Source organism: Cheilinus undulatus, linkage group 20, assembly GCF_018320785.1.
Source record: "Cheilinus undulatus linkage group 20, ASM1832078v1, whole genome shotgun sequence".
NCBI lineage: Eukaryota > Metazoa > Chordata > Actinopteri > Labriformes > Labridae > Cheilinus > Cheilinus undulatus.
In genome coordinates, this window is record NC_054884.1 from 33304848 (window position 1) to 33376936 (window position 72089).

The window sequence follows — 72089 nt, forward strand, 5'->3', positions numbered from 1 at the left end:
GTGTCTGAGTGCCGGTGGGGTGTGTCTGCTGGAGATAGTGGAGGCGAGAGGAGGCGCTGTTAAGTTGGCCACAAACACACAGAATCATACAGGAAGTTGGAGTGCTTTGTCTTAAAAAAAAAAGCCCTGTAATAACTGCTTTTTAAAATAAAGAAAACCTGACAGGATATGGTGTGATGAATCAGAATTTACCCTTAGTGTACAGAAAATGTTGAGACTCAAGTATAATCTAGTTTCATTAACTCTGGCAATAAACAAAAGGATGTTTAAAAGCCATTAGTTTTACTTTACAGCTTGTTAGTCCTTAAATGTAAGTCTTTATTTTTCAAAGTTAATATTAATGCAATGTCTTCTGTTTTCAGATGATAAACTAGACTTTTGAAATTTAGTGCCAGGTATTTTGCCCTAATTTAGCCACAAGAATCAAATACCAGCAGCATTCATAATTGGCATTATCTTGGGTTAAAGTTCATCTTGAGTTCAAAGGTGTTGTGTATGATAAAGGGGCTCTTTGAAGGCCAGTCAGGTTATTAATATTTTTTTTTTACCTTCACCTTATGACAATGTCCCATGCAAATTGCAAGTGATTTAGCAAGTAAATGTGACAGAATGGACATAAAATATGGACACCAGCTCATACTGAATTAACATAACTTGATTTTAATAATGCAATAACACTTCTCAGCTGCATAAATAATTTAGAAAGGCTTTCATTTAAAAAAAAAATCAAACCAAGTCCCATTTTTCTGCATTTATCTACTGTGGAGTACCACAGGGTTCCTAGGCCCAGTTATATTGCTGTAAAATCCTGTATGGTCTTTATTTGTTTATTTATATTTAAGGTTTATTTGGGGGCTTTCTGCCTTTAATGTAGAGATAGGACAGTGGAAAAAAATCAATTTCATACACCAGCAATATTACTTGTATCAAAAAGGAAGCAAGCTTACCAGGCTACAAATCGCTAGCTAGTAAGATGGAAAGCTCTCAGACAAGCTTGACTGGGGAATGTCCCATTTTATCATTTATGTATTTTATTTTTCTGTTAAATAGGACACTGGGTCATTTTAGAATGGGACGGAGCACATGTGCTCTTAATGGAAAAGTATTTCATTCATATGCCAGTTGAAATTGCCCCTCCTCAAAAAAGAAAGCTAGCTTGCTTGAACTAGGTTACAACTAGCTAGCATGGGCATGTATTTGCTAGCTAGCAAGGTGAATAGCTACACAGACATGTCAAGGGAACAAAAAGTTATAGAGCAAAATACATACGGTCTTAAAAGAAATACATTTTTAACAATTCAAATGGTTTCTCTTCAAAATGGAGGCTAGCTTGCCCGCACTAGGCTACAACTAGCTAGCATAGCCATTTATTTGCTAGTGAGGTGGAGAACAACTCAGACATTAATACCAAAGCAACAATGATACTCCAACATATTTAATGACTTAATTTTTAGTCTTTAGACCTATTTTTGGAACTGTTAGTAATTTTTATGTTTATTTTATGTAAGCAGGCATATGTCCTATGTCTAGCTATCTATCTTATTTTGAAAGTCTCGACAGGAACTTCCTTCCAATCCTGCCTCATACTTGACGTGGATGTGGAAAAACTGTAGAGCTCCCTCCCGCTTCATCATCATCATCAGACACCTTGTGGACGAGAAGACAGCGCGCGCACGACTCACGTGCGAAGGAAAAATGCAGCTGAATAAAAGGACGAGGCTCGCGAGACTAATGCTGACTGTAATCATCTAACATTAAGTTTAGAGAAGAAGAAGAGCCATGAAGAAACACCTGAGTCCGACTAAACAACAGCAGCAGCAGCAGCAGCAACCACCGGCTGATGTCCCGGCGTCAGGCGGCGAGGTTACCGTGCAACAACTCAACGAGCTCCTGTCCAACGGCAGCGGCTTTTACAGCTTACCGACTCAACATTTCAACGAGGTGTTCCCCAGAATATACATCGGCAACGCGTGAGTCATTGATCAGTTCATCCATAACGCTCCGGGTGACAGGTAGGACAGGTTGTTTTTGTTGAAGACGCTCCCTCCTCCAGACACGACAATGACAACAGTGTCGCATGTCGGGCAGCACGTACAGACCTACGGTTGTGGGGTTTGTTATTTTGGTGTCTCCACTATCAAAGCGACAGCCTGTTGTTGTCAACAAATTGCTCGACAAGGCAGCGATCACCAGCGGCGTCAACGTGCCTCTCTAGGCAGACAGGTGGATATTGTGTAACATGTAACAATAGTAGTATAGGGCTGGGCAAGATTTATCGACACGTTTTCAACCGAGATGTAGGGTATGGCAGTTTATTTAGCGGTAGGATGATGCTCTTCTTTCTAATGTAATGTTGAATAAACTGATTTAAGAAAATAAACACAGGCCTAATTCTCAGTAAAAGGATTGTTTACATCAACCAAAGAGCCTAAATATGCATTCGCAAGAGCCACAGTCATAGCCTTTGGGTGTGGATCCAAGAATCACTAATTAAAAAAATCACTCTATTTAACAAAGCATGCAGGGAGCTTTGTTCCAGCTTTTACTGTCACTGTTTTTCTTGATCTGCAGGTAGTTTAATACATCCCTTCTTTCCCTTTTGTCAACTCTATCTGATGATGTTTTTTTTTTTAATTTTACGAAAAATATCATCCTATCTTCATTTTATTCAGCGTATTTGTCAAAATGCAAGATAATCCATATGCAATTTTACCTGATTTAAAAAAAAAATAAAAGATTAGTTCAACATGAACAGGGGTGTAGCCAGGGATTTTGGGTCCCCAGAAAAAATATTACTCTGGGCCCCTTTGTGACTGCCTGCCAAGCAGCAATTGTTGTCGTTTGTCAAAATATCTACGCATTTTATGTATTTTTAAAACAATTTTCCCATTCATGAGCAGTATTTTTAATATGGTTAAATTAAATTTACTTGCACTATTTTGCAGTGCTGGCCTGTACCATTTTGACATTTTTAAGGGAGGAGCAGGGCCCCCCCCAGTGTTTTATTTTGTTTTATCTGATACAAATTTCAGTCTGTTGACTGATTAATTTAGTCGCTTTAGATTCAATAATGACACTAATTACTAATGAAAAATAAAAATAAACACAAACTTTTCATTGCAGTCTTCCCAAGGGCCCCACCCTACTGTGGACCCAGGTAATCAGTGTCCCTTTCCCCCTGTGCTACACTCAATAAATATGAATAATATTAAAGATAAAGTTTTTAAAAAATCTGAAAATTTGATTGTGAAAAAAAGTGAAAATAATGCATTTTACTTACTAAATATCCATAGCAAATACTAGCGCTGGGCAATTAATTGAAATTTACAATAAATCCCAATATGTCCCACTGCAATTTTCAAATGTAGTCGCTACGTCTTTGCCTTCAAATGTGTTTTAAAATACCAGTTTATTACTTTTTATAGGCATAGATGCTATGCTCTGCACACCATGCAAACATTAAACTGTCAGTTTTTTCTCTAATAATTTTAAAAAATCCTACTTTCCTTGTTTTTGCAAGTCTGTCATATTAAAAATGAGAGACATAAAATCATCATTCCCTACAAAGAACAAGTTCATATCAAATTTGCAATCATGATAAATAATCGTAATTAAATTTTTTTCAAAGTTCTTCAGCCCTAGTTTTATTACGATTTAATATGCGATCACTTTAAGGTTCCTCATCTTGTGTGATATTCAACACACATAAGCACTAAATCATTCTATATTATGACTAATGCAGTACTAAATAAATTAAACTATGGATGAAAGATTTGAATAAAAAATTCTTACTTTTTTTGGCTCATAGAGCAAATTTAACATCGATTGCTATAATGATGGGATGATAATTTTTTTGTTATTCTCATTTTGATTAAGAAAATCATATACACAAACTGGAAAAGAAGGATTTTACTTAACTATTTTGGAAAAAGACAGTTGTATATATGCACAGTGTGTAGAGCATGCAAATCTCTGCTTCAAAAATGTGTATAAAATCAGTATTTTGACACATTTCAGGGAAAAAAAATATTGCTCTGTCTGCGGTTTGAAAACTGTAGGAGGCAAAATTGCGATTTAATCTAATTTGCGATGAATTTCCCACCCCTAGTCTGACGGAGCTGAAAAAGTCAAGTAATGATTTACCAAAAAATAGTTAAATTGTTGAAGTATATTCACACAACTGCTAGTTGATTCATCAACATACAAAAATGTGCACTTCAGTTTTTTGTAGTAAAACAAAAGTCAGAAGCCAAGTTTGGAAAATGTTTTTTCTTTTTCTCAAGAACCAGTGATTTTTATCTCACATGTTCTCTTGCGCACATCTGTTGAAAATATACAGAAAAAATAAAGGTTGATGATTAAATTTGACATTTAAAGACAACTGTAGGAAAAATTATTTTTCCAAGTATGACTTAAAGTAGGGATGGGTGTTGTTCGGGTTTTTCCTGATACCGGTGTTACTTAGCTGCCTGGGTATCGTAAATAATTCACAGAAATATCTTTTTAAACTGCCAGTCAAATATAGGTTAAAAAAGGAAAACTATTTATACACACCAATAATTCTGACAAATTCCATGAAGATTTTCTTGCAGAGTTGCATTACATTTAATAGCAATATCAAGGAAAAACATCGCAATTAGATTATTTTTTCAAATCATTCAGGCCTGGTGTAGAGCATAACATCTTGCTGCAAAAATTATACTGAATTGGTATTTTAAAACACATTTCAGGTAAAAAAAAAAAAAGATTGCACCTTTTATTTTTTTAAAATTGCAGTTGGACATATTTAATTTAAAGTTCACTTTATTTCCATGGCTTACTACTTGATACAAAATAATTGCAGCCTTAATTGCACAACCTGATAAAGCAATTGCAATCAGATTAATTGTTCAGCTGTAGTTTTTGTTGGCAATGTGCAGCACAAAAGTGCCATCTAAACGTCATTTAGCCAGTGTGGATTGGATTTTCAATTTTCTTTATTTTTAATTTAATTTCCGCACAGATACAAAATGTTAAGAAGTATTATGTGTGTTTCCATTCAGCTAGTAAATGTTAATATATATTTTTAAAATTTCATTCAACCTTTATTAAACCAGGAGTGTTCCCATTGAAATACGAAATCTCTTTTACAAAGGAGTCCTGTTCATAACTGCAGCATGATAAATTCCACACAAAAGACAGGACATAACAACAGGGTTACATCAATCAACAAATCAGCATCTTTCAGTAGAAAAACATATGCATACACTGGTCAAATGTTCCCTAATTCTAGCTTTAAAATCTCCTAAACTAATGCAGTGCTTCAGCTGAAGATGAGCCTGTAGCCCAGACCAAGATGGCCGTGCAAAAACATTAGAAGCTCTTCAGCCAAAGACAGGAAGTTTGAGGAATCTCATACATGATGAATCCATGTGAATGAACGTTACAGCATGGTAGACTGAGTCCGACATTTTTAGAGAAGATGATGTAGCATGTAAAGAACATGCTTGAATTAGCTTCTTCCTTGCATCAAGAGAAAAAAATGCCTTTATTTTGGTAGAAGAAACTCAGTTTCACCCTCAGTTTCTCTGTAAAACGATCAGTATGTTGACTAAAAGATGGATGTTCCATCAGCAAAAAGCCTGTATTAATATGTTTGAGCACATTCAGTTGCCTCATTGTTTAAGGCAATAATAGGAAGTCCCGCCCTAGTAGTATACCAGAGACATAATTGAGTTTAGTTTCAGTTCAGAGCTGGTAAATCAAACACCTAGATTTCCAGAGTAAATGGCATACACAACATATCTTAACTCGATTAATCTCCCCATCATTAGTGTCACCGCCTGCTGTTTAGCTGCATCTTCATCACGTCCAGAGCTGCTGCAGGTGACAGTTACCGTGCCTTAAAATGGGCTTAACGTCTTCATTCACAGACTGGCAGAACAAAAACAACGAACTACAGGGGTCTTTCCTGCAGAACAAAGAGCGAGGAGGAGGAGCACGTGAATTTTGTAGTTGAGGGAGGGAAGATGCTCAAAGCAGAGAGGTTAACATATCTTAATCAATGCACATGAGCCAGAATCAGAGACATAGTAAAGGAAAAATGGCAGTAAGTCACAATAAAGCGAGCTTCAAAGAGAAAAGCAAAGTAACGTATGTTTGATCAGTTCTTCCAGTAGTTAAGCCAAAACTGCAGAATTCTCTCCCGCGTGCAGTAGATTATCTGAGAGTGAGCCAACTGCAGTCAAGATGGCCGACATGGGCGTCGCTATACATCCAATCCATGCCGGAAGTCCCAAGCGGAAGTTTCCTCTTTGTGTTGGACTCAGCTGTCAGTGTTTGTCAGTCTTTTTCGCACCTAAGCCTAACTCTTGGTGCTGGATCTCAAATACATCACCTTCCTCACTGCCTTACCCTGAACCTAACCACTCGGGTTTTAATGCCTAAGCCTAACCTTAGAGTACGGACCTCCGGTTGAGACTTCTGGTATGTATGTCGACCATCTTGTCTGCATCAAAGTATTCTTGTGGATTATCTGCTTATCATTGTAACCAGAATTTTTAAAAACATTGATATGGCTGGTAAAAAAACAACAATATGTGATCTGATACCATTGCAACAGAAATAGAAGCCCAGGCTCCTGATATTTGTGAATTTCTTGCTTTTAATCAAACAATTTTGCAGGTAAACTCATTTCCTTTGTGTAGAGTTCATATAAACATTGGTAAACACATTTGTGCAGTACTAAAGCTTGAACATTCCAGTAGATTTATTCCCTTCTTCATAGTTGTCTTACAAAAAAGATGCAGTATTTTTTAAAGCTTTGGTACTTTTTGATAACTCACTAAACAAACAGAGATTGTAGCATTTTCAAACAGGTGATGTTAAAACTTTCAAAACTTTACAATCAGCTGTTCTGAATATTGATCAATCTTTTTGGTAATTTTTTGATTAAACAATTCAACATTCTCACTTCACCAAAAGTGAAATTGTGTGCTTTCTTTATTCCTAGCCGATACCAAGGCTGACATTGTCTTTGGGCTCTGCACAAAACAAGACATGTGGGAAACAAATCTGGGCTTTTTTCATAATTGTGTGACTTTAATTGATCAAGCCACAAATTGATTAATTGGGATTTTCCTGGAGCCCTAAGAGGCATGCATTCAAACATTTTTAAAACCTATTTTCCCCTAATAAATAAATAAGCGAATAAATAAAAAAAGTTATGGTTGTTCTTTAATTAATTCATCTATTATCCTAACCTGACCAGTTTGCTCTGTCAGGACAATGCGCTGGTTTTCGATGATGAATTAATTTCTCACACGAGATAATAAATAAGTCCATATTAGAGACAACAATCTTAATTTACTTGTTATCACAGGAAAGTTGAGTTAGATAAATCTCCACTTTGTTAATCTCAAGAAACCAAAATTGCAGAACCACCAGGAGCTTCACAGCACAAGAGAGGTGATTTGTTTTAATTTAGACGGGAAACAATTAGCCGTTCAGTCAATAAGCTAACAGACAGGAAACTAATCAGTAACATGTAGCTGTGTATCCAAATGTGTGAATAGATTGTGCTGAAAAATGAGACCTTCCCTGTTGTTCTCAATTGCCTGTGACGGACCAATTAGCATGTCAAGGTCTGTTTTTTCCATTAAAATCCAGAGGATGTGACTTTCATGTGAACTCTGAAGTGCCTTATAAATCCTCAGCTCCCCCTGCAGGTGCCAACAACATGAACCTAACGTAGCTTAGCTAAGTGTCAGCTTTGCCAACAAACAAAATATATTATTTATTTTAATGCCAGCACTAATACCATTATTAGGGTTGTCATAATACTAGAAACACACAGAGATGACACTGTTAAAAGCTAATTGCACCTTTTTTTTTAACCCAGGCAGCAATGGTAAAACTTCTTGGGACCTGATATCTGGTCATTTCTGTTTTTTAATGGTTAAAACGTGCAGGCGAAACATTGCACACTGTATAATTGCACAACTATATTTTTAAAAAATGCCTTTATTACAGTGGATAGACTCAGAAACAGGGATGAGAGAGCTGGTGAGAGACATGTGGGAAAGCGGCACAGGCAGTTTAGGCAGCTCTCTTTCTCTTGTTTGGCTTTTTTTTTTAAAGCTTTGGTTCTTTTTACTGCTATCAATCACCACAATAAAGATTGCTTTTAAATGTTTGCTGTCAAGAAGTATCAAAGTATTGAAACTGTAGTTTTTTGTAGCTGCTGAGCCCTAAAAGCAAACCCAGCATGCATGCACTACACGTGTATTAAACATGGCAGAGGCCATGTCATAAATCCGTGGTTATTGGTCGCCTTGATGCAATCGGCTTTGTAATGAACATGCCGACTCTTCATGAATTTACGGCTCTGTATTCCAGTAAAGCTGGTTCCTGCTATTCCAGGTGTTGTTCAGATTTAATATGAGATTTCTAATGTTCCTACATAACAAATAAACAGTTAATACATACTGTCATTTTTCTGTTTATCTGTTGTCTAAGTAGGAATACACATCATAGAAGACAGTTAAAAAAAAAAGAAAAAACAAAAATAACCAGCCCTGTGGCGACCAGTGTCCACAGGTCTCCATATGTGGGAATGATGATGCATGGAGGGTACCAAGTCCATGAGTACAACTGAAATTAGGGATGCATGATATTGGATTTTGCCGATATCCAATATGCCAATATTTACAAAGAAATTTCAGTCAATACCAATGTCAATATGTAAATGTAGTTCAGACCTAAAACTTCAGATCTTAAACACAATTTTAATTTTGAGGATGAACAAATTAACACATCTCTGTCCTTAAAACACTTTATATATTAAAATATCTATCAATAAGATATCATGCCAATAATATTGTGCATCCCTAATTTAAGATAAATATATTAACAATACCATACATTATATCATACCATTATAAAATATCATACAGTATATACATACACAGCTCCATCTTCTTCTTGTTAGATGCCATTTTAACATGGTCTTAGCTCCCGCCCCATTAATCCTTTTTCCTCATATCTCCGCCTCATTCCATGGGCTCTACTGTATTTATGATGATGTGTGAAGACAGTAGGTGTAGCCTTCTAAGACCCTGTGTGCACATATGAGGACATTACATTGGCTCTTCTACAACAAAGTAATAACTTCTGGATTTTTATAGATAATTCCACCAAAGATTAACTTATTGCTCAGAATTTTGGAATAATTTCTGTGTGGACATCTGGGGGAATTTGCTTAGAAATCATTTAGTATTTTGATGGAAATTCAGTGGACATGTTTGAATATTTTGGAGAGTTTCATTAGAAGATTTAGGAAAATTGCTTTGAGTTTTGGGGGTATTTTAATGGGAATTTGGGAGTTGTTTTTGTAAATTTCTATAATTCATAAAAAAATGAAATTATAATTTCTGTAAACGGGATTGGGATTGGGATTGTCCTTTGACACTTTCAGAAATTTAATAGAAATTTCAGATAATTTGTTTGGGTGTTTCTGTCATTTGTAATTTTTTTAGAATTTAGTAAGAAATTGTAAGGGGGAATTTGCTTGAATTTTTCCAGGAATTTGCATGGCATTTTCAGGGACATTTTTCTTGGAATGTTTAGGATTTATGATGAAGTTTCCTTGAAAGATTTGAGGACTTTTAGAGAAATTTTGGTCTATATTTTCATAGAATACTTTATAAATATGTTTAAAAACTTTCACAGCAATTTTAGGCACTTTCTTTGAAATCATGGGGAATTTCTTTCGATTTTGGAAAGGAAAATTCCTTATAAAGGACTGATGTTTAGACTTAGCAGACCCTACCTGTCCTAAATAAGTGCAAGAAACTAAAAATGCTTCCCAGACAAAAGCTCAGGTCTCAGGAGGACAGGGAAATACCATTTCTCCCGATGGCCAGCTATGGTATATAAAAGTAGTTTTCTGTACCGATATATTTTGTTTAATTTTATTATTCAGATAATAAAATATTAACCGATGAAATTCACTTGTTACTTCCTCAAGAGACTACACATTCTACAATTTAAAAAGCAGCAAAGAACCCAGAGCAGAGCAGGCATCAGCAACAACAGAAGAGCACTGATAAGACAGAAGCAGAATGAAGGAGGAGCTGGGGTGGAGGAGGGTTGCAGAAGGAGCAGCAGATAGAGCCAGGCTAGTTAGAGCAGTTTAAATAAGGCAGCCTGAGTGCAGTTAGCCAATGGCATGCTCAAGGTTAATCAGCTGGCCGTCAGCTGATGAGGGCTTGTGTGAGATCAGCTGATACAGAGCTTATAAAGTTAGCTTTAGATGCCAGCGTATGTTACCTGAGGTCATTCTTCATACCATCCTCCCATCTTTTGTAGTAGAATCTCATAATCACTCGTAATCACTCTGCCCCTTTGAGGTGCAACAGATGACTTTCACATTTTTTAATCTCTGAATTGCTCTTTTAATCAGGAATAGTGTCTCCTTACGATTAAATACCCCAGTTCCTAATGCAGTGATGGACGGCCCGGGACGTCAGACTCAGAATTCAAGCAGTCTGCGGGTAGCTAGGACTAAAGAGGTTAATGATCATGATAAATGAGTTTCGTGACTGTGTGAAGGGTTTGGCTGCTTCATCTCTAAGTGCTTTAGTATTTGTTAAAACAGTGATTATCTTAAAAGAAAAAGAATATTAAAGGTATAAAGGACCCCTTGAAGCTAGTTTCAGGTTGTTTGTGTTTTGTATAGTAAAGCTGTTGACTCATCAGAGCTGTGGATACCCACAGGTCGCAGTAATGTCTTTTTTCCAAGCTTTATCAGAAAATTGCAGTTGAACAATGGACATTTTAGGCATCATGTTGGGAAGTCGGCCAGAAATTAAGTAGATGAGCCACTTATGAGATCAGAAATAAAGAGCAAATTGGATTCTGTCGCCTGGCAAAGTGGCAAAGCTATTTCTCAGGTTTTTAGAAATTAAATTAGAAACAATTCTGGACTGCAAAAATATCAGAAATCATTCTGGGGTTTCAAATGTCAAGTTTGTTGGGACACTGTAAAAAAAAGAGAAACAACAGGATTTTTAATGCTTTGCTGTAATGTAATATAAGCTTTTACAGAGCAGCTCTTAATCTCACTTTTATGGATTCATGGTAGGGAACAGATTCAGGGTTGTGTCTCTGTGCCGTCCATCATTTGGCTCCAGTCACTGCCAAGAGGGAAGAGGAGGAGGAGGAGGAGGAGGAGGAGGGAGAGCAGGACAGAAAACAAGCACATTACTGTACCTCAGTGCTACAACAGAATCAATGTGAATATGCCAATCCGCCCGGCCAAGTCTCCAAATAAAGGGCAGGCAGTTTTGTTCTTCTAAAGCTGATCAGACAGTCGACTGCAGACTAGAAAGAGGAACTCTGTTTTTATTTCATTTTAGAGGATATTTTGATTTCTGATGAGGAGGGGATGTCCAGTGAGAGCTTCAGCATTTGTGGTGAGATAATTGGTAAAAGTGTTTGACCATAGTGTATCACAGAGTGTACAAACGAGTTGAAAAGGCAGTGTAGTGTAATGTGATAGTACAAATGGCTCATGCAGGGCGAGGTGCTATCGATTGTTGATGAAAGCCTGCACCTTGTCCACGGTTTCCACCACTGGGACCCACCAAGCTTTTCTGCTGATGTTTCCTATTAGTTGTTCCCTGTTTCCACTTAAACTGTGTCTCCAGATTTACACAACGTGGTGCAGTCAACACAGTCTTTAGATCACTGAAGACTCAGAGAGAAATAGATAGCTCTGTCCTTGAAAAAATTCATTAACATGTCTCAGAGTGGCAGCCCTCAGGGAACTGGGCTCATGACCCAATTTAGGCCTCGATCTATAGTTTAAAACAACGTTTTCAGCTCAGTAAAGATTATAAATAGGATTATTCCTCTGTGAAAACATGATGGAGAAGGACTGCACCACTCTCTGTCTGATGAATTAGATTGAGCAAGTCAGTGTAAACGTTTAACTACTTGTGCTTTTTTTCAATGAAAAACACACCATTCCTGAGCTTTACCTTTTCAGTGACATTTTATAATCTTTGGTTAATCAGATATTGTGTTTTGATTATCAAATACTCTCTGTCCTTTGATATTGTGGTTATTGAGGCCTAGAATATCGTTCTATATCAAATCATGTCATATAGTACCTTAAACTGCCCTGCAGTGCCCACCCTGAGCTCAGACTGAAGTTTTACCTGGAAGAGTAATGTTGAACGCATTCTAACGCATTATACTTCATATTATATTGTATCCAATCCTGTCCTATAGAATCGTAACGCATCCAGAAGTATCCTTATTGCATTTATTCATACTGTATCGTACCATAAAGTACCCTATCTTATCCTCTCATATCGTATCCTCTCCTACCCTGTTGTATCATATCTTATTGTACTGTATGTATCCTATATAATTGTGTCCTATCCTATCCCATCCAATAGTATCGTATTGTACCGTATCATATCGTATGGTGTCCTATCCTATCACTTTGATTTGTATTGTATCGTGTTCTGTCTTATCCTATCCTATCATATTGTACCATGTCCTATAGTATCCTATCCTATTGTAATGTATCGTATCCTATCGTATTGTATCATATCGTACTGTAACGTATCCTACAGTATTCTATCCTATTCTATGGAAATGTATCATATTGTACCCTTTCCTATTCTATCCTATCCTGTCCTGTAGTATCATATTGTACCGTATTGTATCTTGTTGTGCCGTATCCTATCCTATTTTATCTTATTGTATGGTATGGTGAGGTATCCTATCCTGTCCCATCATATCTTATCCTATAGTATCCTATTTTATTGTATCCCACTGTATCGTATTCTGTAGAACTGATCGTATCACATTGATTTGTGTCCTATTATGTACTATCGTATCTTATTCTTGTGTTTTGTATCTTATCGTATTGTATTGAATGCTTTTGTATCAGGTCATAGAAATATTGCAACTTCTGAGATTTTAAAATTGGGATTGGACATATTGTGATTTAATCCAAATTTCAATCAATTGCTCAGCCTTAATAATGACTTTAATGCATGGCATCATATCCTTTTATATTTTATTGTAACCTGTACATCATATCGTTTTGTACTGTACTGAATCATTCCTCTGCTGAATATCAAATTGCATCACATCAATTTTCTGTGGATGTCTTGTATTCAAAGTATCGTATTTTATCAACTCATACCATGCCATATCACAGCAGTTCCCAATCATTTCATCTGTCTTAGATGAGCAAAAGCCCCCTGAGGCCTCTTATGAAAAATAAAAAACATTGCTGTCAATAAAAGCAAAACCACTGATTTAAAGTGTCCAAATTACCAATGAATTAGACCTATGGATTAATTCTTAAAACAGACATTAGTGTAAGATATCCAGTCAAGAACATTCATCATATATTTTACACTTTCATTGCAAAATGGATAAAGCCTTCAGATTTACTTGGCAGAGAAGTCTCTGCTCTAAAGATACTCCCTGGGTTAGTCGAGCAGCATGCTTTGACTTTCCAGGGAGCACATGGCCAGAAACCCTTTTTGGATAGAAACAATTATGGCAATGTGTATTGTAAAAAAAAAAATTCAAAAGCAATTAATTCATAGTAGCATGACTCTAAATACGAGTATGCAACCAGCTTTAAGCTATAAAGGAGGCGGCTGGGGTGGAGGAGGTGAAGCTTATATAGCTGCTGCTGCAAAAAAGAATGTAGTAAACTGCTATTTTGACATATTTGAAGTTTAAGAAATATTGCAACTTCTGCAATTTGTAAATTGCAGCAGATCATATTGCGATTTAATCCAATTTGTGATTAATTGCCCAGCCCTAGTACCTATACTTTTGCATTTTTTTACTAGCAGTCATAGAGACTCCTTGTGAAGCTTCTCTGCATTCATTCCACCCTCTTCAAAAATCTGTACCCTACTTTATTTCTTAATCTTTAATTCAGTTCTGGGCCAGACACTCTTGTATGATCATATGTGAGTTTTCTGATTGATCCATTGTGTTTTAATGCCTTCCTTTGTCATATATAACCATCACTAAACAAAGAAAGTACAGGTGTGCTCTAGTCTTTGAGAATCCAGACAGCAGCAGAGCTGGCTGCTTTACTGGTACCAACATTATATGTGAGCAGTGGGTTAGAAAGTGGCTAAGCAGATTACTGCCAGTCATCACTGGAGCAGAGAGTGGAGAAGAGGCAAGCAGACTGTACTCATGGATTACAGTTTGCAATCATTTTCAGGCTTTTTCTGGTGAGAAGTTTGCCTTCGACTCTATTTCTGCATTATGATGTAGCTAATAAGCAAAATTACAAAGCTCTGACATAAAATATGGGCTGTGTTGCAGCTTTAGACTCACAAGTTAAATGGTCAAATCTTAGCTAATAAAGGCAGGAAGGGAATAAAATTTTAAACCTGGAAGTCACTGAATAGTCATTTATTGCTCCACACAACGGTATATTTCAGACTAATGCAGTAGTTGGTGGAAAGTTAGAATTATTCTTACTGAGCAGGATACTTTTTGTAATTTATAAAGTATTCTGGGAGCTGTAGGTGGGTTAAAAAGAGTGAAGTAAAACACCGTAGTTTTGAAAATGTCCATCTGCTGGTGATGTCGGTAACCTCCTGCACTCTGATGAAGCCATCAGTAAAATGTTCCCTCCCCTTAAATGGATTATGATTGTGCTTTACAACCTCTTACGCTGTTCTCAGATCGGCCGTCGTCAGCACTATGAAACCGCCGTGTGCTGCTCAGGGACACACTTAAGGTGTGGCCGTTTGCTTTGAGGAACACTTTGGCTCTTTGTGAAGCCGCTCTTTAATAATGGATGCTGTGGGACTGCAGATCCCTGGGTAAGGAGGCCAGGACCGGGCAGGTAAATAGGAAGAGAGCCATCGATGGTGAACTCGATTCAACCCGCTGTGCCTCTCTCTGCATTGGGTCGTGTAGAAAAAGTACAGTAAATGTGAACAATGCTGCTTTGGTACTTTAGTAAAGTTGCATTGTAAGTGCTCATACTGTGCAGGTAAGCATTTACCGTAAGCATCTACTCAATCATTTATACCCACAAGCTTATGTTTAAATATAAATCTCTAACTCTGAATAAAAGGGGGAATAATGTGATTTATTTTTCACGTCTGACGGAGCCACCACCCTGACAAACAAGCAGATGGCCGGCTTCATCCCTCCTCCAAACACCGTAAAGCAAAATGGTGACAGGCTGGATTTTTTTATTAGTTCTGCAGAAGGGGGGCTTTGCAGTCACCCCCCCTCATGGGAGCTGCCCAGGGTCACCTAGCCTTCGCCTCACCAGCCTCGTATTGACTCTGAGCACGCAGCGCTGTCAGACCCAACATTTTATGTGAAGATTTATGATTGCTGGCCTCGTGTAACAGCGAAGCAACGGCAAAAAGTGAGCTCTCAAAATAAGAAAATGATCCATAAGATAGTAAAACATCACATGAGGGCGAGAAAATTTATCTTAGAAACAAGTAAAAAATATCTACTGCCAAAGAAGCCACAGAAACGTTAAAATATCATTGTTCTGATGCACAAATGGAAAGCTGCATTTAATCAATGCAAACAAAATGCCTTAAAACATGAAGCAACTAAGTATTGTGTTAACAGAGTTGCTACTAGGAAAAATGACTCAAAACAAATGCAGCTAAACTGATCAAAATTACTCTGCAAAACCAAAAATATTTGTTACATTTCTAGCCAGAAATTCCTAATTACCTTCTAATATAACTCTCCTGATGAGTTCATATAGACATCTTAGTTCAAGATTTTACTGCAGCAAGGCAAAGCTTCTTGTGAGGTATATATATATTCAAACTGATGTTTTGCTTGTTTTAAGTCCAAGATAGTTAAACATGGAATGTATCCTGGAGTCAGATTGCAGAAATTGGGTTCAAAATATTTAATGCTTTTGAGTCTGACACTTATAATGCAGGAAAATGCCACCTGCAGTGCCCCAGTAAGTCATGCACACAATGTTGGCATAGGTCAAACAGGGTTTAAAATGAACTAATTGGATCATTGGTGCACTAACTCCCACTTAGATTACCCATCCTGATTGAGAAACAAGACCTTAAACACTATGGCAGTGTTTCCCACAGAACTGGAATCTACTTGTGGTGGTGGGTTGCGGGGAGGGGGGGGTGTGTGAAAAAAAAATAGAAATGAAAACATGGAGTTTGATTTGGATTTAAATATGAAATATAAAACTTAGGTAGAGGACTTAACTCAAAAGGAGTAACAATTGTGTAAAATTTTGTTCCTGCAGAGTTTGCATCCTTTCTCAAGGCATTTTTTTTTATGGGGCTTCCTAAAAAGATATGAAGAATAATATGGCCTAAAATTCAGGCACAGCTGTGATTACGTTAGTCTGTTATCTGTGCTGATGAACGCTGGACCAGTTTCTATTACATTACGAAGTCTTTAGACCTTATTCAAGAAACTCACCTGTGTGGTCATGGGGGAAAAACTTGTCTGGAGGCGGGAACATTTTAACTCATTGTTGTCACTTCTCTCTGACCTGTATGACTCTGGCAGCGAGTTTTTAGTAAAATGTTCGCACCCAGGCAAATCTCATATTCTAGGTGAAGTGAGATTTTTTTTTAAATCATGGCTTTTCAACAACACTGGACTCATGTCTTTAGCAGCGTGTTGTGATACTGCCGCCGTTATCTCAGAGTGTTCAACGCTGCAAATCCAGCGTTGTTTCTCGTTGTCCGTCTTAAAAGGCATCTTACTAGCCGCTAACTCGCCACACTGCTCTGTTTACCTTCTTCTCCCTTGCTTCTCTCGCCGCTATATTAAAAAAAACCCTGCCAAATGTGCAGGAGTTTTCTGGATGGGCGGAGGAGAAAAAGACAGCTCTCTGCTGTGAGAGATGCATTCAGGGACAATGGGAGAAGTGAAACTCCAGCGAGAAATGCACCCGGGCGGCTCAAAACTTCCACATGATTTATATTCGAGTATTCGTGATAAAGTCATTTTAACGACATGCTACATTCACAGAGCGAGGGCGAACAGGTAGCGCCACAGTCTATTTGTGGCGGGCCTAATTTATTTGTGGCGGTTCGCCACAAATAAATGAATGTATGGGAAACACTGTATACTATAATACTTGATACTGTAATTGTTGATTTTCACATTATACTTCATCTCATTTTGCTGCCTTTTAAAATAAAGTGGCTGTTAAAATCTGAGAGTGGCTGGTAGATTTCTGAATCCACCAACCAAGTGGCCAACCCTGATCTACACTTTGCCACTTTAATTTTTTTCTTTACTTTTCATTCATATCACATTATTTTCTTTGTCGTTGGAGCTATCACTGAAGTTCCAGAAGTTCCTCATTTTCTTTCAAGCTAAAAGCAGATTTTTATTTATGAAGGTTTTTTAATGGAGAGTTGAGTAGTCTCAGCTTTAGACAGTAAGAATAACACATATAAGCATGACAAAGAACAGTTTTACTGGCTGTCGTATTAAGCCCCAGATCTTTTGTACATGCACTCCTGCATATTTCTCAGTGTTTCTTAATGCTGGCTTGGCCAGGACTCCTTTGTAAAATAGACTTTTGTATCACAGTTGGAATACTCTAAGAGTAACATGTAAAAGCATGACAAAGAATAGTTTTATTGGCTGTTGCATGAAAGGGGACATATTATGCAAAAATCACTTTATCAGGCTTTTCTAACAAAAATATGTGCCCCTAGCCTGTCCACAAACTTCTATTTTTGCCTTGGTAAACTGTGGTGTTTATGTCATCTGACAGCCACCTTCTTTTCAAAGATTAAAACTTATAAATATAATATCAACCCTCCAAAAAGTACACTTAAGCTTTAATAGGGTTTTTTGTGTCAGTTTTGGTCAAACTGCAGTTTGATTCAAGAGACAAGTGATATTTTTAGGCATAAATGTGACTCATAAAACATCAATCACGTCAGACTACAAAAAGGAGAAAATTTCAGCTCTGTTTGGGTATTTTGTCTTATTTACTGAAGATGTCATCTTCTTTATAGAAAAGACACTTTAAGCTTTTTAAACCCACTTCTGCCTGTGTCTGTTAGCTGTAATTTGGTGCAGTATTTGTTGTTGAAACATAAATTCTGTCGAGCTAATTAGTGCCACTAAATGTTCCATAAAAGTTTAATATAACAAACACAAAAGAGGCGTTTATCTACAATCGATAATCAAAGCCTCTGGCCAGGTTGGATCGTAACGCTTGACTCAGGCGTGGCGCCAGATGGGAGCAGCCAGAGCTCTGTGTGCTTTTGTTCAGGTTTGTTTGCTCTGAATAAAGGCCTAATATGTGGTATTGTAGTTCTAACAAACAAAGTACAGTAGAGCAGGAGGGAGCAGATTTATTGTTTCCTGCAGGTGAAGTAGATGAAGATGGAGGGGAAGCTGCTGGAGTGCAGCTGGCTGGGAATAAAGAGATCAAGATGAAGCTCTTTAGACGTTTTACTTTCTCTTTTCTCACTGCTGCCTCACTCCTCACCCCGCTTGTTTCTGTGCAGCTTGTAGCAATAGAGCATGTATGATGTGTTCTCCTCTTAAACTGCCATGACAGAGAGGGCACTTATTATGGAAAAATGGAGCTCTGGGGTTCAATACAGCGAATGCTTCTACTGTCTTAATGATTTATGCAACATGGAGTGTTGTCATGATAGCAGAACTTCAACCTTCTGTATGCGAACAATAAGCAACAATATTGATACCTAGTGTGGAAATTACAGACATGTTAGCAGTGTTTCGTTACCAGTGTTTTTGTGCAGTTTTTTCTGCACTAGAGTTTTTTGGAAATCTCTGAATTTTGTATTTTTGCAAGAAATGACTCAATATCGTATGTGTAAGAGATCTATTTGTGTTGGTGTTGTATCAAAATAGGTATCCATATCATTTGAACCCCAGGAAACAGACAAAAACAATACCAACATTTGAAATTAAAACTATGATAGTAGACCTACCATGGGTTTTCCATACTCCCCAGTGTTGGAAACAACTACAGTAGTTCTACTTTAAAGCAACGACATGCTGAATTACTTTGTTGCAGATGTTTTATAGCCATATGAGGAGCTGGGATTCTGCTTCAGCATTCACTAAAACAAATGCAGAGTTGTAAGAAAGGTGCAGCCTACATTGTCATAATATGACTTAAAATAAACTGTGCTGACGCAGTTCCTTGCAGTAAATGTCGAGGGGTATTATTAGAGCTGTTATTTATCTTGGATGTCTTGTTCTGCTGCTGTTCATTCATCATTTTTTAGAACAGCGAGGGAACAGAAAAGTTTTATTCCACCTTCCTCAGGGGCTCTCTGGAAGCTTTTAGGAGTGTATGAAGTGTTTAAATGTCCCTGTAACAGACGGCAGGAACTTTCAGAAAACATTCTCCACTCTGACGCTGAATCTCATCCTGTCTTCCCAGGTTCGTGGCCCAGAATGCAATGCGCCTACAGAAACTGGGAGTGACGCATGTGCTTAACGTGGCGGAGGGAACCTCCTTCATGCACGTCAACACAAGCGTGGAGTTCTACGCCGGCACGGGAATCACGTACCACGGCATCCAGGCCAATGACACGGAGCAGTTCAACCTCAGTGCCTTCTTTGAGGAGGGGGCTGATTTTATCGACAAAGCCCTAGCACATAATAACGGCAAAGGTAAGTTTTTATTCTGTTTATTTTGGTGCTATGTGGAGAATTAAAGCTCATCCTTGTTCTTTCTTGCCTTTTTTCAAAGTGAAAATTGAGTTGTTTTACGTTGATAAACACTATCAAAGCATATTGCTTGCAGCCTCCTTAGATGTTTTTTTTTTTACGCTGATAACCTCTGAGTGTTTCTCGCCAGCTCTTGCTGTTTTCAGGTTATAAAATTTGGTTCGAGACACTTCTTGACCCCCCAGTTGCTAAAATTAAGTCTGTTTGAAGTTGTTTTGTGTGCCGAGCAAACCAAATTTTTTCCCGGTATTGGATTTAGTTTTCAAGATTACTCCCCTGAAAAGAGAAATTTGTCAACTTTATTGTGGGCGAAGTTGATATCATAAGTCCTGCCCCCTCTTGATTTTGATTGGTCAAGACATAACATTGTCAGCCTCCCAAAAGTTAGACTATTTTCAACTGAGTGCAGCAATAAAACAGCTGATTCTTTTGTGTTTAGGATGCTGAGCAACAAAAAATGTTAGATACAGAAGATAGCTGCAGTGTGTGTGTGGAGACAAGCCCTTTATTTCAATTTTTTAATTATCATTATTATTTTTTTTTTTTGGGGTGGGCTTCTATGCCTTAATCAAGGTTGCAGATAGGATGGTCGATAGGGTAGGAAACTTAACTGAGAGAGGAACCACAGACCAGATTTGAACCCAGGTCATCTGATGAAGAACAGTAGCTTCTGTTCATGGGACACACACACATACGACTAGGCTGCCATCCATATCTGGGTATAAGGGGTCAACTAGACTTGATTAAGGTCCTTGAAGATACTCCTCCTCCAAAAGGCTTCTTCAGTTCTAAAGTGACCAGGGCCAGGGCCCGAATTGTAGCCTCTGTAGGCGAAATGTCTTCAGGGACCTCAATCGAGTCCAGTTGACTCCTTGACCTGGATGAATGAGAACCTGAACTCGACTACCAGCACCTCCCTTGAGTGCTGTTTGAACTGTTTAAAGACATTCTTCAATAGGGAAACATATTGATGGTTATTTTCAGTGCTGCTGAATGTGCATCACACTTTGAATAAACAATTCCATATCCACAGTTAGTAGAGATAGCGCCACCTGCCTCTGGCCAGTCTTATAACCCACATTCCTGTGCTAATTGCAGACACACCTTGCTTGGTTCAAGTGGTTTTGTTCCAGTTTAACCAGACACAGGTTAAAGCAGGCCCACTGATTGACGCTACAGCCCCATCTTGTGGTAGGTGGCTGCATCACAGCTTGGACGCGACATTTAACCAACATTTTGGGCCTATAGATTTAAGTTATTAGTTCAACTAACTCAACATTCTTGTGCCAAGTAGCGAGGATGATTACGTTCAATGATTTCATCCTCTGACCACTCACACCCAGCCCCTCTGCATTATCCACTAAATATCTGAGCATCCTTTGGTTCGTTTCTTGGTTTTTCAGCTATTTTATCTATTGGTTGCCACCTACTACAGCTGGTGAGCATAACAGAGTAATTCATGTTGCAGCCAGAGATCAAGGTATTGAAAGTAGAGCCAAACAGAAATGACTGTAGCAATAATGCATAGGAATGTATGTCAATGAATGTGCCAATGTGTCAGAAAACATTTACTTTATTTGTTTTTTGGTGCTTTGTCATTCTCCGGGACTATTTCTTAAATAAATATGTGTAAACTAGCAGTGTTAATAAAACAAGTCACGAAGGATCAGCTGTGCTATGTTACTTTACCAGCTGCCACACAAAAGTGTCAGGGGCAGTTTCCAGTTCAATTGGACTGCTTCATTGGAGCTGCTGCTCTAGCTTTCAGCAGCCTTCTGATCTTACGACACATTTTTCACCTCAACAAGAAATCTTGAGCTGTTTCAGTCTCATGAGATCTCGTCAAACCTCTAGTGCAAACATTTTATCTATAAATAGGTTTATAATCATTCATAACTTAGGGTCAGCATAAAGTAGTGCAGTTTTACTAGATGTAAACAAATTGAAGATCTAGCTGTTCTGATTGTGTTCAGAATTACATAGAAAACAACAGGTTGTCACACTTTGTAGAATTTCTTGATGTGACTTTTTCTTCGTAAATGCAAATGTCCTGAAACCAAAAGAGAGCCGAGGATTTGTTTGAAGAAAATCCCTCAAAGGTAGAGCAGATCAAAGTGCCTCTCTCCCTTCAGAAGCTCGAGCTTTAAAGTCATTTGTTTCCACAGGTGGAACATGAAAAAAGCCTCTTTTGTTGTCCGCCTGACAGAAGATACAAGCATTAAGGTGTTTTATGATTCAGCCTCTGTTTGCTTCCTTCCTGTGGATCTTAAAGTGGAAAAGACAGGAGACAATGGTGTTGACTGTGACAGACTCAAGCTAAATCTGCCACACTCCTGAGTCTTGCTCCATATTCCATTATCAGATCAGATTGATGTCAGCATTTTGGACATAACCCATAAATAAGACTGTAGCGCTAAACTTTAAACCAAATTAGAATAAAACAATCAGTGCAATAAATGATTTATTGGAATGGTCAAAATCAAATCAGAGTTCACACTTAGACACTTGAAATCCAACATGACAGATTCTGATGTCACACTACCTGAAACTTAGGTATGATACCTGGGAAAACAAATATGAAGGACCTGTTTTGGTGGCTGTTTCAAAACCACAATAAGAAAAATGAGAGTCCTGAGAGCTCGAGATGGGCTGATTTGATCCCAGTGTCTGATGTCAGAACAATCCAGGCTCAGCAAACTAGACTGGGTATCAGCGACCATGTGCTGATCCATAGGTTCGATACCTGAGGTGGATCTATGCACATCTGACCTTGCAAAGCCAGTGTCATCAGGCAGATCCGTCTTACAACGCTTCAAGCTGAGTAATTTTTGCGTGGGCTGAGAATGGCTAAACCAGTAAGCTTCACCTGAGGAAAATGAGGCAGTAGCTGTGAGCGTATTTTTACTGCTAACCAGTCAGCAATGGTGACCAGGGAAGTAGCTATAGCTACGTCCAAGCTAATCCAGAGTTGAACAGCTTTTCTGAATAAAAAGAGGAGGCTGTTCTAGGTGGAAATTTTTTTTTTTTTGCTCTTCTCTTGACTGGTCTCAGCAAGAAACTGATGTAACAGCTGGCTCCACTGATAGTAACTCACATACAGATATATAGTCTACTCCCTGGAGCGATGCATACCCACTGTGTCATGTTAAGTCACTCTGATCAGCTTGTAATGAATGTGATGGACAGAATGTTTGCCCATTAACCGCCGAGATTTTTTTCAAAGGTTCTGTCCTTCCCAAAAACAGTGTATGTTGCCCTGATGGAGGCGAAATAAATCCCATGCAATGGATATATGAAGCAGCCTATCTGGTGTGTCAGGTTAGTGCATAGCATAGAGGATGCTAACAACTTATGCTAACCAGTTTGAATGAATTTCACTCTTGTTATAGCGACAACTGCAAGCAAGTTCTTCACAGCTCTTGTTTCAAGGGTATGCAGGTACGAACAAGTTTAAACAAAAACAAAGAAGGCAGGTGCAAAGAAAACTAAACTAAGAAGCAGTCAGCTTTGTCAGCTGTGTTTCAAAGACAGGGTAAACTGCACATGCAGTGCAGTTAATCGAGGGTTCACTGTGACAGCAGAGGGCGAGTGATGATATTAGGGTAGTACAAAGACTCTTGGGCAAACAGCATTTTCAATTCATATACATTTATTAGGACTGTCAAGATTAACATTTTTAATTTAAGTTAATCTCTGAGTAATTAAGCTTACATTTTTTATTATATTTTAAAATTCTGAAATCACATTAGTACTGTTTTTGTTTAATTTGGGAATTTCGTACTGCCTTAAGTTAGGGTGAATGACATCCTGCTCAGATAAACACCTGGTTTTATTTTGAAAGACTATAAGGACGTTTAGCTAAATTGAAGATTATGATATGAGCTTTATCAAGGAAAAAGGAACTTGTTATGGATTGAACAGAAAATTTTTGGGACAGTAAAAAGGTAAATGATTTATAACACAAGGTGTAGATGATTTTTGACTTGTCCACTCAGAGTTTTTAAAAGAGAAATGAGACATTAAGGAGGACTTAGTTTATATCACTGTGGCCACAGGGAGACGCTATAGCTCAACCAAAGTGTGCTAAAGGGGCAATAACACATTCTGATAAAAGAATAAATGAATGCACTAATGATGGGTCGTAATCAATCCTGATTAGGGCTGAACGATTCACAAAAATAATCTAATTGCGATTTTTTTCCCTCCAATTTGCAATTGCAATTTGATATGCATGGTTATTAGGTTCCTCATCTTGTGTATTTTTCAACAAGTAAAAGCAATAAATAATCCTATATTATAACCTACATTCAGCCAGGAACACTCTCATCAAACATTGAACCATTTCACTATGAAATGCATCTACAGTTTTACTTGGAAGGCCCTGCTCAAAAAAATTGCTCCCTTGGTTAGTCATCAACATGTTTTGACTTTCAGGGAGTGCAGGACTAGGAAACCCCCCTATGGAGAGATACATTTATGACAATATGTATTGAAAGCAATAGAATTAGTTCAGAAGCAATGAACCCATAGTAGGATGAATCTGAATATGAGGGAGCAACAAGATTTATGCTGTAAAGGAGGAGGCTGGGGTGGAGGAGGTTAAATTCTGCCAGCAGCAGCTGTGTGGTGCATCAGTATTAATTTAAGCAAGGATCAGAAGAAAGTACATCATGTTTGAATATTGAGAGAAAAAGCTGTGATATGCTGTGGGAGCTGGGAGGGATAATTGGTATCAGCTGGTTATTGGCTGATTGCAGCTGGGCGTGAACTTACACTAAGCTTCATCAATATCAGATAGAATGAAGTAGGGCAGAACTAATAAAGAACATATCTGACAGTAATTCATTTTGCTCATTTTGCAAATTTGATATCAATCCCTTTATGAAGGTGATTATCATTTTTATTTCGTTCTTGTTTTGATCAAGACAAACATAAAAGGAACCAAAAAGGAGGATTTTTGTAAACCATTCTCAACTGCTAAAAATGAATCTATCAAACTGGTATTCTGACACCCCTAGTAATTTCTGAAAATTGTAATACCAAGTTGAGAAAACCTGATGCTCCCAGTCTCATCCTTACAATAACAAATCTAAGTTATTGATTAAAAACTCTCATCAGATTTGTGGTATTGCACCTTTCAAAGCTGGATAAGGGCTTCATTACTGAAAGTATGAAAGTATGGGAAATCTTTACATCCTTAGTGCCAGGTGTAATATTTCTCATGTGTCTGGAGATCGAACATGCTGACTGATGAGAACTTCAATCCCAGGAGGCCTCCCAACAAAAATAAATCTTTCCAACCTCTCCTAAAGGTGCAACTAATTTTACTTAATTTGTCCCTGCGCATGGGGGATGAGTTTAATTAGTGTGCTGAAGATGTATTTTCTGGCATGGATTTGTTGTCAGCTTTGACACAGAAAAGCAGTTTTGCAGAGGAGCATGAACACAGAGGAGCGAACTTTAACAAGGACTGTGAAGGAGGAGAGCAGTAAAAGATGAAGGATAAAGGAGAGTAAAAAGTGTCTCTCCTCTGCCTGCAGCCTGCTGTTGCTGTAGTTTGACATTGTGGATTGTGTAACATTATCTTTGACATTTTGTGACCTCTCGCTGCTGGCTCTGTAAAGGTCACAGGTCTCGGGTTTTAATGAGGAGCTGCATGGATGCATTGTTCCTCTGCGTCTGCTGTAATGACGCATGAGGTCACTGTAAGAGCTGCACGGCATGTTTAAAGGACCACGCTGCATACTCTAAAATGTATTCTACAATTAGAAACAAGCAGCAAGATTATCAGCATGTTCATCCAATCAGTGTTCTTTAAATTAGCAATGGATCAATGATTGTTTTTTTTTTAATTATTAAAGTTAAAAATTGTATTTTATAGTTGAACATACATGGCCCAATGTTAACGATAGCACATCTCTCAGCTTGTTAGACATTCTATTGTCAGATTTTAAACAGGTTTTCCTTGTTTTGGATCGTGTCTTGATCCCATTCGGCCAAAAAGTGGTTGCTCAGATACAGGTGAGAAAGCCTAGCTTCCAGTCATTATTGAAATTCCTCTCAAAGTTGTTCACTCAGGTAAAGGTCAGGACTAAACCAGCTGGTTCCTCCACCTCATGCTTGTCTGACTGTGACTACTGTTCAGTTTCATAAGCACAGTCACAGTCATACTAGAAGGACAAATGACCTTGATGTCAAACATACTCAAACATACCACAAAGTGTCAAACCAGCTTAACGTCTGCATGTCCAGCTGCAGCCATGTTGAAGCTTTAAATGATAACTTCTCTGGAAGGAAGGGGCCTTGTCCCAACCTTGAAGAAGTAGCCAGATACCAGATTAATGTTCACGTATCATGTTGCCCCCCCCCCCCCCCCCCCCCTTAGACAGTGTGCATTTGTTGTTAGAGGTTTGTTAAGCTGGCAAAGGCTTAAGAAACCAGGGCGAAAACTATTTCCTCATGAGTAACTCTACCAGTAAAGATGCCTCATTATAAAGACTTAAATAGAGCATTCAGAAAGTATTCAGACACCCTTCCCTTATTTTAGTTTTATTATGTTGCAGCCGGATGCTACAGTCAAATAAAAATCATTTTTTTCCTTATTAATCTACACTCAGTACCCAGTAAGGATAAAATTAGATTAAATTTTAATATGGCTTGCTGCTATTTTCAAATCACAAAAGGTGCAATATTTCTTTCAACTGATATTTGGGTCAAAATACCAGTTTAAACTTTTTTTTTTTTTTTTTTGCAGCAGAGATGTTATGCCACTGATCATCAACTGGAGGCCCGGGGGCCACATCAGGCCTCCCACAGCTTCCTATTTGGCCCCCAGAATCTTCATTTAATTCAGAAAAAGTGCTGAAGAAAAAAATACATTGCTGTATATAGGGTATCCGTTCTATCTTTCCTTTCATGAACTTTACAGATATTTAAAGTAACTCCATAAATAAGTGAGAATGAAACATTTTTTTTTTAAAGATTGGCTCAATGTTTGATCAGTTTTACAAAAACCCAACTATTATTAACCATGATTAGCAAATAAAATGCATGACAAACGTACTCATAAGTAAAGCTGAACGGTTTGGGAAAATAATCTAATTGAGATTTTTTTTTACCCAATATTGCGATTTAATACGCGATTATTTCTTAAGTTCCTCATCCCATGTATCGCCAGAGATCCTGGAGATGGGACTGAGTTCCATCACTGCAACCCTTCACTGTTCTGGACTTTATAGCAAAGTGAGGCAGAAGCCTCTCTTCAGAGCAAACACATGAAAGCCTGCTTAGAGTTTGCAAATAAAACAAAGAACTCCATGCAAATGCCAAGAAAATCAACTGGCTTCTTTTTAGCTGAGGGTTGGTGTGTGAACTAGTGCTGTATACTCTTGTCCTGAGTTCTACAGCCCAGTTAAAAAGTGCTGTTAGCAGGCAACCAGCACCATTACTCCTGCTGAAACTTACTGCATTGTTAGTCCAATAAAATCACTAATAATAAAAATTAAAAGTGGTAGCAAAAAAACGTATCTAATTGCTGTTTTGCACAGTTAGGGCATCACTTTGTGTGTCTCTGAGCTGTATTTTTAGCAGCCAGCTAACACTGCCTTTCAGAGGCTTTAGTAACATGATGCTTTGCTAGCTTGTGACCTTCTTTGTCTTGTATTTGTTTGTATATCGACCAGGTACGTCAATTGGCATGCGGTTAGGGAATTTAAGGAGTGCTTGGAAAGGTCATTTTGGTTCACATATGTAAGTTTAAACAAGAATTAGGGGTTGAAATAAGGAGTGACAGCCCTACTAGTGAGTGAGTGATGGAGTGAGAAAATGAGTGAAGTCATGAGCCAGAGATCCTGCGTGTTGAACAAGAGGATACAGTATCAGAACAACATTGATCTGTGGCAGGCAGGGTGATTAGGTATTGAAGAGGTCATCTCATTGGCAGCAGACTCTCCTGGATGGAGAATAGAGGAGGGAGACTCTATATTGGAGGTGAGGAGAGGAGGAGTGTTGTGGGGGGGTAACACCAGGAGAGGGACAGAGGGAGGTGTTGGGTTTCAAATAAAGTGCAGAATCTGCAGATCTGAGCAGAGCCCGACACATCAGCTGCTCCGTGAACGCTGCCAAGTTAGAGTTCTCCTGAGGTTTTGGCCGTCAGTGATGAAAGTGTAGTCAAATAGAGACACATCTTAGAGGGCAATAAAAACAATTAACAAGTTTATAAAGACATGGCATGAAAATACAAACAGCAGAGAGCATGCATGTAATCCACAGTAATACACAGATGGTGCATACTTTTGAACAGATGTATGCTCCCTGTAGGACGTATCTGCAGTAAAGATGATTGACTTTGTCTGCAGCAGAGGTCGGGACTTCTATTTGCATATCGTGGCTGGAAAGATGCTTCGTATGCAAGCTTGGTCGCAGCATATGTTCCCAAAACACTGGTACTGTTATTTCTTTATTTTCTTTGTTAGTTTCTTCTTTCCCTCCTCATTTTTCTTCAGGTGCTCCATGTTTTTCTCTTTTATAAGGTGAGAGAGAGAGTAAAAAAATAGAGCAGATATGCTGCACTTTTTCACCACATTTTTGTCATTTTAAATACTAAAGTACTTTTCACAACCACATGTTTTAAAACATAACAGCCTACGTTATTTTAATGACTGATGATAAGGAAACAAAAGAAATTGTTTTTAACCAAAGCAGCTGTGAAGCAGCTGTGTCTAATTTCCACAAATGATTTGGCAATGTCAAGTACAGAAATGCAAACAAATTAAGAGGAGTTTGCCTGAAATTTTTGATATTTGGAAACAAGAAATAACCCAATATTGAGTACTAAGCCTGGGCTATTAATCAGAGTTTAGATTAATTAGCAGTATTGCCAACTGCAATATACCAATTGCAGATGCTGCAATATTTTTTTAGTCTAAAATGTGCGTCAAAATACCAATTTAATGCAATTTTTTCAGCAGAGACGGTATTCTACACATTATGCAAATCAGACCCATGCGAAATAGTAAAGCTGTCGATGTCCATGGACACTGGGCATTGATATTATGGTTACAACATGTGCAAAAATGCTGACTAGACATAATTGAAGGCGTAAAATAATCAATGATGTGGTTAGATTTACATGGAGGTATGAAAATTGAAGGTAGTTGATTGGTGAAAGTGTGCATATTAGGTGAGGCTTTTACCACAGTGACCATTGAAAGGTCATCAGGGTGACTCTGTGACTGTTGAGCGTCAAGATGTTCTTAAGTGTCTATTCGGCTGAACGCTCATTTACATTTCATTTAACTGACTAGTCTAGAGAGGAGAAAACCCCTAGAAACAGTCAAATTCCTCACAGGGTCACTGTGTCAGCGGATGTGATGTTCGCCTGATACACTCTCTACAGCGTGGCTAACATTAAAAGCTAGCGCCGCCAGCCTTCGTTCCTCTTTGCAGATAAATATCGTGGTTTGATATTTGGCCTCTTTTCACATCGATTGGGTAGTTATACGTGAGTTCAACCCTCAACAGCCTACATACCACTTTATTTCCATTTACTACTCTAGAAAACTGTCGTACTGCGGTTTTCCTACTACATGCTAACCACTAAGCCACCACTGAGCATCTCATATTTACATCTGGTGAAGTGCCAGACAGGAAGGCAGCGGCCATTAAATGAAGCTACAGTGGCCTCTAGTGGCGGGAGGTTCATTACAGGTTTTTTTTTTCAGAGATTTATTTTTGGGGCATTTTTGTGCCTCTATTTGATAGAGGAGGACAGTGGATAGAGTCAGAAACAGGGACGAGAGTGGGGTAAAGGGCCTTAGGCCGGATTTGAACCCGGGCCGTCCGCGTACATAGGGCATGCCTTAAACCACTAGGCAACCTGCGCCCCTCATTACAGTTTAAAAGAGCATTATAGACCGGGATTTAAAGCCTGTGTTGATAAAAAAAATGATATGTAATTAGTTTAACCGACTAGTAAATCCTGCGCCGGCTAATTGGATAAATAATTTTAACCATTTTACTGATTAACTGTGTGTAACCCTAGTTGAGTGGTCAACAGACTGAGTGACAGCCTGAGGGAAGAAACTGTTTCTGTCTCTGGATTATTTTGGCATGCAGTGCCCTGTAACACCTACCAGCAAGTAGGAGTTTAAAAAGTTTGTGTCGGGGTAGTGCAGTGGCTGCAGCGATGTTACCGGCCCATTTCCTGAGAGCCTTCCAAGTATGTATGTGCACTTAATCCAGGAATGGAAAAGGATCACTGTGTGCTGCTGCTCCCCTGCCCTGACAGGGAGATGTTGTACAACCCAATGGCCAGGGGAACAAAAGAGTCCTGAGTCTGTTGGTGTCTGTTGGTTTTAATTTGTTAAAGAAATAGCAGCTGGCATGTTTTTGTGCTGTTATCAGTCTAATGCAGGCTTTCAATGTGTGCTAATCATTAAACTGTATTTTTAAATACAATTGACACAGCATCCAAACATTTTGGAAATAGCCTTTGTCTTATTTTGTTTTCTCTGTTTTTTTTTTTTTCTCCAGGTAAGGTGTATGTCCACTGCAGAGAAGGCTACAGCCGCTCTCCCACCATGGTCGTCGCTTACCTTATGCTGCGCCACAAAATGGACGCCCGGCAGGCTGTGGCCACGGTGAGGCATAAGAGAGAAATCGGCCCGAATGACGGCTTCCTTCGCCAACTGTGCCAACTGAACGAGAAGCTGGCCAAAGAGGGCAAGCTGAACGGGGAGGTGGGCAAACTAAAGACCAAATGAAGGCGGGGAGAGACCCTTTACCCTCCTCCCATCATGCCTTTCACAGGTTTTCAGCTGCTCTCAGAGACTGACCCCGCCTTGACCAAACCAGCACCCATCTGACTACAGGGGTATTCTGAGACACAAACATACATGCATTTATCTGTAGATAACTCTCCCTCATGCACACACTCAATCTCACACACGCTGTTTTTATTTCTCCGATTCACATCTGCTCCTCAGAGGACGTCTGTCAGTCTTCTGTCTGAGAGCAGGAGCTCAAAACTTTACACAAACACCTTTTACTTTCCTTTTTTAAACTCTACACCACACAGAGTTATGTGCAGACGTGTCACTGCTAGTACCTGAAAGCTCTGAATCTCTGTCATGTTCGAGCTGAGATACTGAAAGCATTCCTTCAACTCCCACAAAACCTCTCCCTGATTTTTTGAGATTATAGCACAATCATTCCATAGTTTTCCACTGCCGGGAGTGTCGCTCATGTCTCCACCAAGAAGGAGATCTTCCAAATGAACTCTAAAAGTCACACAGAGGGAACAAGTTTAGTTATGTGGAAAGTGATTGATGGATCCCAAACATTCCATAAATCAGAAACAGCCCCACAGAGTTTTGTTTGTCAAATTCAAACCTAAAAACTCTTTTTCCTTCTACCTGTATGGGCAGATATTTGATGCACAAAACAAATTTTTCAGACTTAAATGCACGCTGTAGCTCAATGTAGCACTTCAGTCGGTATCCTTGACTGTGCAACCTCCAGTTTGACAGAGGTAGAATTTAAATTTTTGTTGCTTTTGACAAGAGTAGCCACATCACAAACAGCAGCAAAGGTTAAGCTAATTAAGAATGATCCTGCAATTGAAGAAAAGCTTAATACCATAGTTTCAAGTAAGTTTTTCTTTGTATAAAGAGGCTTATTAACAAATTCAACCACCTCCCCTGCGCTGAAAACTATATATAAAATAAGTATAGTAATAAGTATAAGTAATAAAAGTTATATAAAACATAACTTTGATCATTAAAATGTCCTGTCATAAATGCTCTGCAGATGAATTAAAAAAGACAAAACGACAAAGATTTTGTTATTCACAGCGCCATTACTTACAAGCAGAAAGTAATAGAAGCTCTCAGATGTGGGTTGGGATCCAGATGTGGGACCCAGTTGAGATCCATAGCACTGATTTTGAAAATTAAAGTCAATACCAATGCGCAGAATAACAATGGAGCAAATAGTTTATATTTAGACTGATATATTTTAGTGCTTCTTTGAGTTTAATACTCCCACTATGCCAGGGGTCATCAGCTACATAGTACTATGACCAGCTTTTCCTTAGTGGACATTTTGGGTCTGGCTTTCAAATAAACTGAAATAAGAAGACATTTTGTTCTAATTAACGTGTTTTTAAAATATTCTCCTTTCTTTTAAATGTATGCTATTTTAAGCCTCTAAAAATTAGATAAGTTCCTGTACCATAGCCAGCCTCAAGGGGGCGGTTGAGATATTTTAGCTGAATATTTCAGTAGTCCCTATCTGCAGGCTCGCAGGCAGCAGTTTCAGGACTGCAGAACTAGGACCCATGCTTTGTCAAAACAGCGCCACCAGTGGAGTGTAGGAGCCTTGCGATTAGACAAGTTACAGCAGGTTCAGATGGACCACAGATTCAGGACTGTAGAGGCAGGACCCATGTTTTCGCAACAGCGTCACCCAGCAAAGTCATTGCACATTGCAATTAAGTTGCTCGAGTTAACGCGACTTTGATAGGCAGGAATTTAAAGTTAACTTGAAGTACTTTTTCATTATAAGTGGGTTTTTTCCATTTTATTTAACTGTTTTATACATGGCAGGCCACTGTTTCCCCAAAGTCTTTGATCCCCATTAAATTCCCATACTCTTTTTCCTAATTTTTCTTAAGTTTCCACTAAATACAACACAAAACAAGTGAACAAACAGAACATTTAGAACAGAACCAGGGGATAAGTGGGGTACAGGGCTTGTTGAAGGCTTCAGGGACACCTGAGGGAGAAATGCAAGGAAATACAGATGTAATATTTAGGGCATGGGTCGTCAACTACATTTGTACAAGAGCCAGCTTTTTCCTATACAGGCACTTTGAGGGCCAAACACTCAAATAAACTAAATACATTTTTGAAATGGTCTAATTAGCATATTTTTGTTTAAATATTTTATTTTCTTTCAAATATACATAATTTTCAGGCTCTAACAGTGAGATCAGTCAGCCACAAGAGGGCGATTGAGATATTTTAGCTGAATATTTCTGTGGCTGTCATGTCTCTGGGTTTGACACTAAAGTGCTATTAATAAGTATAAAACCCAAGCTGGAAAATTAGACTCGAAAAATGCCTGGAATCGAAAATTGCCCCAGAAAATGGCAGTTTTTCTCAAGAATGGACTGATATGTGTTTAACATGCATCCTAATGGCTGCTAATGGCTGACTGGTGGATTTCTGAAAATGGATGAAACATAAAGTCATTCCTGATAAGATTTTTTTCAATCTCAGCAGTTTTTTAGTTGTTTTTTGTAGCTATATATAAGTTCCCTTAATCTAAGTGGTATTGTCTTATCAATAACCTTACACAACCCCATGCTGCAACATGATGTTCATTTTGCTTGGATTAAATTCCTATCTTGTTTTAAACGGATCAAACTCAATTCATCAAATACTTGCGCTCAGTTTATTGCCCATCGCTGCCGCTGATGGTAGCAAAAACTAGCAATCTGTATTTAAACAAATGCTCATCAACAACGCATATGTGCGCAAGCAGGGTCCTATTTCTACGGTCCTGAATCTGTCCTCCTAAAACTGCCACTTGCGAGCCTGCAGATACCCCTTCTTGAATATTTCTGGGGCTGTCATGTTCTCCATCACTGAGTTTAGCGCTAATATACTCTGTCCTGATTGGTGAAAAAGCCATGCAAGAAACAGGTCTTTGGTTTTGATTCTTAAATGCCTAAAAAAATGGTTCAAACATTAAATCAATTTTTTCAATCTCAATTGTTTTTGGATTTTTAACAGCTGTAGGGAATTACGGAATACCTGATATACATCAATGTAGTTTTTCCTCTGCAGATTTATCTGAATTTGTTAATGTTCTGGGGGCCTGATGTGCCAACATTTTCTCTCTTTGACCATAAAAACAAACCAGAGTTTGTCCAATAGTTGACTTCCCTTGCCCAGTAAAAATTCCCCTCTTTGATTCAGGGGTTGGGTCTTCTAGATGCCTTCTTAAACTGATAAGACAGAAGCTACTGACATCAGTTGAGGTACCGATGCCGAGCTGAAGCATCGCTACATCCCTAGTGTTTTAAAACTTATTCTACCTCTGCCAAACTTCAGGCCTATTAATCTGAACCGTCCAGGATGCTGTCCACCTCCAACAGAGAAAGTTCCAGTCATCACAACAGAGTTGTCCACTGCCAAGTCCCTGACACAGCCACTCGGCCGGTATCCAGTTCCACTGTTTCATCAACACGGTCTGTCAGAGGTCCATACACAACATGTCAACATGTCTCACTCCTCTAACTGTGTGTGTCATAGCTCTATGCACACACCGGGTCAAATCACACAGCCCTTTTTTTTCTGGTAATAAAGCATTGCAATATATGTCAATACCCCATCAGATATATAGAATGTAACCACATGAAATATGAATATCCAGGCTGTAGTTGTGACATATACTGGTAGGCAACAACACATTTTATTACAGGACATAAATACTGTACACTAGGTTGTCTCACCTCATTAAAGGCACTATTTATTCCTCCTTTGATATATCTGTATACATATGAATATATACATGTATACTGTATATACATATTTATGTGTTGACATATATGAATGTACGAGCAATGTGTCTATAACGTGTAGGTATCGTCAGTAAGTCTTTATATATCATGTTATATTTGTGTATGACTTCACAGAGAAGCTCCTTCATACTTTTTCAGTTACTAACATGTACATTCATATTTATTATAATGTACATGTATGTAATGTTACGTGTGATTGTGATAGTTCTGATCACAATTGTGGAAAAGTTGCTGGGTTTTTTTCAGTCTCAGCCGGGACAACCGAGGCGTAATTATCGTGTTAATAATGGAGTTTTTCATTTTCATGCTAATGCTAATTTGTCCATAAAACACAGCAAGATGCAGGTGGCAGCATCAGACGGTCACAGCGCACATTTTACCATCTTCATGTCATCAGAAAACATTTTTACTTTTTCTTTCTGATCAGGAGTTTCAGTTCAGATTGACATATTTTTCTTTTTTGGGGAAAATGAGCAGATTCTTCTGCTACACTTTGAATTTCAATGCAGTGTTTTAAGCTGAAGATAATTACGCAGAAATGCTGCATACTGCTTGTAATAAGCAGGCACTATTTGTTACTAGGTGGTGCTATTCATTGCCATAGTTTCCCTTCTATTGTTGAACCAGATCCTTATTTTTATGAGTAAAGTTAAGGCCAGACTGAAATTTGCTTTCGGTTCATGTTTTCTAAACAAAAAGTGCAACTAGAGCAGGGCAATATGGCCTAAGTTTACAACAATATTGTAATTTGCGATTATGATACAGTATGTAATTGGCATCATGTGTCTACTTTCTTGATTATCAAGGAACATTCAGAGAGGACGCTCTTGTAAATGCGATTTTTCATCTCAATGAGGTTTTCCTGGTTAAATAAAGTCAAATAAATAAAAACGTTAATAATGATAGTTTTAAGGTGGGTATTTTTCATTCCAAAATATCCAATAGAATAGCATAAAAAATACAAAATCTGTTTTTATGGTACTGCTTTTAACATACAGTAACTTAAAAAAAAATCCTGTTATAGAAATAAAGGTACTTCTAGGCATTATTGTCATTTTTAAGGCCTTTCTGCAGACATTATTAAAAACCTTAAGTACTACTTAATACAAAAATCACTGCAGCCTTGTATGCAATTATGTAATTGCACAGCCCAACACTGTGATGGTGTTTAGGTAAATTATGCAGCATTAGCTGCTACTAATAACACTACATTTCATTTCAACTTGTCAGAAGTAGTGTTTTTATCATTGATTTAGCTTTAGCATTACTACCAGTAAGTGTATGGAGCTACTGTGTTTACAGCTGTTTGTCTGACCTTGTCTAGTGCCAAAGCTCGCTTCTTTGAATCATCAAGGGCTCAAAACAAGTGAGTCATACGTACTGATTCCGATACAGGAGTACCGATCCTGATACCAGTGTGAACTTTCTGGAGTGACTGAGCTGTGGGAAACTTTACAAATAGAGTCATACAGCCTCTTGGTTACAGTTTAAGTTGTTTTTTTCCTGCCAATTATTGTGAGTTTTACTGCTAAATATTAAAATAACACTGACACAAGGGCCACATCACAGGCTGTCTTTCTCCAGTATGCTCTTTTTAGACTGTCCATGATAATCTGTGTTTAAGCATGATGTGACGATAGAACAACCTGCCACTGGTTGACAGCCCCTCACGAAACATTCCCGGAAAACAACATGGCTTTTAGCATTTGTTAGCATTCAAGTTAGCAGTAATACATGATTGTAAGTGGATTAAAGATGTTCAATATCAGGTCTACTTGTGTAGAGGGCTATGATCCCATGTATAGTTTCAATGGAACATCTTAATGGTTAGCTTTAAGAGGAAAAAAGAAAGGGGCTACAATTTTTGGTTCAAAGGTTATTGAAATTTTACCAACCCTTGTCACTTTGTTGTATACAGCAATTTCCGTCTAAAAGGGCTTTTAACAATCGCATGAAGAAAATAATGAATTTCAGCATTTTCAAGCAATGAAGAAGAATTGATTTCTGGTTTATTATGCTAACATTTAACGGAGCTAAATGAAGCAAAATACAGAGTTAGCCAGATGGTATCAGATAGGTGCATTCACATGTACTCACTGATACCAGTCCCTGCATGTTAACCAGTAACGGACATATTTCTGCTACTGGAATGGAACTGGCGTTTTGCAAAGCGAGAACACTCGCTGTTTGTTACTGCTATTACATCAACAAACTTGGAGAGGCAAGAATGTGTTTTACTTCACTGCTGTGCTTGTCGTTAATGACATGGATACAAATGGGAGATGTTTGGCTTGTTGCCTAGCTGCTCTTCAGTGAAACATGATGATGACTGGACACAGACCTAGCTGTTGTCTGTCACATCACTCTGTTATGCTAAAGGCCTTATCAGTTCTACGCTGTGTGCGCACTACAACACGACTGAGTTTAAAGTGCTGGTCACAGTGCAGAATAACCATTCAGCAGCAGCAGTGTTGTCAAGGATAACATTTGTGCTAGTTTACTTCCTTAATCTAGATGTACAATGATGTAAATCTAGTCTAAAGACCTGCATTGTGGAAAGATTTTGATGGCCTGGTTACAAGCAGGACCCCGCTTTTGGTTCTTATTATACCTGAACATTAATCTTATCTCTTGCATCTGGTTTTAATGAAAATCTTCAAACATGCATTGAAATGTCAAGTGTAGCTGCAGCTTCTGATTTCTGTCTTTGAAAGGAGGAAGAGTTTAAGAGACGGATGCTATCAAACTGTCCCAAGTGAGACCGTGGGTTCAGTGGTGAAGTCTTTCTCTGGAAACTTCACAAAGATTCATTTTTCTCTGGTTTATTTTCATCACCTCCGGCCCTGTCATCCTGTCATCTCACTGCACTGAAAATGTTTCAGACCTGCACACAAAAACACTTGATTTTAAACATCTCGAAAGCACTGCTTCCTGTTTGTGGTGTCTTTCAAGAGAAATCAAGTGCTGCAGTTCTAGTAAGAGAACATTTTCAAGAACGGGCATGTTACACTGCATTTATCCGACACATCTGCATGAACCCCAACCTACACAACGATACAGTCTCCCTTGTTAATAAAGACTCAACAGGCAAACCTCTGTACACAGACATAGATATAATCCATGTGACTTAAAAGCCTTTTCTACATGTGTATGATTGGCTTTTTGTCCTAAACAGACTGGGGTTTTTCTCATAAATCTGCTCTTCAATACTGCCCTCCTTCTGAATACACAAAAAGCAACAAGCTCTTCAGTTTTTCCTGCAGTGAATCTTTGAATTTGGCGAATATATATCATCAAATCGGTCCAGGATGAGGGTATGTTCTTATAGCATCAACTGCCTACACCAACCTGCTTATTTCTTGGATTCTTGTCAGCTCTTGCTGCAGAGAAAGGGTCTGATAATCACTCTGTAGCAGTCTGAACTAGCCATGATAGAAGATTTCTGTCACATTTTCTAGCCACTTTTTACTGAATCGCTGAATTCTCTTTGTTGGAGACAAAGATGCAACAAAGTCAACCTGAATAGAAATCCTCTATGATGGCTACGATGCTGGCTTCTCACTCTTTTATGCATTAAAACAGATAAACACTGCCACCTGCTGTTCAACAAATCCACTTCTGTCCCTCTTTTAGCTGGTTATTATGTCACCATGGATGAATACTTCAAATCTAAGCATATTTTTTATGAAATTCCACCTCTTATCTTTCATTTTCTCTCTTGTGTTCAATGTGAATCTCTGTAAAATCAACAGAAAGCATTTTTCTTTCATTTAAGAAGGTACCAGCATCATTTTGTGGGTTATACTCCAGGTAAAGTACAATGTATAATCGAGAATGTCTTATGTGAAATGCCATTAATGTATATTGTTATATATACTGAGTATGTAACACGCACTAAGGCAGATGTGAATTGCTGCATTTTTCCGTCATAACAGGACTACTATAAAGACAGGACAGTGTTTAATATACATGGTAAAGTCAGGTGAATTTGCAAATGAATTTGGGTTATCTTTTTTTACTTAAGGGGATGTTTTGTTCACATTCTTTATTCTTATCCTTTTTAAAATGTTTTAGCTTTGGTTAAATGTTTTTTGTATCGTAGGAAACACTAAACAAGTTCCTTATAGTGTACCAAAACCTATGTCTTTGAATTACCATTAGGCTAAATAGCATCACTATATGTGTTGTTCTTGGGTGAGGCAGACATGAACAAGACAGTGATTAGTGCTTATTATAGAGAAGCTGGTTCATACCTGCCAACATTTCCACCCTCCTCCAGTTTAGATTTAACTGAGCCTTTGTCAAGCCTAGTCCTCTCTAGTGAGGGACTTAAATCACACCTATATTCACTATATCCTGTCAGGCTGACCACACCTGTCAAGATAAGATGACAAAATGAACCTATATGACCTGTCAAAAGTCAAAAGCCTGAATAAAGCGTCCGCTGGCAGGAAACAAGCTCGTCCTCCATGAAAATATTCAATCTTAGCAAACGCAGCTTACATAACCGTAGACTGTAGAAAGAATTGGACAAACCCTGTGTGACGTCAGCCGTCTGCTTTCAATAGGTGGACTCAAACAGCTCTTGAACCCAATCCACGGCAGCTTCCATATTCCATGAAATCGCTGTCTTGCTCTTTGGATCAACCTAATGGCCCGCCCCAAGCTCAACTTCCTGGTTGACAGAAACGTAGCTTCTGCCTGCCGAGCTATCTGTCAATCAAATGAGACGCACCAATCAGTCCCCAGTGAGGTTTTTCCTGAATATAATCTAAACCATTGTGGTACAAAAAAATTACCCCCCGTACAGTGAGAGCACATGAAGACATTAGCTAGTGAGACACATTTGTTTTTTTTTTTTTGTTTTTTTGAACCAGGCTGTAACCCAGTTTATTTCTAGTGTGAAAAGCTGCTTTTTAACAGGTGTTCTGACGGGACTTCTGGTGTTCCTGCAGCCAGCCTCAAGCGGACACTCGACGTATTGCAATTTTTTGCACTTCCGCATCGGCTTCATTTTTCAGGACCGCTTGCACTAACTTCATTGGTTGCATAAGCTACATAGTAAAAGAAGCTATGTAGCTAATGTAGCAAAATCTAAAACTAATGGACATCCATACAAAACTGATGTTAGCTGCATAAGCTGTGTCGCTCACGTAGCTACATTTGATTGAGCTACATTGCTAAAGGTCACATTTCTCAAGCTCATGTCGCTAAAGCTAACTTAGCTAAATTAAGTTACATAGTTATGCTAACTACTTAGCTGTTATGGCTTTGTTAGCTTTAGCTAAACCTAAGAAAACTAAAGCTAGCTACCGTTTGCGTATATACTTTTAAAACAGGTCTATACATAATTTACCCCCTGTTTTGACCCATTTTCTGTTTTATTTATGAAATGTTTCTATGATGTTTTCAATGAGGTTATGTGGTTGTCAACAGAGTTAAAAATACTCTGTTCACGCTAGAGTTTATAAAACCAGAAGTAACCCAGCAACGGTTGCATGATATGGGGTACTCTGATTGGTGGGTCAGTGGATCAATCAGAAAGGCAACAAAGAGCCAAGTGGTTTGGGTTTTCCTTACAGAAAAACTGAATGACAAATTAGTGTATAACACTTATCAGCAGCCCTGAAAAATCTGAACCCTAACTTCTGTGACAGAGCATATCCACCTCTAATGGCACAAACTACCCCCCCCCCCCCAGCCTCCTCAGTTTTAAGTGTTGGCAGGTATGATCTGGTGGGTTACCTAAGAGTAAGGTATTAAACTGACTTATGTGCAAATTTACAGCCCCATTTGGTGTATTTAGACCATCTGTGCTGAACCTGAGCTGTTTAAACCCTCTACGACTGACAGCTCATGTCTTGCGTCATGGAAACTCGTCTGGTTGAACTCATCTAAATAGTGTAATAAACTCAATCCATTAGATCCTCTGGAGAGTTCAACAAACCCAAATTACTCACAAATACTGTCTGGCCCCGGTGAGGTGTCATCCTGTTTTCTTTCTCTCCGATAAACAGCTCAAAGCCGGAGTTTTAGCACAAATAATCCCACTGCCTGACTCCTCCAGGAGTCCATTACACAGTCCACTTCTTACCTTGCCATCTGTTTCCATTTCTGTTCATCTACAGACGTCACAGAGGACTTTGTTGGGATGTTTGATTGGTTGTTCGTGGGTATGTCCATGTTTGTTTTCTTCACCGCCGTCAGCATCTTTACCAACGCATCCCAACAGTACAGACACAGCACCCCACCCAAAGCCTTACAGTAAAGATCGATTCTTTGATTGTTTTTCCGTTTGTGTATCTCACTTCACACAGTAGGAAGGGACGGCTCCCTTACAGAACGAGACATTGTTGAAGTGCACTTGATTTTCAATCGCAATGTTATTTTTCTTACCTTGGAGAAGTCCCGTCTTTCTTATGTTTGAGAAATAAATGGCTGAGGTATTAACGTCTGATCATGAGTGGCTTTTTTCTGGAAATGTATATTTTTATTCTAAAAGAAAATCTGTATTATTTATATCTTAATATATGTGAACATATAAAATTTTGATTAAAAGTAAAAGGACAATATGTTCAATACTTCTCTTTACTTTGGAACTGATAAAAGCAGGCTAAAGTATTTATAACAAGCACTAATGACTCTTAGAATTAATGTATCTTTAAAGAAATGTCCTTTATTTCCTTTGGATTTACAATCCCAACTCCAAAAAAGTTGGGACAGTGTGTAAGATATAAATCAAAACAATGCAATGATTTGCAAATCTTATTAACCAACATTTGTTCTCAATTCTGTAAATGTCTGGGAAATGAGCAGACCAGTTACAGGAGTTTTGGTGGAAGAATGTTGTCCCAGTCTAGTCTTTAGTCTTCTAGGTCAGGACTGCAGGCAGGCTAATCCAGCACCCAGACTCTTCTACTTTGAAGCCATGCTGTTTTGAGGATGTGGTATGCAGTTTAGAATTGTCTTGTTGAAATATACAAAGCCTTCCCTGAGAGAAAAGTTGTCTGGATTGGAGCATATGTCGATCTAACACCTCTTATCTACTCTTCAGCATTGCTTGTGCCTTTCTAGATGTGAAATAAAGGCTTTTAGGGGGGCAAGTGGCCTAGTGGTTAAAGGCGCTCCCCATGTACGCGGACGGCCTGGGTTTGAATCCGGCCTGAGGCCCTTTACCGCATGTCTCTCCCCCAACTCTTGACCCTGTTTCTGTCTCTATCCACTGTCCTCCTCTATTAAATAAAGGCAAAAAAAAAATGCCCCAAAAATAGAAATCTAAAAAAAAAAAAAAAAGATATAAAGGCTTTTGAACTGTTCACTGATAACAAGCAGGACGGTCCCTCTCCTCTTTAGTCCACAGGATATGACATCTATGGTTTCCCTAAAGAGTTGCACATTTGGATTCATCTGACCATAGAACAGTTTTCCATTTTGCCTCAGTCCGATTTAAATGAGTTTGGCTTAGAGAAGACCATAGTGTTTGCATATGGCTTCTTCTTTACAAGATACAGCTTTAACTTGCATTTGTGGATGGCAGACTATGATTTCTGGAAGTATTCCTGAGCCCATGCAGTCATTTTCAGTACAGAATCATGCCTGTTTTAATGCAGGGCTGCCTGAGGGCCTGAAGATATCCCACATCTAATAACGACCTTTGGCTTTGTTTTTTGCACACAGAGATTTCTCCAGATTCTCTGAATCTTTTGATGATATTATGGACTGTAGATGGTGGGATATTCAACGTCTTTGTAATTTTATGTTCAGAAACATTTTCTGACATGGTTCCACAATTTTTTTTACGCAGTTTTTTTTCAGATTCGTGGACCTCTGCCAGTGTCTACTTCTAAGGGATTCTGCCTCTACTCTGTCCTACATCAGACAAGAATGGGACAACATTCTTCTTCCAAAACTCAAGCAACTGGTCTCCTCACTTCCCAGATCATTACAGACTGTTGTTAAGAGCAGAAGGGAGGCATGATCCTGTATAGGAAATCACTGCATAGGTGCAGGAGCTCTTCAAGAAATCATTGTCTTCTATCCACAAATGCAAGTTGGAGCTGTACCATGCAAAGAAGAAGCCATATGTGGGTCTTCTCTGGGCCAAAGCTCATTTAAAATGGACTGAGGCAAAATGGAAAACTGTTCTGTGGTCAGATGAATCAAAAAATTTGAAGTTATTTTTTGGAAACCAGACATTGTGTCCTAAGCACAGTTCAAGAGCCTGCATCTCTGATGGTATGGGGTTGTATTGGTAGCTTACACATCTGGAAAGACACTATCAATGCATGAAAGCATAGAGAGGTTTAAGAGGAACATATGCATCCATCTAGACAGCGTCTTTCTCAGGGTTGGCGATGCATATTTCAGCAAACCGTACCGCATCCATCACAACAGCATGGCTTCAGAGTAGAAGAGTCCAGGTGCTGAACTGGCCTGTCTGCCTTGGTCCTTTGAATACTGAGCAGCTAGAATCCTACATCAGACATGAATGAGACAACATTCCTCTCCCAAAACTCCAGCAACTGGTGTCCTCACTTCCCACATGTTAACAGACTCTTGTTAAAAGAAGAAGGGCAGCTAGACAATGGTTAACACAGCTTTGTCCCTACTTTTTTGAGATGTGTTGCTGCCATCAAATTCAAAACGAACCAGTGATTTTCATGAAATGGTAAATGTCTCCCTTTCAATGTTTGATGTATTCTTTATGTTCTATAGTGAATAAAATGTGCTTTTAAGAGATTTGCAAAATATATTTACATGTTAAAAAGTTGTTAGTGTAAAACCTTCTTCAGCCAAGCACCAAAAATAGCTGATATGCCAAATAGTAAATAATAATATCGGACAGTTATATTGTAGAAAATAAAATTGTTATGGTAACATTTGCTTTAGTGAAGCCTCTGCAAACCTGCCCTAGCTTTTAACAAAGACAGCATTTGTCTCTTTCTGCATCTCTGCCTCTGTTTTACCACCAGGTGGAGGCAAACCCCAGCTAAAACTTCTCATTTAAACAACAACTGACTTCCAAAAAGTAACAGAAAGAAAGACGCTGTTAACTCAGAGGGGAAATGACATCAGGACTGGGAATGAGATGACAGACAACAGGAAAATGCCTTCCAGGTCCGAGTCTCCCAGTGATGATGCAAATGCTATTTTATGTTTCACAAGACCGGACGGACACACCTGGAGAAGGACTCGTCGCACAGCGGGTAGTCCAGCAGGGTCACACCAATTCCAGTCATGCTCCCTTTACCTTCCCTTCTCTTCTCTCCACGCTCGCTTGCACAAGCAATTATTGCAGACCAGCTGTGTGGTCCCTCATGGGCCTCGGCAAACCTCCTCCTCCACCCTGCTCCTGCTACATTCAAACCAATCCTTCTGAGTGGATTTCAACGCATGCAGCAAGAAAGCGGCTACTTTCTGAGCTCGAAATTCATTTAATGCACCAAAATTGTTAAAGCGTACTTGTCTAGCTTTACATTCGGGGTGTGTGGTGGAGAAAATGCCAGTCGCAGCACTCACAGGGGAGACGTGAAGGCCAGGAAGTAGCTGGAGTTGAAATGGAGGGATTATGTGTTGCAGCAGGTTATAGGTCCCTCTTTGCAGCTTATTTGAAGGAATCCAGGAGGCTTTTTTCAGTCAATAACAGCGCTAGGATCTTTGTGATGAAGTGCCATTTATTCCAACAATGCACAGGCTGCAGTTTTTTATGCAACGTGGAAATGTTTATGGCCAAAAACAGAATAAAAGCAGGCCTGTGTTAAGGAAGTGAGTTTAATTAGTGACTCAGAGGGGCTAAATCCCATCCTGTTCTTTGTTTCAGGTTTGTTTGATTTCATATAAACGTGGATTAAAACGTCCTGATTTAGCAGAAACCTTAAAGTGAGCCCTGAATCATATATGATCTCAGAGTCGCTCATCATGTTTGAATAAAACGTTTGGAAGCTGGTGTTTTCAGCTTGTTTATATGGACATGATTCATGGGTGAGAAAGAGGAGGCCCAATCAGTTGCACATTATATTCCTGGCGTCAATGAGCTTAAATATTTCTCCCATAATCTCACTAAATAAAGTTATCAGCCGCCTTTGAAGCTTTTTATTGCTAGTTGACTCATTTATCCTGTTTCCCTCCCGCTTTATGAAGTCCAGAGAGTTGATTTTAAAACCCCCAAAGTCACTCGCATTTTTCTCTCCCTTTTCCCGTCGTGTTTGGGTTCATTCGACTACTTAAAATATGATTACAGTACTTAAATACGCTGCCTATAATTCCCCACAGCTCCTCTTTTCCTCATATGGCCTGTTCAGCTTTCATCTTTGTCCTCATTTTTAATGGCTTTATCAAATAGAAAGCACATGATGCTCTTTTTTAATCCTCCTCCTAATATCCAAAGTTCAGCTGATAGAGAGGGTGGAGAGGACGCGAGGGTGAGGAGGGAGAAGTGCACATCTGTGTTGCAGCGCTAATTATGAGGAAATATTGAGAGAACAAGAGGGGGAGAAAGGGAGAAAGAGAGAATGGGCTTTGGAGCACAGAGATCCTCAGATCCTCTTCCAAGTTGCCTTTGCCCAGGGTGGTGCTGCTCGTTTCATCTCCGCCTCTTAAGTGCCGTTTTTACTGCACTTGCCGCGCCGCATGTTGATCCTGCGGGTCCAGTGTTGATACATCAAACCTGATAAAACCATGTCGAGATACAGCTGCTTTCACAAGTCAACAACTTACTTTGTTTTTACTCTTTATAAAAGTGACAGCAACCAAAGTTCACTCTTTTAAGACACTTTTGTACTCTTCATATTAGAGATTTCCCAACCCTACACACGAAGGTGAAAGCCAGTTTGTTTACAGGTTTGTCGGTCTATACCATTCTTGTAAACCTGATAAACTATACGGATAAAAGTATTCGGCCACCATTGTATTAATACATGTACTTTAATATGCAGATGGCTCCCTTTTACAGCTGTAACAGCCTCCACTCTTCTTGGAAGGCTTTCCACAACATTTCAGAGTGTTTCTGTGGGAATGTGTGTCCAATCATTCTGTAGTGCATTTATGAGATCAGGCACTCATGTTGGACAAGAAGGCCTGCCTCACAATCTTCATTCCAATTCATCCCAAAGGTGCTTGATGGGGTTGAGGTCAGGGCTCTTCCCCAAACTGTTGCCATAAAGTTGGAAGTATAGCATTGTCTGTCATTGGTATGCTGAAGCATTAAGATTGGCCTTCACTGAGGATCAGGGGCCTAGCCTAGACCCTGAGAAACCCATTCCATGAAGCTCCCGCTGCACAGCTTTTGTGCTTACATTACTGCCAGTGGAAGTTCAGAACTCTTGGAATCAGAGAGCATTGGCGACTTATTCAAGCGCTGCCCACAGAATCGTCTGAGCCCCTTAAACCCCAGTGATTGGGCCCTGCTCAGTTGTGATGCATTTGTGTTGTATGTGTAGAATTGGGATCTTGACTAACAGGTACCTGATTTTGGACTTGAAAAGTGTGTTAAACTTGATTCTGATGTTTGAATTGTTTAATTGTGCTTCTTTTTAACATCTTTTCTGCCCTTTTTTTGCCACATGTAACCCATTTTGCCTATTTTTGCCTACTCTTTTGCTATTTTGTGCCTGTCTTGCAACTTACACCAATTTTTGCCACTTCCTTTTGGTATTTATTTCCCCTTCTTGCTGATTTTCACCAATTTTAGTTTCTTTTTGTTCATTTTTGACACTTTTTGCCAATGTTTGCCCCTTCTTTCTGCCAGATTTTACCTTTTTTCTGCTTTTTGGCCACTTTTTTTGCCACTTTTTCCCACTTTTCCACTGTCTTGCAAAGTCTCGACCTGGACATGTCTAGTGGGACTAGGGGGTGTTTTAGACATGGGCTATTTCGGCAAAAAGTTGAGGCTGAGGTAAGGAGTAGATGTGGCAAGTGAGCATGGCCTAGAGTACTGTCTGGACAGGAAGTAGGGTTGCCACAAGCGGTCGTGCTTTGAATGTCCCAAAGGCTCAAAAACAGCTGGCAGTCTGGTTGTATCACCAGGGCTGAAAAGACCTGGACAAAAACAATGCTGTCAAGCTTGGCCTTGGCCGACACGTATGTCGACATGACTCTGATACAATTCCCTGCCTTTCCCTAACCTGCTAAAGCTAACACTAACTTGGGTTTGGATTCCTCCAGTGTTCATTTGCACAAGAACAGAGCTGAACTTTCTGCAGAGGTCTCAAAACAGATCCAGTGATTTAAAGCAGTAAAAACACTGAAACAGGCAGTTTCTAGTTAAAAATCTGTGTTTCTGAGAAGATGTTTGGCAGATTTGTGAGTAAGAAACGTGTCCAAAACTTGAAGAAGAAACAGGTTTCATTTATTGAACTGGTTTATATTTTTCATTTAAACTGAGTCAAAGCGTGATCACAGCTACCTTCTATTATCTATGCCTGGTTTGAAGCAGGTGTTTTTCTTTTGATTGTCTTTAAGGACAAAAGTATTGAATCTTTAGTGAAAACTGGGATCATTTCTAAAGAGGATAAATATCCTTAAAGTCAAACATCCTTTATTTAAGCTGTGACATTTAATAGACTCTGAAAGTCTCAAACTCTGGCCTCTTTTTGCAGCCGCTCTGATTGCAAAGATCTGAACATTATCGTTCCCACCGTCACCGCAAGTTGCATGTTTGACTGCACAAGCACAGTGCTCTGAAGCAATAACATCATTTTGTATTCCCCAAACATTTCCATGAAGAATCTGTTCAATATAAGCATGCAAATATAACAGCCTGAATGCTCCGTACGCTGTGTTTCTCTTTGTTTGTGCCTGTACTGCCACAGGAGTTGCATTTTGAGCAATAGATTTGATGTAATCAGCTCCAGACGGGCTGTAGCACTCAATTAGCATCACCTGCTTCAAGTTAACAGGCTCATATTCATAACACAGTGCTCTAGCTTTATGCTGCAGCATGCATACACCTCATTAATGAGGGGGTAAGTGCTTTTTCTGCTTATAGTCGTGATGTAGGTCATCTGCATTAGTGCAAATGTTTGTCCAGAAGAGCATTAATGTGAAGGCAGGGTTTGGGCATCTTAAATATATGTGCACAAGTGTATTCTCACGTCAGACTCATTATTTGCACGAGGGATCCACCCGCTATAAATGGAGATATTTGTCTTAAAAAGCATGCTAATGAGGGATTTTCTTGCAGTTTTCTCTGAGCTGCACTGTTACAGTGACTGTGTGGAGGAAGCATGCAGCCCAGAAATATCCTCTGTGTGGTCATACTTTGTGAGAAGGTGCAGAAAAGCAACGTTTGTGCGTAAAACAAAGGCTGGACTTTCTCAGCGAGCTGCACAGTGGGTGGGCCGAGGACTGACAGCAGGCTGCAGCACCTTCACACGACGAGCTGAGGCACGACTCCTTTTAATATCACTGCTTTTCATTGAACTTTATTGGATCAAAAACAAGAGCAGCGGGTTATTCTTGCAGCCTTGTTATTTTCTTTTATTAATCTTGTAAAAAGTCTATCAAAGTTGTGGGTGTTTCTACCTGAAACAAACCGTCTGTGTTTGACTTGGCTGCCGGGGCTGTGAGCACTCTCATGCTTAATTAGCACACCTTGCAATGTATTCTGGGAGATTTTGACAGTCAGGAGGAATGAGCAGATTTTGTGCTGAAGCAGCATCAGATTTTTCTCTCACCACCTCCATACTTCACAGCACGCTCCTGCTAATATTTTTATAACTGAGCTTTGGAGGTATTTGTTAGTCAGCTTACAGAAACACGTTTTAGTCATTACTTAGATTTTGGTGCTTTACTGGAGGCTGCTTTGTTGTGGGTTAAGATCACAGTAGATGTGAATGATGGCTTGAGATGAGTGTAACGTGAAGTTTAAAGGTTAAATCTGACAGATTTTAATGAAAAGCTCAACATTTCTGCAGGTGCGAACTTTAGCGCTGTTGCTGAGAGAATTTAATGTCGCCTTTTTCAGTGTCTTTTGTCAACCACAATAAAGCCCTGCTGTCTTTAGGTTCTTGCATTTTTATTTAATTTAGCAAGAGAGTAACATTTATGTCATCTGATAAGGCGTTCGTGTTGAGTAAGCAGGCCTGCCCACAACCCAGAGAATGAGCCCTCCCCAGTTGTGGATCATTGATGACCTCAGTGTTACTATTACTGGGTTCAGATGTTGGAGTTATTTATTGGTGCTACTTTTTAATGCTTTTCAACATCCCCGTTGTTGATTCTTCTTTTTGCCAATTTTAACCCATATTTGCCACTTTTTTCCACTTCTAACTCTTTTTTTTTTGCTTTTAAGCCATTTTTTACTTTTTGCACCATGTTTACCATTTCAAACCCATTTTAACTGCGTTTTTTTTTTTGCCACTTTTACCCCATTTTTGCCACTTTTACCCCATTTTTGCCACTTTTACCCCATTTTTGCTACTTTTAACCCATTATTGCTGCTCCTTTCCCATTTCTGTGACCCATTTTCAACACTTTTTTGCCACTTTAAACCCATTTGTTGCCACACTCTGACAATTTTTGCCACTGTTAATCCATTTTTTTCCACTTTTAAGCAATTTTTGCAACTTTTTTCATCTTTAAGCAATCAATACCCTTTTCTTTCGTCACTTTTTTCACATTTTTTTGCAGGTTTTAACGAATATTGTTGCTCTTTGGTATTTTTTGCTGCTTTTTTGCCCATGTTTTACCTATATTTTATGTTGGGTTTTTTTTGCCCCTTTTAACTGCTTTTTTTTTTTTTTTTTTGCAGTTTTCACCCATTAACACCACTCTTTTGCCACTTTGTCAGTTTTTGCCACTTTATACCCATTTTTGCCACTTCTTTTTTCATTTATAACCCATTTTTGTAACCTTGCAAAGCAGTTTCCATTTCCATGTTTCTCACTGGTGAATCCATCTTGCATGTTCATCCAATCACCCTCAGAGTGTTTTTTCAAAGGCTGCCCTTTCCAAATCACTGTCTATGAGTGGTTTACTAGATGGATGTGTGAAACTAATCCATCTGATGTGTCAAGTTGCCATTTTTGCTGTTTTTTGCCCAATTTAGTTGCCCCTTTTATCATTTTTGCCACTTTTGGCCCATGTTTGCCACTTCTTTTTGCCAGTTTTTACCTTTTTTTTTTCCAGTTTTTTGGCCATTTTTTGCAACTTTTTCCACCTCTTTCAACAATGTCATTATCTTCCATGGAAGTTGTCTGAGTTTTTTTAGGTTTTATTTTCTGGCATACTAACATTTGTGCACATCAGGGCTTAGCTTTGAAGTCTGACATTACTTTCTAAATGGTTTAGTTCAGTGTGCCGATCCACATTATTAACTTTAACAATAAAAAAGGTTATTCTGTTTTTAAAAAAAGGGTTTAACATTTTAACAGAGGCTTTTTTTTACTACAGCATAAATAGATAGAATTCCTCTGTTGTTGCTTGATAAGAGTTATTATTCAGATTAGAAATAAAATATAGTTTTCACAGCTTAATTTGACAGTAGACCTTGACTTCGCTGACCTCCAAGCGCCCCAAGTTTGGCAAGGCCACAGAAAGCTCCTCCCCTTTCTTCCACCTTACAGGCGGCCTTGTGCCTAAATATGAGAGAGCAAAGACAAAGCAGGAGCTCCACACCAGATGTCATGAAAATTGAAAATTCTGTTTGACAGAATATTTTTAAAGGATGACAGAAAATCTTGAAGGCTGTCTGCCAGTTTGAACAACTGCCACAGTGAGCATGACCCTGCATGCCAGCACTCTCACACAGACAGGCGCACAGACATGGGCCATCATGGAGGACATAAAATCAATTAAAAAATGATTCCTCTCATATCACTGACTTTGACACCGTTCTGCTGAACAAACGTTGCTATCTGATTGCTGACGCCACGCTGAGAGGCAGGCTGGAGGTGTCCATGCTTTAAACTCTGCAAATTATGACAAGGTAAAGAACCAATAATTTTTAAAGAGGATGAACTTCTTAAAATTCCCTTAAAGTTAAACATCCTTGCTCCAAGATGTGAAATTGACATTTACATGACATTGTTGAAACCTTTTCTTGCAGCTGCCCTAATTGCAAAGATCTAAACATTAACATTCCCATTGTCACCAGAAGTTGCATGTTTGACTGCAGCAGCTCTGAAGCAGTAACATTTAGTATCCCCCAAACATTTCCGTGAAGAATCTGTTCAACATGAGCATGCGGATATAAGCGCCTGAATGCTTCATATGCTCCATGTCTCTGTGTATATTTCAGACGCAGGTTTTTTTGCTTTTGCATTTTAACGTCAGTACTGGTCGATGTCCGACTGGGTTGAAACCAGCCACTTACATTTAGAAGTGTTCTCCTCAGCACTTGAGAGTCTTCCAGCTCTTCTGAATTGGCGTGCAGTGTATCTTGGGATACGTCTGGTCTCTAAACTACAGATGGTAAAAATAAAGTGACTAGAGACAGCCGCTCATCTGCAACACCCACGTCTCCTACACCAGTTCTATTTAAACATTTTATGACGCTGCTGTTGGACAATGTGCCGTTTTAATGAAAGGGAAGCTACAGTATGAAGATGTGTGGGAGCTCCTGAGTCAGCAGAAACACTTTTATGACTTGTGACACCCCAAGGAGACAAGAAAGGTCCCTGAGTTCAGGAGCGGGTGCCCGTTTATACCCACTTGGACTGGCATAGAACCCACAATCCAAAACAATGCTCAACTTTTGCTGGTTTTTTTTCTGTTGCTCAGTAAAATGTGATGCCAATCTTGTTTCAGTACCAAGTGGCAACTTTGTGAGTAGATTATTGATACCAATACACAGATTTTTTTTTGTTCCTCAAATGTCTGCCTGAAGTTGAAGAATTTCCTTCAGAAGTTATGAAAACTGTTGTTTTTACAGCAGAAATCAGTACAGTAGTCGAGCTTTTAAAGCTTTAAAAACATCAACCCTGTGGTCCACAGTCAAGCTGCACTTGTTCTCCTATCTTCTGTGGACCGAAAAGTGAAAGAAAATAATCATTCTGTGACAAAAAGTCTAATAAATATTAGAGCCATTATTCAAAGCATTTCCTGTCTGCAGTGACACAGAGGGACACATCACGGGCTCTCTGTCTCTCTTTCTCTCCATTTGAGCGACTCAGGCCGTCTCCACCAGGATGTCGCATGCATTTTGACAAAGTATGACGTGACAACAGAACTGCCTGCCATTGGTTGACACAGCCCAGTCCTAATGCATTGTGGGATACAAAAAGGACCATATGGTGGATAGCATTAGCTGCTGGCAGCAAAAAAGATTGGTTGAAAAAAGGATAAAACATGTTCAGTGTTGGATTTACTGGCGTGGATTTACCTTTAACAGACCACAGAATGGCACCCGAGCTCCAGGCTTGCTGGAAAAACCTCCATAAAGTCTACAAAGGCATGGATAGTGTCATTAGAATGGCAAAACGGAGGCTTTAAAAGGAGTAAAACATAAGTGGCTACGATTTATGGCTCAAATTAACATGTGTCTCTTCTTGTTGTTCACGACAACATCAATCTCATACCAGGTTGGGTTCATTGGGTGATGGTAGTGGTTGCACTTGCAGGCATAACAGCACATGCCTCTGCATTTTGACCCCTCATTTTCACCTACATACAGGGGCGTAGCTAAGGATTTTGGGCCCCCAGAAAGAATATTACATCCCTGCCCTTTTCTTTTCATTTTCTTCTTTTTTCTTTGCACTCATATTTGTTATCATTATTATTATTTAAGTTTCAACACACTTTTTGCTGCTTCTTGCCCATTTGTGCAACTTTTAATCCATTTTAGCCACTGTTTTGCAACTTCTTTTTGGCAGTTTTATCCCATTTTGACCAATTTATACAATTTTTTGCCACATTTAACTGATTTATTTCCAATTTTCCTCCTTTTCTTCTTTTTTTTCTTTGCACTTATTTGTTATCATCATTATTACCTCCGCTAAGGAGGTTATGTGATCGGGTAGGTTTGTTTGTTTGTTTGTCAGCAACATAACTCAAAAAGTTGTGGATGGATTTTGATGAAATTTTCAGGAAATGGCAGATGGAAGACCTAATTAGATTTTGGGAGTGATCCGGATCACCGTCTGGATCCAGGAATGCGCTGTTACCACTTTACACCAGGAGATGGCGGACGTGAGTAACTTCAATCCCAGCAGCAGTTTTTGGGTGTGTTTCTATTCAAAGTTTTGGAGTTTATAGAGTTTGAAAGGCGCATGCCCGGTCGAGGAGACGAGTCGGAGTGTAACAGAGAGAAAGACAGCCAACTGTAGCGAGAATACTCACAATGCTGGGAGGAATAGAGGAATATTCACCCTGTTCCATGACTTCCAGTCGTCTGGTGAGACCATGGGGGCATCTGTTGGCACCTGTAGCGAAGCCAATGCTTTGCCTCATTGTAATTTGGCAAACAGGCTTGTAACAAGCTAAAAGGCTTCGATCATTTATTTTTGTTTCTTTCTATTGTCATTTATTTTCATTCCTTATTTAACCAGTGAAACCTCATTTAGATTAAGAAGCGATTTTTCATGAAGACCAGCAGCATTATTAGTGACAGACAATGGGCATCCTTACATACAGATGCGGTAGAGTGCTTGGACACATGGCATGAATAGATAAGCAAATATTTGTCAAATTTAAGCTACAGTCATGAAAAGTATAAATCAGGCAGATCTACAAACAGATGTGTCTGCTTCTAAGTCATTTAGCATCCTCTTAAAGAACCCAATGAGACCAAGTCATTGAGTTTCATGTCCTTTTTAAATTTCTTCCAGCCAAAGGGAGCGGCACATTTAAACGCCTTTCAGTTTTGACCCTTGGAACAGAGAGTAAGAAAAGATCCTGAGAACAAAGATGATAAATCCCAGAGCTCTTTAGACTGATGTAGTTCAGAATGGAGGAAGGAAGATCAGGAATAACCTTGTATAAAATAGCAGGGTTTCAGTCAGTGTGAGGACGACTTATCAGATTAATTAGCTTTATGTCTAAAATACTATTTTACTCCAACTGTGCTCAATTTTTAAAACTGATGAAAATATCGTGTAATGATTTTTAAAATCTACTCATACACAATCAATATAAAAATAATAATAATAGTTATGAAAATATTAAACGGCTCTCAAACAGGATCTGGCTCTTATCGTTCACATAAAAGAGTCGGCTCTTTGAACTGGCTCGTTCACAAATGACCCATCACTATTCTGTAGTTGAGTTCTCAGCCTTCAACAATGCTGATAGTTGTGAAGTACGGATGCACAGCTAATTTGCGAAGCATCATGTTAAACACTCCTGCTGTTTACTCGTCTTTGATTAAGGAGTCTTTAGGAGGTTAATTTTCTTTCCATTGCACCACTGTGTTCTTGTAATTTAGCATTATGACCTAATGATGGAGAAAAGCTGTTAAAAAGCGGCGCTTCTAGAATGGTCATGGTTGCAATCTCAATATCAATATCAATGAACAGGATAAATTTACAGTCCCACTCGGTGAGGTGGGATGGTGGTGGCTGCACTTGCAGTTAGAGCTCGTCTCTGCATTTTGGACTGTTATGCTTGTTGGGTTAGTAAATAGGACACAGGTATTATCTTAAAAGATAAGAACAGATATTTGAAGTGCACTAATATCTGATCGGGACTTTACTGGTGTTGCTGTGATCTTTTGTAGCTGTCCAGTAGATGTCCTTCTGCAAAGAAGTGTTGGGAATGAACGTCTACAGGGCCAAAAGAATTATTCGGCATTTGGAGATGCCTTGGATGCTGCCTGGATCTGAGTCTGTGAATGGCGCGAGCGTTGAAGTTGTCACCTACCGTGTAAGCAAGACAGTGTAGCGTTCCTGGAATATTACACAAGGCCCCCCTTAACTGGCTAGCCAAACAACAAATGTTGCATCATTTTTACAAATATCTATGCATTTTAATATATTTTTGAACCATAATTTCCCCATTTATGAGTAATATTTTCACTATGGGTAGATTCAATATAATTGCATTATTTTGCAGCATGGGAGTATGCCATTTTGACATTTTTAAGAGAGGAACAGATTCAATGAGTCGCTTTCGATTCAACAATGACCCTAATTACTAAGAAAAATGAAATAAAAACACACTTTTCATTGCAGGCCTCTCAAGACCCCCTCCCTACTGTGGGCCTGGGTAATCAGTTTCCTTCCCCCCCCGTACTACACCCATGCGCTGAAGTGCTGAACCAGCATATGCCCCTACACCCGACCTGACCTGACAGCCAAACTGGAGATTGTTTTTAATCATACCAATGCACCCAAGATTTATTAACTTCCCAGAATACCCAGTTTTTTTACACTGCAGGATTCTGACCACATGAGGAAGAAAAGTGGCGCCACTATCCTGTATGCGATGGAATCCCAGTATCAATACCCATGAACAGGGATGAACTTGCAGGTCAGGTGGACTGGGTGATGGTGCCGGCTGCACTTACACTAATAACAGTCCATGTCTCAGCATTCTGAACTGGTACACTGGTTGCATCGGGGCTCTGATGCACCATATTTCACGGTATTTTTAAATACATCATAACGTACTTGCTACTTGGTGAAAAATGGCTACAACATGGTCAAGATGCTACTTTCAAGTTCAAGCTGGAAACAAGTAAAGATTCTTGTGCAAATCTAGCAGACGAGCAGAGATTGTCTCCTTCATAAAGTGAATAAATTTGTGTGTGATTTCTCTCACTGCTCAGAATAGCACCTGCGGCCGGCTGGCAGGCAGCGTGCTGGTGGTGAGCGGTGTGCCGGGACGCTCTGGTTGGTTAGCTAAGCGTGGTCTCTGAGGTCCAGCCAGGGTAGTTCCCACAGTTCCTACTACTTGGCTATTTCGACGGGCGTACTTTCTATTTTGAAGATTCTCTGAAAATCCCAAAGACAAACAATGGAAATGGCTGGAGTCTGATTTATAGAAGGCATGGTTAAATCTCTTGTTGGAAACCACATAAAAGATCAGAGTGGAAGAAGAATCCCACTTTGGACTTTAAGGCTTATCATGTCTCTGCTTGAGCTCAGCCACCTCCCCGTGACCTCCTGCTCCTCTGCAGAAAGCCGTCATGGCTGCCAGCAGACAAACAAGTTGTACTCGCAGCTAGAAGTCAGGATAAGAAAAACACAAATCACTGAGCTGCAATCTGTTTCACAATCTGAAGCATCATCCTCCAGTCAGCTCTCAGAGCTCTGTTTAATCCGGTGTTATTTAATTCTCAAACAGTGATAAATTATTTTCATTATGCGCTGCTGCTCAGATATGCTTTGGAGAGAATCGTGTGTATATGAACACGAGATGAATCAGCTGTCTGTGCTGTTGCAATACGTGCAGACAGTCGCTCTGCTGTTCTCTACACAAAGTGATACAGAGCAGAGCCACTGTCAATAATGAAACACTTTCAAATACGTCCAGGGTCAATGCACAGCAATTGATCATCATTACAGCACCCTTTGTAGTCAGAGCCGATTTCTAGATTCTTTTCACATGTATGAAGCATGAAATGTAAGCACAGGAAGGATTTTTTTATGGTTCACACCAGGAGAGTTTCACTCTTATATCTGCTATAGAAGTCAAGAGTAGGGACATTTCAAAGAAAGTTTTTTATAATAATGTGGTATTTAAAAATAGAGGATCAGTTTCCATGTGTGGGCACAGATTATCCAAATGGACTTAATAAATCCTGGGCTTTATGTCAGAGAGGCTATGAAAGCCTCTCAGTGCAAAACACATGAAACACTTTGAGTTTGCAAAAAAGCACCTGAAGGACCCTCAGACTGTAAGGAACAATAAAACCAAGATCGAACCATTTGGCCTTAAGTCTAAGTGTTATTTCTGGAGGAAACCTGGCACCACTCATCACCTGCCCGATACCATCCCAGCTGTGAAGCATGGTGGTGGCATCATCATGCTGTGGGGGTGTTTTTCAGCAGCAGGGACTGGGAGACTGGTCAGGGTTTAAGGAAAGCTGAATGGGGCAAAGTACTCAATGAAAACCTGTTCCACAGTGATCAGGACCTCAGACTGGGCTGAAGGCATCATAATGACCCTAACTAGACAGCCGAGGACCACAGGAGTGGCTTAGGGACAATTCTGTGAATGTCTTAGAGAGGCCAAGCCAGAGCCCTCATTTGAACCCCATCATTAAGAGCATTTATCTCATGTTATCAGTCAGGAAAAGGGCTATTGATACAGCAAACATGTGCTTCCTATTGTTTTCTTTTTCAATGTAAAAAATATTTTTAGCCCTGACTTTGAGTGTTTTTTTTTTCAGATGTTTCAGTTTCATAACATACAGTGCCTATAAAAAGCATTTGACCCCTTTGATGTTTAACCCTTTTACCTTTTTTATAAATCAGGTGTGGTTGATAAATTTGGCTTTTGTCACAAAAATGTGTTTTTTTTTAAAAACTCTAATGTCCAAGTGAAAACAGGTTTCTAAATAGTAATGTTAATTAAAGAAAAATACTTAAGATTAAATAAGTGACTGCATAACTAGCCACCTCCTTTACTGTAAGTCAGTGTTCGTAGATCTTTGGCTGCAATCACAGCACTGAGTCTGTGTGGACAGGTCTCAATCAGGCTTACACAACTGCTCAAGCTCTGTCAGGTTAAACAGGGATCAGGCGTGAACAACTCTTTTCTAGTCCAACCATAAACTCTCTATTGGATTGAGGTCTGGGCTTTGATTCGACCACTCCAGAACATTCCCTTTGTTGTCTTTAAACCATTTCTGTGTAGCTTTTGCTGTATGCTTCCGGTCATTGTTTTGCTGGAAGATAAATCTTCTCCCAAGCGGTAGTTCTCTTGCAGATCTCTTGCAGTCTTCCAAGATTTTCCTATATTTTGTCGCGTTGATTATATTCTCTATTTACAAGCCTTCCAGGACTGCCTGATGAGAAGCATCCCCGCAGCATGATGCTGCCACCACCGTGCTTCATAGTGGCAACGGTGTATTTGCTGTGTTTCTCTTGCAGACTGAACAAGATTGTCCTCCAGGATTTTCCTATATTTTGTTGCCTTCTACCTGGACAAGCCTTCCAGGGCTGGCTGGTGAGAAGCATCCCCGCAGCATGATGCTGCCACCACTGTGCTTCACAGTGGTGATGGTGTGTTTTTGGTGATGTACAGTGTTTGGTGTTTGCAAAACATATGGCCAAAAAGCTCAGTTTTAGTCCCATCAGACCACTTCCCCATGGAGTCTCCCACATGCCTTTTGGTGAACTCTAGTCCAGATTTAATGAGTTTTCTTCAACAGTAGCTTTCCATTTGCCACTCTATCATAAAGCTTTGACTGGTGAAGAGCCCAGCCAACAGTTGTATGCAGAGTCTCTCTGACCTCAGCTGCTGAAACCTGGAACTCCTTCAGAGTAGTCATAGGTGTTTTGGTGGCCTCTCTCACTAGTCTCCTTCTTGCACGGCCTGATGTAGGCAGATTTACACATGCGCCATATTTCTTCCATTTCTTGATGATGGATTTAGCTGCACTCTTTGGGATGTTCAGTGCCTTGGAAGCTTTTCTGTAGCCAGCCCATGACTTTTACTATTCAATAATCTTTTCTCTGAGTTGCTTGGGGTGTTCTTTTGTCTTCATGGTGTAATGGTAGCCAGGAATATTGATCAACCAGTGACTGGACCTTTCAGATATAATCACTTGAGACACATTCACTGCAGTCAGGTCATCCCCATTTCACTAATTGTGACACTACTTTGTACTTTTCTAATCAAAAAGCCAAAATATAGTGACCATGATGGATTAATAAAAATCAGTAGAAGGGTAAAACATCCAAGGGGGTGAATACTTTTATAGGCACTGTATTTTAAGAATTTGGCATCAGAAAATACCTGAATTTAGTGAGATTAAATCTGATCTTTTTTATAAAGTATTTATAAATCATTGCACAGGAAATCCCTTTAAATTCAATCAAAAAAATTGTGCAGACTTACAGTATGTGAGAGGCGTCTATTCTCTCCACAGCAAGGCTTTCTCAGTCCCTGTTGCATGGAGGAGAAAATCTTTAACAGCTGAGTTACTTCAGAATAGGAAAGAGCTGTCATTTAAACACACGTCACTTTGTTAGCATGCTGATCTTGACTTTCTAATACAAGGCAAGGTCACTGCAGAGTGTCACTGTTTGCTCCTGAATAACACAGAAAGCCTTCAACATGTTCAGTCTCAGAGGAGAGTTTACCGCTGTGTGTCTCTAAGGATTGACATGTAAATCCAGAAAACTAAACATGAAGCCACTCTGCATAATAGCAGCAGACATTTTATGAATAATTCAACCTCTTAAACTGGAAGTTAAATACTGCAGAGTTCCATATTTACTTTATAACAGTGTTGGAACACTGGAGGTTTGTTTCTAACCTGCATGATTATGTAGTTAACACACATTCACGATGAATCATACAAACAGGACTCACAAAGAGCTGGACGGTTTATTTATGGGCTGAAAACACTGTTTGTCTCCATTTACACTCCTCCATCCTCTGCAGAAGTGGAGGCTTTCTTCCAATCTGGAGAGCATGTGATTGTTATTTAGGCCTCACTGTACTGTTATCATGATAAAAACACCCTGCCGGGGCCTGAAGGCTCCTAAGAGAAAGCCAGAGAGGTCTAAATTGAGACCGTAGCTGACATTGGTCGCTAAGTTGGAGAGTAGGCTGTAATCAGAGCTGGCTTTGTGTTGTGCAGACAGAGGGACCATCCATCTGTCACTTAAAAAAATCTGGCTCCACCTCAGAGCTGCAGGCTGATACAAGAAGAAGAGGACAAAGATGTCTGCTTCGGTTACTGAAAGACTGAGATTTAAGAACAATGTTTGACTTCAGGATTCATAAACAATAGCTCCATCAATGCTCACAACACTTTGAGACATCTGTGGATGAAAATCTCGCCGTGAATCCGACTTTAAACAAAGTAAAGTAACACTAAGCACAATGGGGTCAATATTTAGAAAGCTGCAAATCAATGTGGCTGAAACAAATGTTCCATGTAGATGCCAGCATTTTTAAACAAACTTAAGAGACAAGTTCACACTTCAGCTCCCACTCTAAGAAATCTTGTTTCTCTTTGTCACAAAGAAGACTTTTATAAGCTAACATCACATCCCCTATCACAGGATAAAAGTCAAAATTAAGGCAGCTGACAGTTTGGCTCAGACTGTCTTCCTGCACAAGCCGGACAATAATCTTTCCAACGGCATGCCAGTGAAAGTGAGCGTGGGCGATGGAAAATGAAATTTGATTATGGCGGCACCTTGTTTATTATTTCTCATCTCTACCCACTGGATAGAGCACCAATAAAAAGCTTAGTAGTGTAGTATAAAGCCTCCTGTGTCTGGAAGGACCAGTAACTGGTTAATCAGTATTCCTGGCTATCATTACACCATGAAGACAAAAGAACACTCCAAGCAACTCAGAGAAAACGTTACTGAAAATTATAAGCCTTCCAGTTCATACAAAAAAGTCTCCAAGGCACTGAGCATTCAGTTATATTTATCAATGTAAGGAATGTGGCGCATGTGTAAATCTGCCAGGCGGTCCTCACAAACTGAGTGAGCGTGCAAGAAGGAGACTAGTGAGAGAGGCCACCAGGACACCTATGACTACTCTGAAGGAGCTCCAAGCTTCAGCAGCTGAGGTCAGAGAGATTCTGCATACAACAACTGTTGCTGGGTTCTTCACCAATCAAAGCTTCATGAGAGAGGGGCAGAGAGAAAGCCACTGCTGAAGAAAGAGCTCGCCAAAAGGCATGCAGGAGACGCCATGGAGAAGTGGAAGAAAGTTCTTTGGTCTGATGAGACCAAAAAATGAGGTATCTGGCCACTAGACAAGACGCTATGTTGAAACCAAACACTGCACATCACCAGGAGTATACCATTCCCACTGTGGTGGCAGCATCATGCTGTGGGGATGCTTCTGGACAGCAAGCCCTGGAAGGCTTGTAAAAGGAAAGGGAAATGAATATGGGGGATGGATTCAGTCTGCAAAAGAACTATGGCTGGGAGAAGATTTGTTTTCCAGCAAGACAATGACCTTTAGCATACAGTTAAAGCTACACAGACATGGTTTAAGGACAACAAGGGGAATGTTCTGGAGTGGCTGAATCATAGTCCAACCTCAATCCAATAGGGAATTTGTGGTTAGACTTGAAAAGTACATAAAGGATTATGATACCAAAGTTTAAAGTTAAAAACCTGACCTGCATAGCCTGATTGAAAATGTTTTAAAAAGCCAAGCTAATGGAGCTAAAGCAAAGCTTACAAAACATCTACATATGCTATATATCTATCATCTATCTATATCTAACTATCTATTATATATATATCATCATCATTGTACCTACATAAGCTTTAGCTGGATTTAATAAAACTTACATTGCTTAAGCAACTCAAGCTATAGATAATGGAGCTACATAGCTCACCTAGCTTACACAGGCTCACAAAGCACCTAGGAAAGCTTTGTAGCTACATTTTCTAAGTAGCTAAATTAGCTTTAGCTACATTTGCTAAAGCTCACATTGCTAAAGCTCACTTAGCTATAGATAATGGAGTTACATAGCAAAATTAAAATAAGTTTACAAAACAGCTGTGAAAGCTATGCAGCTACATTATCTACGTAGATAAATTAGCTTTTGCTACATTTTCTCAAGCTCACGTTGCTTATTGTAACCTAGCTATAGATAAGGGAGCTATATAGCTAACTTAGCTAAAAATAAGTTTACAAAGCAGCTTTGAAAGCTATGTAGCTACATTATCTATGTAGCTAAATTAGCTTAGGCTACATTGTATAAATCTAATGTTGCTAAAGCTAACTAAGCTACAGATATGGGAGCTATGTAGCTAACAGCTTAAAAATAAGCTTCTTCTATATATCTATGTAGCTTAATAAACTTTAGCTACATTTGCTAAAATTCACATCACTCAAGCTAACTTGTTTACGTAGCTAACAGGGCTATGGAATAAATGGAGCTAGAGCTAAGCTCAGAAAGCAGCAACATAAGCTGTGTATCTACATAGTTAAATTAGCTTAAGCTATGTTTGCTAAAGCTAACTTAGCTATAGATAATGGAGCTTTGCAGCTAAAACAGTAAAAGCTGAGCTTACAAAGTAGCTATGCGAGCTATGTACCTAGATATATATGTAGCTAAATTACCTTTAGCTATATTTGTGTTAGCTATATTTGCTAAAGCTCACATTGCTAAAGCTATTTTATGTATAGATAACAGAGCTATGTAGCTAAAGGAGCTAAAGATAAGCTCACAAAACAGCTACATAAGCTATGTATCTACGTTATGTACATAGTTAAATTAGCTATAGCTATATTTGCTAGAGATAAGATATTCCTTTATTTGTCACACAAGGGAGAAATTCAACATTTTTGGCAGCAAGAGGGGTGTAAACAAAGCACGCCATTAGAGACAAAGAACAAAGCTCATACTGCTAAAGCTAATGTAGCTACATTGTAATGTAGTAATGTTAATTATGTCTGCAGCCAGACTGTCTTGAGTCAAACGGCACTCCTTTGGTCTGGTGTTGGAGTTTAATACATTTAGATACTCGTTTGACTTAAAACCACTCACTGTAGAGAATAAAGAGTCATATTAAACACAGTCATCTAGGATTAATCCTTAAAATCATCACTTTAATACACTGTTGTCCATGAATATATCTGACATTATGAATCCCTATAAATCTGAAGTTGGTTACAGCGCTGCAAACCCTCGTTTAAGACTCCTGTGGAAGAAGACAGACCAGGAGAGGGAGAAGCTCTTTGCATCAAATACATCCTATCCTATCAATCCTTCTCACTTGTTCCTACAAGCCCACAAAACCAAAATGTAAAAAGCCACCTCTTTTATGCTAATAAGCTCCTCATCCTCATCTTTCTCCACTTGACCATCCTTTCTCCCTCCAGAGGGCAGTGTTTGAATGAGAGAGCCTGCATCTGTCAGCACCCATCAAATCAGCGGGACACCAGGGATGCCAAGAACTTAGAGCGTACATGCAGTCCACATTATTTTATTCAAACCAGATACGAGGATATAGAATACAGCATGTAAAAAACAGATTTAAATCACAACATGGTGATGAAGTGCATCTCACTGCAGACAGAGGGAGGAGATGATAAAGGGCAAATCTGGAGGATGATGGGAGCTGGGACCGTTTAGGTTTGGGCATCAAGCTGATTTTTATGTCTCTGCTGAGAGCCGTAAGAAAGGGGGATTAATATGAGGTATTTATGATGTACAACTTTGTATCTAACAGGATGAATAAAGCATCTTAGGAGGAGGGAGAGGCACATGCTGCAGCAGTGAATCATCTTTATTTCTGCATGCTGTGAAGAGTCCAAAATAAACCCAGTTAAAAACACCCGAATGCTTAAAAAAAATCAGGCTGCAGAGGTCATAAAGAAGACAGTTTGTAGTTTAATTCCAAAAAGAGCAACAATAAGTGACCTTGCTAATAGTGTCTTTTCTTTCCTCCCTCTCCAAAATGCTCCTTCCTTTCTTTCTCTCTGATTTTCTTTCCTGCCACATTTGAACTCATCTTTGATTGTTTTCTGTCCTTTTTCTTTCCTCTTCCACCTCCATATCTCCTCCTCTTTCCTTGCACTTGAACCCACAGTCCTACTTTCCTTTCCAATCTTTTCTTTCTCCTCCTGACTTTTCCTACCCTTACCTCCTCATGCCCCCATTTCTTATAATAATATAATAAAATAGACAAAGCAGAAATCAAAATAGTACATTATATTTGGTAGAGATCTTTCAGAGATCACAAAGTGCTTTGCATAATATTTCCATAACTGTAATAGCAACAGCCCGGTCATAAAAGATGACTAAAGGAAACAGAAAAACAACATTTTTATTAAATTAAATCACATAATAACATCCAGATTAAATACGGTCAAAAGCCAATTTGAAAAGATGGATCTTACTAGCTTTTTAAAAAGCAACCATAATAGTTGCAGGGCATGTTTGCAGAGGAGTGGGAAAAAGAGGGAAAAAACTCCTTAAGATTTTAATCTGACACAAGGGACAACAAATAGAGCCTTGTTAGAACGGAAATATACCTGCTCTTTCAGGTATGCACCTGCCTGCCTCTGGGACACCTCTAGGGGGCACCAGAGAGCTCAGACTACAGACAACGACCCTAAAATCCACTATAGCCATGTTTCCATCAGGGGGTCCGGTTTGATTCAGTCCAGTTTGTTATGGTTTGGTAGGCTAAACCCCAAAATAGTTTGCGTTTCCACAGACACCTGTGCCCTCTCTTGGTGGGCGGGCCTTTAGAGGCATGCATGTGAAGTCACAGTCAGCGCAAGTCTGCTGGTCTAGCGGGAGAGTTAGAGCCCGAAGGCGAGCAGCTGAGTCACACTCTGACGTGACGTCAGTACAGCCCCCTATTGTTGTGTGTGTAGCTCCGCCTTTTTGGTACGGATAGGGAAGATTGGTACCCCTATGGAAAGGTGCCCAAAAGTGGGATGGTACAGGTCGGTTTATTGGGACCCTTTCCAACTTTTGCTCTATGGAAACACAAAAAAATTTTGCCGTTCCGCACCGAACTAAGCTGGACCGCTTGGTGGAAACGACCTATATATAAGCCATTGGTTCCCAGCCTGTGGTCTGGGCACCCCTGGGGGGGCACCAAAGATCTCAGGGGGGTGCGGGACCCTGTCTGCTCTGAAGTTGTCAAAATAAGATGTACAAATATATTTTGTAAGAATCATGATAAGACACGTAATGAATTAAGGCCAAACTAAACGATTTTTTAAAATAAAGAGAATCTTTTAATTTTAAAGCAAAAAGTGAACATTTTTAGGGGGAACAATTAAATTATACAGTTTCTTATTTACAAGAAAAAACACTCAGAATTTCAAAGTTTAAAAAGGGAAATTTACAAGACACCAAACTGAAAATAGTGGTAGAATTTTTGACTTTATAGTCACAAAAACACTAAGTTTTGGTTCACTTACATTTACAACTTTTAAAATAAAAATGTCTACTTTTTCTTGTAAATTGACAACTTTTTAAACATGAGAATTTAAAAGTTTTCTTAAGAATTAACAAATTATCTTTATTGTAGTTTTTAAGAGTTCCTCTGTTGTAATAATGGATCGTTTGTACACTGATTTTTGTTGAGAACATGTTCAGATGTTGTCAATAAAAACAGTTGAAACTAGAATGGCCGTCTGAGGCGGCAGACCCACGCCTAAGCAGCGCCACCAAGGAACTCACGCTCCCATTGATTACTATGGTGTTCAAAATTTAGAAGTCCGAGGGTAAGGGGGAGGCCTAAGGAAAAGGGTCTGGCCCCACATATAAGCCGCAGTGCTACTATTACTTGTTGTCCACTGAGGAGTGGTCACAGTCAGACCAGCTAACTTACTTAACAGCACACTCCCTGTTTCTTTAAATACACAGTTATGTCTGAACAAGGGTGGAAAAATTTTAAAAAGTGGCGCAAACTCCCAGCACGTTCTGAGCAGTGAATCCAAAGGGGCTGTTTGCAAAACAAATGCAGATGTATTTTCAATCGGTCTCATGCAGTGTGAAACGTCAGCATATGCATGCACTTTCAGGAATGATGCTGCATGTCTATGCGCTTAATAGTGGTATAGAAGTCTTCCAGGAGTGTAAGCCGCTGCTAGCTTTCAGGTGAAAAATAGGTGACAAATGTGCAGGCTTTACACCGGATTTTAGGGTACTTGATGAGTGGGATGTCTACTACAAACATGATGGTAATGCAAATTTGAATAAGACCTGGTTCAGATCTTTAAACAATCATTGCAGAGTACCAGCAAAAAAAAATGTCACATGTCGAGGCCATCGTTGCTGTCTCTGAGTGAGCAGCTTTATCTACACAGTGAAGGACAGAGTTGACATGAAGCCCTCTTTTTTAATGCCTAAAGCCAGGCTCTTTGCCCGACTCTGTGTCCAACTAAATCACCCCAACCTAAGCAACAAATAACTGCAATTCATAAATTAACAGTTAGTGGCAGAGTAGCAGGGCAGAATATTACACAGCAACAAATGCTGCATCATTTTTACATACCTATGCATTTTATTGTATTTTTTTTAACCATAATTTATGAAGAATATTTTTACTATGACTTAATTGAATTTACTTGCATTACTTTTCAGTGCTGAGCCACACCATTTGCACATTTTTAAGGGAGGACCCCCCCATCTTGTATTTTATTTTAATCAATTTGATACAAATTTCATTCTGTTCACTGATTCATTTAGTCACTTTTGATTCAATAATGACGCTAGTTGCCATACTGTATGGCTATAGTTTTTTTTTTTTTGTTTTTTTTTTTTAGCTTTTTTGCCAAAGACACACCTAAGATCAAGCCAAAACTTATGTCACTTCATATCCAGGGAAAATAGCTTTAACTTGTGTTTTAAAATCTTAAGCTACTCTATAGTTGTAGTAATAATGCATGGTTGTAGAAATTTCCACAGAATACCTATAGGACTTGCCTCAAGGCACACCATCTGTAGACTGAAAGATGAGGGGCTAAACTTTCTGTACGTGCTCATCCTCACAGCACCATATCACTGTTTGCGCTTGGTGCTGGATGGCAACTTTTTAACGACTTTTCTCCCTCATGATGTCAAAAGCAAAAGGAAAACCAACGACACTACTTCTAGTAAATAAACTTTATGCAGTACTGAAACAAGCCTTAACTCTAAACAAAAAAGTAGGCGGTAGAGCTTTGTGCCAAGTCATTAGGAAAAGTTATAATAAGAAAAACAGACTAAAATCAAAGCGTTCATTTATTCTGATCCATCTAACAGGATGCTCTGACATCTTTGATTATGTTGAAAACCTCCACAACACCTCAGCATGTGCACAAAGACGAAAAGCTCCAACCTGCTGTGCTGGATCAGTTCACTCAAGGTCTTACAAACAAGAAACAGTCTACTGTTAATGGACCAAAAGCAGCATGCACACTGTTCTTCTACATCAGTATCCCACAAAACAAACTTTTAATTCAAATTTATATACATTTGTGTGTTTTTTAACAAATTTTGGGTCACGATTTGTCATCATAAAGGTGAGGGTTGACTACTTGAGAACCACTGATTAAAAACATCTGGAGGTCATGCCAATTGGACGTGGACAGCCCAGGTTAAAGTCTGTCCTCCTTTCTTAATAAAGGCATAAATAAATAAATATCTTTAAGATAATGTCTGGAGGCAATTTGTAACCCAGAAATAAACTGACATAGGTGCATATGTAATATCAGTTCTTCTGCCCCTAACTGTGATTTTCACACCAATTTTGTGCCATTTTAGCAGAGATAACCATTATTCTATGTTCTAACTGTGTAAAGATCTAATTTTTTATGGTTTGATTTAAAGACGCAGGGGGTCTTTTTAAGGGGCTTGAACTGAATAAGGGTCCAGGCATATTTATCAGGGCTTTTTCTGAACTATAGGATCTATTTTGATGCTATTCTATGCACTCTTTCCCCTTATTTACTTTCTCATCTCAATTATTAAAACCATTTGATGCACACCTTATGCCTGGTGGCCCCTTGGTGCAAAAGGCCCTGGTGTGACGACCTAAACTGAGTCTGGTTTTAGAGGTTCCCAGTTTGCTCCCTTAATTCCTTTCCTCTTTTCTCAGCATGTACTTGACACTTTCCTCCTCTCACCTTTCCCTTCCACTTCTCCCCTTTAGGAGTCACATGTCTCTTTCTCCCTACTCACCCTCCTCTCCCACTCCTCTCCCATAGTTTCTCAATGAATCTCCAGCCCAGGTTGGCCCCTCCCACTCCGTGTAAGCTCTTAATTGTCACCATGACGAAAACTTGCGTAAAGCTTAAATACCTCGCGCGCCTCTCTCACTCAGACTGGATCTAACCAACTTCTCCTCCCGGGCATCTCTCTCCCTCTCTCCTCTCTCCTCTCTCTCCCCTCCTCTTTCTGTCGCCCTTCACGCGCTCGTGCGTCCTCTTTTTCCCTCCTCGCGCGCCTCTGTCTCTCCTGTCCTCGTGCCTCTGAGCGTCAGTCAGCATGCAGGTGTCTCCGGCTCTGCTCGTCTCCAGCTCGGCTCTGCTGCTGCTGCTGCTGCTGCAGGGATGCTGCGCCGCCGTCAAAGGATGGAAGGTACTGAAAAACGACGGCACGGAGATTTTACCGGAGTTTAGAGAGAATACCGGGACTCCACGGGAGGCGGTGGTACAGGCGACCAGCAACGGCAACAACAACAGCAACAGCAACAACGGCAACAGTGTGAACAACAGGGCGAAGAACGGCGGGAGGACGGCGAACACGGTCTCATACAGTAGGTGTCTTTAAAAGTTTACCTTAAATAGGCTAACTAGTGGCGTGTTTACGGTGTTTACAAGGACAAAACAGCAGCTTAGCTGATATTTAGGACATTTTTAAGACTGTAGAGATCAGCCTGAACAGGTTAAAGGTCTTTCTTCACGCTTTAAGCGTGCAATTTTGGAAATTACCACTAAAATATATGAAAAATACTCCTTAAATTGGCTCATTTGGCTATTTCACGCGTTAGCATGACAAGGTAAGCATTATTCTAGAGCACTATTTATACAAAATGCAGTTTAAAGTGTCCAAAAGGCATAAAAATAGCGTATTTTTAACATTAAGAGCACCAAAAGACACTAAAAAGTAATTGAAAAGAAATATAGAAGGTAGAGTCATGAGTCAGTGGGGTTTCATTTTAATACTAGTGCCCGAAATTTACATATTTAAACCAATGGAGAGACAACATACAAATCTGAAGTCCATTTTACAAGAAAAATGATTCAAATCTTTAAATAAAGTAGACATTTTACTGTTTCTGGTGGTATTTAATGTCTGAGCGCTCAGATTGTGCATTTAAACACAAAAATGTACATATAAATCCCAATTTGATACCCAAAATTGTTATAGAAAGTTTAAAAATGTTCCTGTTATTAAATGTAGTGCATGATTCCTGCATTCAGACAGTGATTTAAGGTTCTTTATGGACATAAAAAGAAGTTTAATTAGCTATGGACAAGACTGCATGTGACGTAATCTAGACATTGGCACCCAAAAATCTAAAGAGTGAAAACAGGAAATTTTAGGCCTGTTTTTCAGGAGAAATGTACACACATTACAGTTTTTCAGGTTATTCAGTGTCTGTGAGTTCAATTATTTGCTAACCCAGCAAATAATTGCAAAAATCTACAGTAAATACCCCAAATTGTAAGTGAAAGTTAAAAAAATATGCCTACTATTGGCTGTACTGTATGCTATCAGCGTTAAGACATTGTTTTCAAGCCCTTTGTGAACATGAATGTTAGCATAAGTGGGTAGGAACATCACTGAATTGGGTGTAATTTAAATTTTAGTATGCAGACTCTAAGTTTTACGCCTGAAGAGCGAAAACAGGCGAATTTGAGGTCTGCTTTTCAGGAAAAAATGTACATACTTTGGATTTTTTTTGTGGTTTTCCATGTCTGTGCACTCAGATTGTGCTGCCAACCCCAAAAATGTTGGCAAAAACACAATTTTATACCCAAAATTGTTATAAAAAATTTGAAAATGGGCCTGTTATTGAATATATTGTATGCTTCAAGCAGTTTTTACGCCCAGTATGAACGTTCAGGTGCTTCTGAACATGACTGAATCTGGGATAAATTAAATACCAGGAACCAAAACTCTAACTTCCACACCTGAGGGGTGAATGGGGCAAACTGAGGTGTGCTTTTTATAGGGAAATGTAAAAACTTTTCAGTTTTGGTGGTAATCAGTGTGTTTGTGTTCAGATTGTGTTGCTAAACCAAAAATAATTGCAAAAATCCACATTTAATACCCAGAATCGTTTAAAAATGTAAAAAAATGTACCTATACTCAAATAAAGTGTATGCTTCACACATTAACGAACATAAATATGAGCATACTTTCATATTAACATGACTAAATAAGATAAAATTTAAATATCAGTGCTTAAAAGTCTAAATTTTCCTCCTGAAGAGAGAAAACAGGCAGATTTAAGGCCTGTTTTACAAGAGAACTATATTTTAATCTTTAAAAAGACATTTATTGTAGTTTTATCTGGAGGATTCTGTGTATGTGCGCTCAGATAGTTCCTCAAATGATTGTAAAAATCCAGATTTGATAACAAAAGTTGTAAGAAAATGTGAAAAATGAACCATGAATCAATGTAAAGTATTGTTATTTCATCTTCAGGGGCTAAATTGATCAATAAAATTCCCATATTCTTCAATTAGACTTTAAACATCCCATGAATTCAGCTTGTCTCTTATTTCTACATTGTTTTCCCTGATTAAAGCAGCTCTATTGAGTGTGTAAGGAGTGTTTTCTTTTCTCATCCGCTGCCAAAGCCGAGTGAGATGAGAGCGACGCCGCAGACGCACATTCTTGTGGTTTCTTCCCCTCCACATCGTGAAGTGGAGCGCTCAGAGAGCCATCAGTGCACTTTTTTCACGTCGTCTCCAGCGTTATTTCCTCCTCTCTTTATACTATTAGTCAAGCTCTACTTACGTTATAACTATGTGATTGCAACAACATGTCCTAAGCCTCACAGTTTGGACGTCTTTTGGGGTTTTGTTGGAAATTGCTTTTTAAATGCAACACTGCCTTTGTGAATGATTCCCACCTGTGGACACTCCAGGTTCTGATTGAGGAGTACACATGTCGGATAATCTCACCGCTCGCTCTCATGGATTCAAGATGGGTGGTGGGAGATTCTCACAGTTTAGCCTACATTTATTCACGGACACACAAAGAGAAGATTAAGAGGAGAAGAGGACTGATTAGATTAGAGAACCATAGATGAGTGGGAGTATTAGCAAATCAAGATATGTTAGTCGGAGTGATTTTTGTTGGTTGAGGCAACAAATTGGAACTTTTAAGACAGTTAATGGAGCGACTGATAGATTCTTTGTTGTCTTTTTTCCCATAGAAGTGTGCCAAAGTCTGTCAGAAAGTAGATATTTTTTAGCCTTTAGTTGATGGAACTAGAGCTGGGCAATGTGGACCAAAATCATATGTTGACATTTATCGATCTTGATATTTTTTCTGCAAAGAAATTTCAAATGGTTGGCACAACATCAGAGTTTTAATGCTGACATGATTCCACTATAAATCACACCCTGTTTATCCTGTTACATACCACAGTGACAGCAATGTAAGTCCTCAACACTCAGTGTTGGATAAGTTTTTATTTTTAATCATCAGAAATGACAACCAAATCCCTACACACTGCCTGAATGCACTAAAACATTGGCAACATTCCTTATATTGAGGTTGCCAAGATTTCCCGTACTTTCTTGTATCATGCATTTCGTTTTAATGATGTGTGCTACCAAAAAGCACAGAAATGATTCAGTCTAGACAGAGAGAGCACTGTCTAAATTGCAGGAATGAGTTGGCAACATTCATTAAATTGGGAGACTGGCAGGGAGTGAGGGTTCCTCGCCAGTTTCACTTTTCCAAATGTTGACTACACATCTGCAACTAAGACAATATGCAGGAGTTTTCCTGCGACTTCTGACAGTAAAATTCAATAAATACCCAACACTGGGCTAGTAGGACTCCTAATCTTGTTGTCGTATCAGTCATGAATAAATACCAGTTGATTTTTGCTATTTATTAGGGCTGGGAAATCGACTTCCTGTTTGCTTACAGGCCTGCTTTTATAGGAAGATCAAAAGATTTTAACATGAACTTATCCACAGAAAAGGAACTTGTTAAGGATTGAAAACAAAATAAGGTGAAAAGGTAAGTGTTTGATAACACAGTATGCAGATGACTTCTGACTTTTCCACTGAGCTGTCTGTGTGTTAATCTTTACAGCCTTGCTATTATTACAACTGCTCAGTATTAATGCGAAATAGATCACATGTATCTTGTGATGAGTAACCATATTACTGTTGGTGGTTCTCATTGTAAACAATTACTTTATTGAACTTTAACTGCTCGCATTAGCACTGAGCTTCTATTTTTTAGTTTTTCAACCCAGTTGTAAAGTATAAAGTTTTTAACAAAACATCAACTTAACTTATATAAATCATATTGTTCTGCTGTATATCTCATTTAAAAATGCTTTGGTACGTCTTAAAAACTCGTCATATTTCCCAGCCCTAGGAAGGCTAGTTAGAATTTTGGTAGAAAAGAGCGGGTAAGAAATACACCAAATAGGCACTGGTCTGGAGTAGGGCTGAATGATTTGGGAAAATAATCTAATTGCAATTTTTTCACCCAAAATTGCGATTGCAATTTAACTTGTGATTATTCTTTAGGTTCCTCATCCTACAAACCATTCGATGTTATAACACACAAAGCTTTTTCCCCCAGAAATTTATAGCCAATCTCCCAAAATCTGCAAATATATGTTCAAAAATTCTAAGAAAATAACTAAAAATTAAAAACCTGTCCCACCACCCCCGAAAAATCAAATCAAATTCCCTAAAAATTACAAAAAAATTCATTAAATTTTCGTAAAAATACTAAAAGAAAATCAAAGCCCCCCCCCCCCAAATCAAATCAACTTCTTTAAAATTTACAAATACATTTCTCAAATTTTAATGAAATGAAATCCCCAGAATTTACAAATGTTAAAACTTAACATAAAAATACCTAAAATTTTCTAAACAAAATTTCCAAAGAAATTCAAATCAAATTCCCCAAAATTTACAACTAAATTATCAAATATTTAAGTAGATACTCTAAATTTTTAAAGCAACCCCCCCCCAGAAAATATTAAAATCAAATTCCTAAAAATGTCATAATAAATTACCCAAATTT

At 39.0% G+C, this 72089-nt stretch overlaps 2 protein-coding genes across 2 annotated transcripts in view; both read left to right on the forward strand.

Moving 5' to 3' along the window:
- Positions 1-1676: 1676 nt before the first annotated feature.
- On the forward strand, positions 1677-31482 carry dusp3a (dual specificity phosphatase 3a). The gene is made up of 3 exons (XM_041816367.1): positions 1677-1970; positions 19442-19674; positions 30265-31482. Exons 1-3 carry the CDS (start codon positions 1780-1782, stop codon positions 30492-30494), a joined length of 654 nt encoding a protein of 217 aa, XP_041672301.1. The 5' UTR covers positions 1677-1779; the 3' UTR covers positions 30495-31482.
- A 35705-nt stretch (positions 31483-67187) lies between these two features.
- sost (sclerostin) overlaps positions 67188-72089 on the forward strand; it is a 13508-nt gene continuing 8606 nt past the window's right edge. The window contains exon 1 of the mRNA XM_041816373.1: positions 67188-67611. Within this exon, the coding sequence (XP_041672307.1) occupies positions 67341-67611 (271 nt within the window). The 5' untranslated portion in view covers positions 67188-67340. The remainder of the gene's footprint in view (positions 67612-72089) is intronic.

Coding starts and splice junctions, on each gene's coding strand:
- dusp3a (XM_041816367.1), top strand. CDS start 1,780: ATGAAGAAACACCTGAGTCCGACTAAACAACAGCAGCAGCAGCAGCAG. Junction 1,971..19,441: donor AGAATATACATCGGCAACGC/GTGAGTCATTGA, acceptor CTGTCTTCCCAG/GTTCGTGGCCCAGAATGCAA. Junction 19,675..30,264: donor AGCACATAATAACGGCAAAG/GTAAGTTTTTAT, acceptor TTTTTTCTCCAG/GTAAGGTGTATGTCCACTGC.